Source organism: Oncorhynchus nerka, unplaced genomic scaffold (genome assembly GCF_034236695.1).
Source record: "Oncorhynchus nerka isolate Pitt River unplaced genomic scaffold, Oner_Uvic_2.0 unplaced_scaffold_1182, whole genome shotgun sequence".
Taxonomy (NCBI): Eukaryota; Metazoa; Chordata; class Actinopteri; order Salmoniformes; family Salmonidae; genus Oncorhynchus; species Oncorhynchus nerka.
The window spans coordinates 19068-91156 of record NW_027040151.1 but is presented as its reverse complement, the minus strand read 5'-3'; the positions used below and the strand labels follow the sequence as shown (position 1 = coordinate 91156).

General features: G+C 44.0%; 1 protein-coding gene across 2 annotated transcripts; it reads right to left on the bottom strand.

Moving 5' to 3' along the window:
- Positions 1–14640: 14640 nt before the first annotated feature.
- On the bottom strand, positions 14641–27030 carry LOC115123649 (CUB and zona pellucida-like domain-containing protein 1). 2 transcript variants are annotated; one of them, XM_065015995.1, is made up of 13 exons: positions 26845–27030; positions 25267–25472; positions 24882–25019; positions 23806–23941; positions 22633–23613; positions 22141–22282; positions 19869–20012; positions 19183–19241; positions 17806–17996; positions 17012–17412; positions 16564–16663; positions 15971–16166; positions 14641–15598 (listed from the first exon to the last, which is right to left on the bottom strand). In XM_065015995.1, the coding sequence occupies exons 5-13, from the start codon at positions 23072–23074 to the stop codon at positions 15468–15470; spliced, it is 1806 nt and encodes a 601-aa protein (XP_064872067.1). In that variant the 5' UTR covers positions 23075–23613; positions 23806–23941; positions 24882–25019; positions 25267–25472; positions 26845–27030; the 3' UTR covers positions 14641–15467. The 2 variants fall into 2 exon arrangements, with proteins under 2 accessions (XP_064872067.1, XP_064872068.1); XM_065015996.1 differs by lacking the exons at positions 14641–15598; positions 15971–16166 and adding an exon at positions 16393–16473.
- Positions 27031–72089: the final 45059 nt, after the last annotated feature.

The window sequence follows — 72089 nt, the reverse complement described above, 5'->3', positions numbered from 1 at the left end:
TCTGGGAATTTCCAGTCAATCAAGTGAGTAGACGTTTTGCTTCAGGGACCTGCAATATTGGCAGTAATCAGTCAACATAATCATCCTGAGCTCCAACATCCTCTCCAGCTTTTGAGAGTGAAGGAGAAAGAGAGAGGGTAAAGGGACAGGGAAGATGGTTAAAATTGATAGGAAGATGGATGGAGCCAAATACAGGACCATTCTGGAAGAAAACCTGATGGAGTCTGCAAAAGACCTGAGACTGGGACGGAGATTTGTCTTCCAACAAGACAATGATCCAAAACATAAAGCAACATCTACAATGGAATGGTTCAAAAATCAACATATCCAGGTGTTAGAATGGCCAAGTCAAAGTCCAGACCTGAATCCAATTGAGAATCTGTGGAAAGAACTGAAAACTGCTGTTCACAAATGCTCTCCATCCAACCTCACTGAGCTCGAGCTGTTTTGCAAGGAGGAATTGGAAAAAATGTCAGTCTCTCGATGTGCAAAACTGATAGAGACATACCCCAAGCGACTTACAGCTGTAATCACAGCAAAAGGTGGCGCTACAAAGTATTAACTTAAGGGGGCTGAATAATTTTGCATGCCCAATTTTTCAGTTTTTGATTTGTTAAAAAAGTTTGAAATATCCAATAAATGTTGTTCCACTTCATGATTGTGTCCCACTTGTTGTTGATTCTTCACAAAAAAATACAGTTTTATATCTTTATGTTTGAAGCCTGAAATGTGGCAAAAGGTCGCAAAGTTCAAGGGGGCCGAATACTTTCGCAAGGCACTGTAGCAGCGTGTGGTGGAACTGCAAAGTGACATCAGATCTGCTTCCCTGATCATCCATCAGATCTGCTTCCCTGATCATCCGTCAGATCTGCTTCCCTGATCATCCGTCAGATCTGCTTCCCTGATCATCCGTCAGATCTGCTTCCCTGATCATCCGTCAGATCTGCTTCCCTGATCATCCATCAGACCTGCTTCCCTGATCATCCATCCGGCTTCCTGTTCCATTTAATATTTTATTGATTTGTTGATGTTTTATGTTTGTACTTATATTCACAATTCAGCTTTTAGCTGCCATGTATGCAAAAAAACTAAACTAAACTAAAATGCAGTGTACTGTGTGCTAGACTGTCCTGTCTGTGAACTATAATGCAGTGTACTGTGTGCTAGACTGTCCTGCCTGTGAACTATAATGCAGTGTACTGTGTGCTAGACTGTCCTGTCTGTGTACTCAAATGCAGTGTACTGTGTGCTAGACTGTCCTGTCTGTGAGCTATAATGCAGTGTACTGTGTGCTAGACTGTCCTGCCTGTGAGCTATAATGCAGTGTACTGTGTGCTAGACTGTCCTGCCTGTGAACTATAATGCAGTGTACTGTGTGCTAGACTGTCCTGTCTGTGTACTCAAATGCAGTGTACTGTGTGCTAGACTGTCCTGTCTGTGAACTAGAATGCAGTGTACTGTGTGCTAGACTGTCCTGCCTGTGAACTATAATGGGAATGGGCCATTTATGTTGTGTATGAGGTAACCGGTTAACCGACCCTTTGAAACTTGAGGAAGGTACCCAGCACTCTACCAGTAAGATCACACTGATGACAGGTCTAATGAGGTGTCTGTCACTACAGTCTTAACAATCCCTCCCCCCCTCTCCCCATCACCCCCTAGCCATCTCCCTTCTCCCCCTCTATCCATCTCCCCATCTCTCCATCTCCCTCTCTACCCATCACCCCCTAGCCCTCCTCCCTCCTCCTATCCACCTCTCCATCTCCCCTCTCCCACTCTCCTCCTCTACCCATCACCCCCTAGCCCTCCTCCTATCCATCTACCCATCTCCCCCTCTACCCATCTCTCCCTCTACCCATCTCCCCGCTACCCATCTCCCCTCTCCCACTCTCCTCCTCTACCCATCAACCCCTAGCCCTCCTCCTATCCATCTACCCATCTCCCCCTCTACCCATCTCTCCCTCTACCCATCTCCCCTCTCTCGCTCTCCCCCTCTACCCATCATTCCATCTCCCCTCTCCCGCTCTCCTCCTCTACCCATCACCCCCTAGCCCTCCTCCTATCCATCTACCCATCTCTCCCTCTACCCATCTCCCCCTCTACCCATCTCTCCATCTCCCCTCTCCCGCTCTCCTCCTCTACCCATCACCCCCTAGCCCTCCTCCCTCCCCCTATCCATCTACCCATCTCTCCCTCTCCCCCATCTCTCCATCTCCCCTCTCCCGCTCTCCTCCTCTACCCATCACCCCCTAGCCCTCCTCCCTCTCCCGCTCTCCTCCTCTACCCATCACCCCCTAGCCCTCCTCCCTCCCCCTATCCATCTACCCATCTCTCCCTCTACCCTCTCCCCTGTCTCCACTCTCCTGTTTCACATAGACCTACACCCAAACCCAACCCCTGTCTGCCACCCCTGTTTGCCACCCCTGTCTGCCAGTCAACGAATCACAGGACAGCCGTGCGTTTCCGTAACTCTTGACCTCTGAGCTTTACCCTGTCGCTTCCTGCCCGTTTCAACACTTTAAAAATAGATGGCCACCAATGACCACCACTTCCTCCCCAAGCTCTGACAGCTGACACACCCTACAGGAATGTGCCATGATCACGGCAGGTCTGCCCAACTACAGTTGAAGTGGGAAGTTTACATACGGCCACGGCTCTCGTCGAAAGGAGTGGACCAAAGCGCAGCGTGGAAAGTGTTCATGATTTTTATTATTTAAAAAAACCACTCAAACAAAAATAACAACGCGAACAGTTCTGTCAGGTACAGACACTAAACAGAAAACAACATCCCACAAAACTCAAATGGAAAATGCCAATTTATACAGTATATGATCCCCAATCAGAGACAACGATAGACAGTTGCCTATGATTGGGAACCACACTAACATAGACATAAGGAAACTAGAATGCCAACCCTAGTCACACCCTGAACTAACCAAAATAGAGAATAAAAACCTCTCTATGGCCAGGGCGTGACACATACACTTAGGTTGGAGTCATTAAAACTCGTTTTTCAACCACTCCACAAATTTCTTGTTAACAAACTAAAGTTTTGGCAAGTCGGTTAGGACATCTAGTTTGTGCATGACACAAGTCATTTTTCCAACAATTGTTTGCAGACAGATTATTTCACTGTATCACAATTCCATTGGGTCAGAAGTTTAAATATACTAAGTTGACGGTGCCTTTAAACAGCTTGGAGAATTCCAGAAAATTATGTCATGGCTTTAGAACCTTCTGATAGGCTAATTGACATCATTTGAGTCAAATGGAGGTGTACCTGCGGATGTATTTCAAGGCCTACCTTCAAACTCAGTGCTCTTTGCTTGACATGGGAAAATCAAAAGAAATCAGCCAAGACCTCAGAAATTGTAGACCTCCACAAGTCTGGTTCATCCTTGGGAGCAATTTCCAAACGCCTGAAGGTAACACGTTCATCTGCACAAACAATAGTACGCAAGTATAAACACCATGGGACCACGCAGCCGTCATACCACTCAGGAAGGAGACGCGTTCTGTCTCCTAGAGATGAATGTACTTTTGTGCGAAAAGTGCAAATCAATTCCATAACAACAGCAAAGGACCTTGTGAAAATGCTGGAGGAAACGGGTACAAAAGTATCTATATCCACAGTAAAACGAGTCGACATAACCTGAAAGGCCGCTCAGCAAGGAAGAAGCCACTGCTCCAAAACTGCCATAAAAAAAGCCAGACTACAGTTTGCATCTGCACATGGGGACAAAGACCGTACTTTTTGGAGAAATGTCCTCTGGTCTGATGAAACAAAATAGAACTGTTATGGCCATATTAACCATCGTTATGTTTGGAGGAAAAAGGGGGAGGCTTGCAAGCTGAAGAACACCATCCCAACCGTGAAGCACGGGTGTGGCAGCATCATGTTGTGGGGGTGCTTTGCTGCAGGAGGGACTGGTGCACTTCACAAAATAGATGGCATCATGAGGTAGGAAATGTATGTGGATATACTGAAGCAACATCTCAAGACATCAGTCAGGAAGTTAAAGCTTGGTCGCAAATGGGACTTCAAATGGACAATGACCCCAAGCAGTCTTCCAAAGTTGTGGCAAAATGGCTTAAGGACAACAAAGTCAATGTATTCGAGTGGCCATCACAAAGCCCTGACCTCAATCCCGTAGAAAATTTGTGTGCAGAACTGAAAAAGCGTGTGCGAGCAAGTAGGCCTACAAACCTGACTCAGTTACAGCAACTCTGTCAGGAGGAATAGGCCAAAATTCATCCAACTTGTTGTGGGAAGCTCGTGGAAGGCTACCCGAAACGTTTGACCCAAGTTAAACAATTTTAAAGGCAATGCTACCAAATACTAATTGAGTGTATGTAAACTTCTGACCCACTGGGAATGTGATGAAAGAAATAAAAGCTGAAATAAATCATTCTCTCTACTATTATTCTGACATTTCACATTCTTAAAATAAAAGGTGATCCTCACTGACCTATGACAGGGAATTTTTACAAGGATTAAATGTCAGGAATTGTGAAAAACGGGAAGTACTGGTGCTGAAGGTGCTGCAGCGCTCCCTGGTGGTGAGATGGTAAAACTGCAAAGATTTGTGTTGCAACAAGGGATGTCTGATGATGATGATGATGGTCTGTCAGTGAGGGGATTATCACTGGCCCCATTATGAAGTACTTCATTTATCTCCAACAAACATGTATGTTACAAATATACTGTAACTATGGCAAACTAGACAAGACATGCCATTATGCTTGAATTAATACTACAATAGATACTGTTAGTCTGGGTGATAATAGTCCTGGATTTAACTCATATTTGACCACAGGAGGGCAGTGTAAATCAACATACTTATACTACAGTACTTGGGTCATTCTTGGGCTGTGGAAATATTTGAAAATTATATATATATATATTTATTTTTTTACTAGAATAAATGCGTTTTCTGAACAGCGCACGACATTAAGTAGATATTAAACCTTCAAGAAAACCCATTCTCCCACCTCAGGCATTAAAGCCCTTGTTTATTATTGTCCATTTTTGTCTGATATGGACACCATTTATCTTCAACCCCGTCACAGACAATATGGAAGTTGTCTGAATGTAAAAAATATACATTTACCTGATGCTCATGTGTTCCCCCAAACATATTCAATTATTATAAATATAAAATGTAAAATCTCTGAATGTTGCTTTATGAAACTCTGAGATGAGACACATTATGTGTCAGCGGGTTCATCATTTAAATAAACAAGCTTTCAATTCAGCATTTTAACATGAATCTAATCTTTTTGGGATTGTCCTTAACATTTCAGACTGAGCTCAGAAAACACTAAATTCATATTTATTCATCTTTGCCATGTTATTTAACAAATACTGTCATGTGACGGGGTTGAGACTAGCGTGACAGGGTTGAATACTGTAACGGGGTTGAATACTGTAATGGGGTTGAGACTAGGGTGACAGGGTTGAGACTAGGGTGACAGGATTGAATACTGTAACGGGGTTGAATACTGTAATGGGGTTGAGACTAGGGTGACAGGGTTGAGACTAGGGTGACAGGATTGAATACTGTAACAGGGTTGAGACTAGGGTGACAGGGTTGAATACTGTAACGGGGTTGAGACTAGCGTGACAGGGTTGAATACTGTAACGGGGTTGAATACTGTAATGGGGTTGAGACTAGCGTGACAGGGTTGAATACTGTAATGGGGTTGAGACTAGGGTGACAGGGTTGAGACTAGGGTGACAGGATTGAATACTGTAACAGGGTTGAGACTAGGGTGACAGGGTTGAGACTAGGGTGACAAGATTGAATACTGTAACGGGGTTGAGACTAGGGTGACAGGGTTGAATACTGTAACAGGGTTGAGACTACGGTGACAGGGTTGAGACTAGGGTGACAGGCTTGAATACTGTAATGGGGTTGAGACTAGGGTGACAGGGTTGAGACTAGCGTGACAGGGTTGAATACTGTAACAGGGTTGAGACTAGGGTGAGAGGGTTGAGACTACGGTGACAGGATTGAGACTAGCGTGACAGTGTTGAATACTGTAACGGGGTTGAATACTGTAAAGGGGTTGAGACTAGGGTGACAGGGTTGAGACTAGCGTGACAGGATTGAGACTAGCGTGACAGGGTTGAATACTGTAACAGAGTTGAATACTGTAACAGGGTTGAGACTAGGGTGACAGGGTTGAATACTGTAACAGGGTTGAGACTAGCGTGACAGGGTTGAATACTGTAACAGAGTTGAATACTGTAACAGGGTTGAGACTAGGGTGACAGGGTTGAATACTGTAACAGGGTTGAGACTAGCGTGACAGGGTTGAATACTGTAACGGGGTTGAGACTAGGGTGACAGGGTTGAATACTGTAACAGGGTTGAATACTGTAACAGGGTTGAGACTAGGGTGACAGGATTGAATACTGTAACAGGATTGAGACTAGCGTGACAGGGTTGAATACTGTAACAGGGTTGAATACTGTAACAGGGTTGAGACTAGGGTGACAGGGTTGAATACTGTAACAGGGTTGAATACTGTAACAGGGTTGAGACTAGGGTGACAGGGTTGAATACTGTAACAGGGTTGAATACTGTAACAGGGTTGAGACTAGGGTGACAGGGTTGAATACTGTAACAGGGTTGAATACTGTAACAGGGTTGAGACTAGCGTGACAGGGTTGAATACTGTAACAGGGTTGAATACTGTAACAGGGTTGAGACTAGGGTGACAGGGTTGAATACTGTAACAGGGTTGAATACTGTAACAGGGTTGAGACTAGGGTGACAGGGTTGAATACTGTAACAGGGTTGAATACTGTAACAGGGTTGAGACTAGGGTGACAGGGTTGAATACTGTAACAGGGTTGAGACTAGGGTGACAGGGTTGAATACTGTAACGGGGTTGAGACTAGCGTGACAGGGTTGAATACTGTAACAGGGTTGAATACTGTAACAGGGTTGAGACTAGGGTGACAGGGTTGAATACTGTAACGGGGTTGAATACTGTAACAGGGTTGAGACTAGGGTGACAGGGTTGAATACTGTAACGGGGTTGAAGAGACACATCGGTTTCCATATAAACTAGTTTAGTTTACAATCAAAATCCCTCCAAGATTTACACCAAAACATTACATTTCATTGTACGCAACCATGTAATAAGGACATTAGATATATTTTTGAATAATCTGGGTTTTATTAACCAAACTGCAGTAAATATCGAAACAAATAAAAACACATCAGGCATTAAGGTAGTTAATAACATTCAGCAGGTTCCATCAGAAAGGTTCAGCGTGTCATCAAACTGTAGGAACATTTTCCAAGGGCATTTAGAATGTTAGAACAGCTGTTAACTACAGCACTAGTGTCACCATGACGACCCTTCTTCTCAGGAGCAACATATTCATTCATTCATTCATTCATTAGTGGTTTTCTTCCTGAGAGCCCAATCATCTCTCTCAACCTCTACATGGTGTGTTGTCACACGCTGTGGGGATGTGGAATCATCTCAAGGAGAAGGCCAGAAAAATATCTGTTTGGTCCTACACGATGCATATATTTCACTTGTACACTCATTTCATCCGTGTCGAGGATGATGCCTGGATGAAGGTGATCATATTCCACTACACACCACTGACCAAGAAGACCTGGATTTACCCACTGGATTTCATCCACAGCTTGTGGATTTTCCTCATTGGCTGTTCTGGAGCAGCCAGGACCTCCTGCCTGAACCTGAAGCGCTGTTCTGGAGCAGCCAGGACCTCCTGCCTGAACCTGAAGCACTGTTCTGGAGCAGCCAGGACCTCCTGCCTGAACCTGAAGCACTGTTCTGGAGCAGCCAGGACCTCCTGCCTGAACCTGAAGCACTGTTCTGGAGCAGCCAGGACCTCCTGCCTGAACCTGAAGCACTGTTCTGGAGCAGCCAGGACCTCCTGCCTGAACCTGAAGCGCTGTGTGTTAAAACATGTACAGTTTAGCTCCTTCTTTGTTGAACGAAGACAGCCGACATCAGCTCACCAGGAGCAAGGCTGATATTCTCATGGTGGAGGGCATCGCTTTTATCGGGGCATCATCTCCATCGCACGTTCAACATCGGCCCTCTTCACAAAGAACAGCTTCACTGACGTGTGTGTCTCACGGAGGGCTTTGTCAAGCTCCTGTGCATCACTGATGTCACGGCCCTCGGCCACCAGCCTGACGTGTTTGTCTCACGGAGGGCTTTGTCAAGCTCCTGTGCATCGCTGATATCACAGCCCTCAGCCACCAGCCTGACGTGTTTGTCTCACGGAGGGCTTTGTCAAGCTCCTGTGCATCGCTGATATCACAGCCCTCAGCCACCAGCCTGACGTGTTTGTCTCACGGAGGGCTTTGTCAAGCTCCTGTGCATCGCTGATATCACGGCCCTCAGCCACCAGCCTGACGTGTTTGTCTCACGGAGGGCTTTGTCAAGCTCCTGTGCATCGCTGATATCACGGCCCTCAGCCACCAGCCTGATGTGTTTGTCTCACGGAGGGCTTTGTCAAGCTCCTGTGCATCGCTGATATCACGGCCCTCAGCCACCAGCCTGTCCGTCGTTCTCTTCAACGTTCCTCCCACACCACCAGGAGCCCCTTTTCCATGGCTTGACTCAAAGTTCCATGTACCAGCTTTGAATCCCCGTTTGTGTAATTATTGTAGTGAAAAGCAGGAAGTTGCCTCTCTGCTTATACTGTGTGCAACAACCATCAGTAAAAAACGTGCAATACAGACACTTGTGGATGTCCTGAAGGGAGTCCAGCACTGGATGGAGGTGTTTCCATATAGCAGGAGGGCATTTGTGCCTGGAGGGGGAGATGGTTGTGAAGCGTATCGGCTCCTATTGGTCAACATACAGTAAGTGTTTCCATATAGCAGGAGGGCCTTTGTGCCTGGAGGGGGAGATGGCTGTGAAGCGTATCAGCTCCTGTTGGTCTACATACAGTAAGTGTTTCCATATAGCAGGAGGGCCTTTGTGCCTGGAGGGGGAGATGGCTGTGAAGCGTATCAGCTCCTGTTGGTCTACATACAGTAAGTGTTTCCATATAGCAGGAGGGCCTTTGTGCCTGGAGGGGGAGATGGTTGTGAAGCGTATCAGCTCCTATTGGTCAACATACAGTAAGTGTTTCCATATAGGAGGAGGGCCTTTGTGCCTGGAGGGGGAGATGGCTGTGAAGCCTATCGGCTCCTGTTGGTCTACATACAGTAAGTACCCCAGTGTGTAGAGAGGGCTGCAGGTGTGGAGCCCCAAAGGCAACAGCTTGGATCTCCCATGTGTATCTGCAGACATAGTTGTCTGAGAAGACGACATGGATCAAGGTCTCCTCCGTTGCCATGGTTTTCCTGAGCTCACGGCAGCAGGTGTAGATCTCCCATGTGTATCTGCAGACATAGTTGTCTGAAAAGTCCACGTGGATCAAGGTCTCCTCCGTTGCCATGGTTTTCCTGAGCTCACGGCAGCAGGTGTAGATCTCCCATGTGTATCTGCAGACATAGTTGTCTGAAAAGTCCACGTGGATCAAGGTCTCCTCCGTTGCCATGGTTTTCCTGAGCTCACGGCAGCAGGTGTAGATCTCCCATGTGTATCTGCAGACATAGTTGTCTGAAAAGTCCACGTGGATCAAGGTCTCCTCCGTTGCCATGGTTTTCCTGAGCTCACGGCAGCAGGTGTAGATCTCCCATGTGTATCTGCAGACATAGTTGTCTGAAAAGTCCACGTGGATCAAGGTCTCCTCCGTTGCCATGGTTTTCCTGAGCTCACGGCAGCAGGTGTAGATCTCCCATGTGTATCTGCAGACATAGTTGTCTGAAAAGTCCACGTGGATCAAGGTCTCCTCCGTTGCCATGGTTTTCCTGAGCTCACGGCAGCAGGTGTAGATCTCCCATGTGTATCTGCAGACATAGTTGTCTGAAAAGTCCACGTGGATCAAGGTCTCCTCCGTTGCCATGGTTTTCCTGAGCTCACGGCTGCAGGTGTATTGCTGTTTAATGTTGAACGGGTGTTTACTTAAACCTGTGAATGTAGTTGTGGAGCAACTCGGTAAGGTTCTGCTGGGTGCTCTCAATAGTTCTCTTGACAGGGATCCTAAATGAGGAACTTTCTTTTCAATGGCCTTTGTCTTCTGTGACCCATTAGAGAAAGGAAACCTTTACCATACCATCACATTTACCTGGAGAGGAGGACAGACTTTTACCATACCATCACATTTACCTGGAGAGGGGGACAGACTTTTACCATACCATCACATTTACCTGGAGAGGAGGACAGACTTTTACCATACCATCACATTTACCTGGAGAGGAGGACAGACTTTTACCATACCATCACATTTACCTGGAGAGGGGGACAGACTTTTACCATACCATCACATTTACCTGGAGAGGGGGACAGACTTTTACCATACCATCACATTTACCTGGAGAGTACAGACTTTTACCATACCATCACATTTACCTGGAGAGGGGGACAGACTTTTACCATACCATCACATTTACCTGGAGAGGGGGACAGACTTTTACCATACCATCACATTTACCTGGAGAGGGGGACAGACTTTTACCATACCATCACATTTACCTGGAGAGGAGGACAGACTTTTACCATACCATCACATTTACCTGGAGAGTACAGACTTTTACCATACCATCACATTTACCTGGAGAGGAGGACAGACTTTTACCATACCATCACATTTACCTGGAGAGGAGGACACACTTTTGCCATACCATCACATTTACCTGGAGAGGACAGACTTTTACCATACCATCACATTTACCTGGAGAGGGGGACAGACTTTTACCATACCATCACATTTACCTGGAGAGGACAGACTTTTACCATACCATCACATTTACCTGGAGAGGACAGACTTTTACCATACCATCACATTTACCTGGAGAGGAGGACAGACTTTTACCATACCATCACATTTACCTGGAGAGGGGGACAGACTTTTACCATACCATCACATTTACCTGGAGAGGAGGACAGACTTTTACCATACCATCACATTTACCTGGAGAGGGGGACAGACTTTTACCATACCATCACACTTACCTGGAGAGGACAGACTTTTACCATGCCATCACATTTACCTGGAGAGGAGGACAGACTTTTACCATACCATCACATTTACCTGGAGAGGACAGACTTTTACCATACCATCACATTTACCTGGAGAGGACAGACTTTTACCATACCATCACATTTACCTGGAGAGGACAGACTTTTACCATGCCATCACATTTACCTGGAGAGGAGGACAGACTTTTACCATACCATCACATTTACCTGGAGAGGACAGCCTTTTACCATACCATCACATTTACCTGGAGTGGACAGACTTTTACCATACCATCACATTTACCTGGAGAGGAGGACAGACTTTTACCATACCATCACATTTACCTGGAGAGGACAGACTTTTACCATACCATCACATTTACCTGGAGAGGACAGACTTTTACCATACCATCACATTTACCTGGAGAGGAGGACAGACTTTTACCATACCATCACATTTACCTGGAGAGGAGGACAGACTTTTACCATACCATCACATTTACCTGGAGAGGAGGACAGACTTTTACCATACCATCACATTTACCTGGAGAGGAGGACACACTTTTGCCATACCATCACATTTACCTGGAGAGGACAGACTTTTACCATACCATCACATTTACCTGGAGAGGGGGACAGACTTTTACCATACCATCACATTTACCTGGAGAGGACAGACTTTTACCATACCATCACATTTACCTGGAGAGGACAGACTTTTACCATACCATCACATTTACCTGGAGAGGAGGACAGACTTTTACCATACCATCACATTTACCTGGAGAGGGGGACAGACTTTTACCATACCATCACATTTACCTGGAGAGGAGGACAGACTTTTACCATACCATCACATTTACCTGGAGAGGGGGACAGACTTTTACCATACCATCACACTTACCTGGAGAGGACAGACTTTTACCATGCCATCACATTTACCTGGAGAGGAGGACAGACTTTTACCATACCATCACATTTACCTGGAGAGGACAGACTTTTACCATACCATCACATTTACCTGGAGAGGACAGACTTTTACCATACCATCACATTTACCTGGAGAGGACAGACTTTTACCATGCCATCACATTTACCTGGAGAGGAGGACAGACTTTTACCATACCATCACATTTACCTGGAGAGGACAGCCTTTTACCATACCATCACATTTACCTGGAGTGGACAGACTTTTACCATACCATCACATTTACCTGGAGAGGAGGACAGACTTTTACCATACCATCACATTTACCTGGAGAGGACAGACTTTTACCATACCATCACATTTACCTGGAGAGGACAGACTTTTACCATACCATCACATTTACCTGGAGAGGAGGACAGACTTTTACCATACCATCACATTTACATGGAGAGGAGGACAGACTTTTACCATACCATCACATTTACCTGGAGAGGAGGACAGACTTTTACCATACCATCACATTTACCTGGAGAGGAGGACAGACTTTTACCATACCATCACATTTACCTGGAGAGGGGGACAGACTTTTACCATACCATCACATTTACATGGAGAGGAGGACAGACTTTTACCATACCATCACATTTACCTGGAGAGGAGGACAGACTTTTACCATGCCATCACATTTACCTGGAGAGGAGGACAGACTTTTACCATACCATCACATTTACCTGGAGAGGAGGACAGCCTTTTACCATACCATCACATTTACCTGGAGAGGAGGACAGCCTTTTACCATGCCATCACATTTACCTGGAGAGGAGGATAGACTTTTACCATACCATCACATTTACCTGGAGAGGACAGACTTTTACCATACCATCACATTTACCTGGAGAGGACAGACTTTTAACATACCATCACAGTTACCTGGAGAGGACAGACTTTTACCATACCATCACATTTACCTGGAGAGGAGGACAGACTTTTACCATACCATCACATTTACCTGGAGAGGAGGACAGACTTTTACCATACCATCACATTTACCTGGAGAGGACAGACTTTTACCATGCCATCACATTTACCTGGAGAGGAGGACAGACTTTTACCATACCATCACATTTACCTGGAGAAGGGGACAGACATTTACCATACCATCACATTTACCTGGAGAGGAGGACAGCCTTTTACCATACCATCACATTTACCTGGAGAGGAGGACAGACTTTTGTTTGCACAAAGCACACTCCCTGTACATGCACTTCTTGCTAGAGGATTCACAGGATAACATCTCTGTCAAGCTCTCCAGATTTGAGGTCTCAATTACCTTCAGGAGATTCAGCTTCTCAGCCACACATCAGATTGTCATGGGAGCTTCAACTTATTTAGAGTTGAGTTTTATTCCAGTAAACATGGCAGCTTCAAGATGAATTGTGTAAACAACAAGGAATTCACTCATTTAAAAAACATCTATAAATCATTTATTTGCATTAGGCCTATAGGTCTACATTTCCTAAGCAGAATGCGAATCAAAGCACTTCTGCTCCACTGATGACCACATGTAACAGGGCAGCCATGTTGGATCATGTGGGATGTTAATCAAAGCACTTCTGCTCCACTGATGACCACATGTAACAGGGCAGCCATGTTGGATCATGCAGGATGTTAATCAAAGCACTTCTGCTCCACTGATGACCACATGTAACAGGGCAGCCATGTTGGATCATGCGAGATGTTAATCAAAGCACTTCTGCTCCACTGATGACCACATGTAACAGGGCAGCCATGTTGGATCATGCGGGATGTTAATCAAAGCACTTCTGCTCCACTGATGACCACATGTAACAGGGCAGCCATGTTGGATCATGCAGGATGTTAATCAAAGCACTTCTGCTCCACTGATGACCACATGTAACAGGGCAGCCATGTTGGATCATGCAGAATGTTAATCAAAGCACTTCTGCTCCACTGATGACCACATGTAACAGGGCAGCCATGTTGGATCATGCAGAATGTTAATCAAAGCACTTCTGCTCCACTGATGACCACATGTAACAGGGCAGCCATGTTGGATCATGCAGGATGTTAATCAAAGCACTTCTGCTCCACTGATGACCACATGTAACAGGGCAGCCATGTTGGATCATGCAGGATGTTAATCAAAGCACTTCTGCTCCACTGATGACCACATGTAACAGGGCAGCCATGTTGGATCATGCAGGATGTTAATCAAAGCACTTCTGCTCCACTGATGACCACATGTAACAGAGCAGCCATGTTGGATCATGTGGGGAGGCACAAGCGGCATTCGTTTTTAGTGGATCCAGGAAGAATCATACAGATTCCAAGAACACAGGATGAGATGTTACTATCCTTTGTGCAAGCACTTCCAAGAGTTCATGAACAGTGAGCCTGGTGAAATTTGGGGAGCAAATCGTCAGTAGTGTACCTTTGGTTCCTAGGGTGTTTCGGCCTTTCACACTATACACCCTCCCCAAAGGCGGCCAGCGACAGGGTGACCAATCCTACGCTTGCGTCCCTTTCCCAATTAGTCACAGGAGTTGCCTTGTTGTTAGATACACAAAGATGCTATTTACATTGTATTTTAATGTTTCATGTGCAAGACATAATGGCTCAAATTAATACAAATACATTCATTTATTTGAAAGGGCAATTTTACAGTAATTCATTACATCATATAGACTAAACATTTATTTTAACCAGGGTTCCATTTTGATGTAACACAATCACAACAAATACATGTAATTGATCCCTGGTTCAACAGACCCTGGCCAATATAGAAAGCTACCCAGAACGTGACAACGGTCAAATATTTCAGAGTACATCCCAGTATCACATGACTTTCCCCACATCACAATACAGACAGTAAGAAGAAGCAGGAGTTAAACTGGTCAAACAAGTTGTAGGAGACATTTGGGCCAAACCTCTACGGTTGTTGTTGTTTTTAGCTGTTCTGAATTTGTAAATTACATTTCATTTGTACACTAGAGGGCACTATATGGGTCAAATGCATATAGGACAGGCTACAGTAAATATATATATATATACATCACAGGAGGTTGGTGGCACCTTAATTGGGGATCACGGGACCATGGTAATGGCTGGAGTGAAACGAGTAGAGTGGAATCAAATACCATTCACTCAATGCTCTCCATTCCAGACATTATAAGCTGTGCTCCCCTCAGCAGCTTCCTGTGATATATGAACACCTGCGATCCTACTGGTGCTCGAGTGGCTATTCAGAGCTTTTTACCTGGTCAGCCGAGACACATCGTTATAATCGGAGTCACCGCTAAGTACGTTTACGGATTAATGCATATTCTTGTATTGATCTCAAGAGACATTTCATCATTAAAGTCAGAGACCACTTTTCAAATGTTCAATATTTCCCACCATCCTTCTTTCTATAATGCAGACTACATGTGAAAGGATGGTTGCCATGGGACTAAGTCTCAAATGTTGTCAGGGGCTGGTATTTAACGCCTGATGTTTTGGACTTGTAGAGCATCACTCCGCACAGCATGGCAACGGCTGCTACGATACACCCAACCATCAACCCCATGTTCACGTTGGTCACTGGGAAGACAAGAAAACACACAAACACCTTTTATAACACAGAAACTCTTTGTGAAACAAAAAAACACCTGTTTATGCAGAGATGTTATTTCCCGTTGAAACATTCCACTGTAGAAGTCCTTCCTAAATGTGTAGTCATTTAGCAGACACCCTCTTAACCATAGCAACTTACACCAGTGGTACATCCTCATGTATTTTCTTCTGGGATATGAACCCACAACCCTGGCATTGCAAGTGTCACACTTTACCAACTGAGCTACAGAGGACCATTGATGATATACTGTAATATACTGTATCGTCAATAACACAAAGTACAACATTTGATTTGTAGCTCATCTAAAGCTACAGCCGTTTCCCTCAGGGTTAGCTTACCTGAGCTCTCTGAACTCTTTCTCAGGCGCAAAGGACCCTGGGAGATGTGGTGTTTGGCCGTTTGCATGGCGGCCTCTCTCTTACGGTGGTGGTGGTGACCAGCAGGCTGGGGGGAGGTGGAGTTGACGCAGCCCTGGGCACACCGGGTGTTGGGGTTCCCAGCCTCACACAGGATCACTGAACAGCTGATGTACACCTATAGCCAGAGGGTTCAAAGGTCAATGAACAGCTGATGTACATCTATAGCCACAGGGTGCAAAGGTCACTGAACAGCTGATGTACACCTATAGCCAGAGGGTTTAAAGGTCACTGAACAGCTGATGTACATCTATAGCCAGAGGGTTCAAAAGTCACTGAACAGCTGATGTACACCTATAGCCACAGGGTGCAAAGGTCACTGACAGCTGATGTACACCTATAGCCAGAGGGTTCAAAGGTCACTGAACAGCTGATGTACACCTATAGCCAAAGGGTTCAAAGGTCACTGAACAGCTGATGTACACCTATAGCCAGAGGGTGCAAAGGTCACTGAACTGAGAGGATATAACCCTTGATACGATCCTTGAATGATGCAGCAATCTGTCCCCATTTACCTGGTCATGCATTCCGATGAATTTGAAAGCTTCCATTCCGAACTGGAAATGCCTCTGGTGACGCGGTGAGAAGATTTGAACCGTCTCGTCCACAATGCACCTGGTAAAAAAACACACAGTTAAAACCTAGAGTACAGTAAATATGTAAAGTACATACAGTAAGTGCAGTAAAACAATCTTTTAGTCTCCCCAGCGTTTATACAAATGTCTCAAACCTGTCGTTTCTATTATCATCTCACAGTACTGACAAGTGTCCACCCTGAGGTTGATGAATGCCTCAGTGTTTATATTTTAATATATGTGTGTGTGTTTCCTTTCTCTAATCACCATTACTATTATTATTATTTTGAATGTTATTGTTGATGTCTTTACCTCACTTTGCTTTACCAACAGTAGCCTTGCCACTCGTGCTAATAAAGCTGATCTGAATCTGGGTGCTCAGTCTCACCCGTTTTCTATGATGGGGTAGGTGGGATGGTAGTCGGGGTTGTCGTACGGCGCCGCTCTGCAGGACTCCACGAAGAGCTCAGTGTTGTTCACAGTGGACACGGCCTCCATGTCCATGTAGATCATCTGCTTCACCTCCACGTCTAACGGGTAGTCACGGGGATCCACCATGTTGGCGAACTGGCTGCTCTGGTAGAACTCAAACTGGTAGGTGAACGTGCCGAAGCCTTTCTCCACCACCGTGATGCTGTCCCTGTGTGCAGTGAAGCCCAGGGACACGTTGCCACGTTTGGCGTACTGGCAGTAGAACTGGAACTCCACCTGGTGGTGCCTGGTGATGATGTCGTTGGGGTTGTCGAAGGTGGTGATTTGGTTCTTGAAGATGAGGTTGTCGTCGTCCTCCTGGATTGAGAGAGATGGAGAGGAAAATCATCTAGACAGTTACATTGGTGGGCACTGAACTTTACACACGTCACCAAGATCAATCGTTTCAGTTCTGATATTGCTGTGAACCTCTTGGGGTTATGAGTGAGCATGTTGGCTTCTCTTTTGATGCAAAACTGTTCTGAGGGCAGATCTTCCCACAGGCAGCATAAAACACTACATCTTGACCGTCTTAAACACTACCAATTCAAGATCTGTCAGCCTAGCTGGTGCCTTGGGGTGAATATCCCCTCGAACCAGGTTCAATATAGAGAACGCAGACAGACACACAGGAGTGAATGGGTCTCACACAAAGAGGAATACTGTACACGTGTCATCCCACTATAATATTTGACATCTCGGAGGCCTCACCTCTATCTGAGTGCCACAGGCATTGAGGGGGATGACTCCAATGATGTGGGTGCTGTTAGAGAGGCGTTGCAGGTCGCATGCAGAGTTACTGGGATCGTTGAGGCGGAGGTGGTCCTCGTGAATTTCAGTAACAGAGGACTTCTCCACTTCTACCGTCATCTTGGTCTCGTCACACACCACCTTGGCTTTGACTGTCACGGGAGATATTTTCTTATTGTTGTATTTCTTCCTATCTTTTGCATAAATGTCTTAATCAAAACAATTCGACTGTGACCCATGATTTGAGTTGGTTGGGGTCATTTCCAGTTTCATTTTTATCTTTCCTTCATGTTTGGTGATTTCAGATGTGTTGTCTAGGTATAGTATGTATCATACAGTATACACAGCTTCTGTTATTAAAGTGCACAATTATACAATCACACGCCACAGCATATTGTCCAATCACACGCCACAGCATATTGTCCAATCACACGCCACAGCATAATGTCCAATCACACGCCACAGCATATTGTCCAATCACACGCCACAGCATATTGTCCAATCACACGCCACAGCATATTGTCCAATCACACACCACAGCATAATGTCCAATCACACACCACAGCATAATGTCCAATCACACGCCACAGCATAATGTCTAATCACACGCCACAGCATATTGTCCAATCACACACCACAGCATATTGTCCAATCACACACCACAGCATATTGTCCAATCACACACCACAGCATATTGTCCAATCACACGCCACAGCATATTGTCCAATCACACACCACAGCATATTGTCCAATCACACACCACATCATATTGTCCAATCACACGCCACAGCATATTGTCCAATCACACACCACAGCATATTGTCCAATCACACACCACATAGTCCAATCACACACCACAGCATATTGTCCAATCACACACCACAGCATATTGTCCAATCACACACCACAGCATATTGTCCAATCACACACCACAGCATATTGTCCAATCACACACCACAGCATATTGTCCAATCACACACCACAGCATATAGTCCAATCACACACCACAGCATATTGTCCAATCACACACCACAGCATATTGTCCAATCACACACCACAGCACATAGTCCAATCACACACCACACCATATTGTCCAATCACACACCACAGCATATTGTCCAATCACACACCACAGCATATTGTCCAATCACACACCACAGCATATTGTCCAATCACACACCACAGCATATTGTCCAATCACACACCACAGCATATAGTCCAATCACACACCACAGCATATTGTCCAATCACACACCACAGCATATTGTCCAATCACACACCACAGCATATTGTCCAATCATACACCACAACATATTTATGGTGGAAGAATGTACAAACCCTTTCTGCGTCCGACCTCCACCACAACACATCTCATCTCAGACTGATAGACACTAGATCTGAAAGTGTTAGAGAAGATCAGGGTGAACAACGGCACAATATTATCATTACATGTATTATTAGTCTCTCTCTCTCATGTGAAATTAAATATCATAAAAAGAGGAAACTCCAGAGGGAAGTAGCACAACATACAGGAAGTAGAATAACGTACAGGAAGTAGCAAAACACACAGGAAGTAGCAGAACACACAGGAAGTAGAATAACGTACAGGAAGTAGCAGAACTTACAGGAAGTAGAATAACGTACAGGAAGTAGCAGAACACACAGGAAGTAGCAGAACGTACAGGAAGTAGCAGAACATACAGGAAGTAGCAGAACACACAGGAAGTAGCAGAACATACAGGAAGTAGCATAACATACAGGAAGTAAAAGAACATACAGGAAGTAGCAGAACATACAGGAAGTAGTAGAACGTACAGGAAGTAGCAGAACATATAGGAAGTAGCAGAACGTACAGGATGTAGTAGAATGTACAGCAAGTCACAGAACACACAGGAAGTCACAGAACATACAGGAAGTAGCAGAACATACAGGAAGTAGTAGAATGTACAGGAAGTAGCAGAACGTACAGGAAGTAGAAGAGCAGTTCTGGTGATGTTTCTAGCATTATAAAACATAAGACCTACCCAGAAATCCCCTCAGTGATGAAGCAAATGGGGAAATACTCCCCCAGATTGTCCCGGATGGGTGTCCACCGGATGACAAACTCCCCCTGGGTAGTCATGTGATTGGTGATGTTCAGAGGTCCACTGACGATGACATCATTAATCCTAGAAAGGAGATCAAACGGAAAAGGTAAATGCTAAGTGGGATCCTTGGATGACCCAACCCTGAATCCGAACCCTAACCTTAACCTCTTCTCTAACTTAAACCACTGTACACATCAATGATGTCGCTCTTGCTGCTGAGGATTCTCTGATCCACCTCTACCCAGACGATACCATTCTGTATACTTCTGGCCCTTCTTTGGACTGTGTTAACTAACCTCCAGATGAGTTTCAACGCCATACAACTCTCATTCGGTGGCCTCCAACTGCTCTTAAATGCAAGTAAAACTAAATGCATGCTCTTCAACCGATCGCTACCAGCACCTGCCCGCCTGTCCAGCATCACTACTCTGGACGGTTCTGACTTAGAATATGTGGACATCTTCAAATACCTAGGTGTCTGGTTAGACTGTAAACTCTCCTTCCAGAATGCAAAATCCAAAATGAAATCTATAATTGGCTTCCTATTTCGCAACAAAGCATCCTTCACTCATGCTGCCAACCACTGCGACCTGTATGCCCTTGGCTGGCCCTCGTTTCATATTCGTCGCCAAACCCACTGGCTCCAGGTCATCTATAAGTCTCTGCTAGGTAAAGCCCCGCCTTATCTCAGCTCACTGGTCACCATAGCAGCACCCACCCGTAGCACGCGCTCCAGCAGGTATATTTCACTGGTCACCCCCAAAGCCAATTCCTCCTTTGGCTGCCTTTCCTTCCTCAGCTGCCAATGACTGGAACGAATTGCAAAAATCACTGAAGCTGGAGACCCATATCTCCCTCACTAACTTTAAGCACCAGCTGTCAGAGCAGCTCACAGATCACTGCACCTTTACATAGCCCATCTGTAAATAGCCCACCCAACTACCTCATCCCCATACTGTTATTTATTTTTTGCTCCTTTACACCCCAGTATCTCTACTTGCACATTCATCTTCTGCACATCTATTAATCCAGTCTATCACTCCAGTGTTTAATTGCTAAATTGTCATTATTATATTTCACAACTATGGCCTATTTATTGCCTTACCTCCCTTATCTTACCTCATTTGCACACACTGTATATAAACTTTGTTTCTATTGTGTTAATGACTCTATGTTTGTTTTATTCCATGTGTAACTGTTTGTGTTGCACTGCTTTGCTTCATCTTGGCCAGGTCGCAGTTGTAATTAAGAACTTGTTCTCAACTCGCCTACCTGGTTAAATAAAAGGTGAAATATATATATTTTTTTATTTTAAAAACTTTACCTAACCTTAACCCTTACCTTAACCGCTTTTAAATTGCAATTTATGTGGGGTGACATCAGAGTTGGACGTCACAAGCATCTCACTTAGCAAAAAGACGGCCACACCAATCCAGATCAATCACAGAAAATACATTTACTCTTAATTGGAAAACTCTTGGTTTTCTTAGACCTTTTGGTGAACTTATACAGTAGGGTGCCATAAGCAAAATAATTGATTGCAGAAGAAATTTTTTGTAATCACTGAAAAAGTACTACACGTGATAACGTTTTTAGATATAGCCAGGATGTGTTGTTAAAATCAGGACTAAACTGTTACAGCCAGGATGCACTGTTATAGCCAGGATGCATTGTTACAGCCAGGATGCATTGTTACAGCCAGGACTGCACTGTTATAGCCAGGATGCATTGTTACAGCCAGGACTGCACTGTTACAGCCAGGATGCATTGTTACAGCCAGGATTCATTGTTACAGCCAGGACTGCACTGTTATAGTCAGGATGCACTGTTACAGCCAGGACTGCACTGTTATAGCCAGGACGCACTGTTATAGCCAGGATGCATTGTTACAGCCAGGACTGCACTGTTATAGCCAGGATGCACTGTTATATCCAGGATGACCTGTTACAGCCAGGACGGACTGTTACAGCCAGGATGACCTGTTACAGCCAGGATGCATTGTTACAGCCAGGATGACCTGTTACAGCCAGGATGACCTGTTACAGCCAGGATGCATTGTTACAGCCAGGATGACCTGTTACAGCCAGGACGGACTGTTACAGCCAGGATGGACTGTTACAGCCAGGATGACCTGTTACAGCCAGGAGTTCAAGCACTAGAAATATAATCCTGGGTATAATACTGTATTATAGACTATCATGTCTCTTACGTTGAGTGTGTAGCCTCGGCCTTGACCCTGAACTCCAGCTCTTTGTTGACCTCGGCGTGGAGATGTTCTCCGTTGTGTGGTGTCGGCTGCACGAACCTGGGCAGGTACATACCCTCATCACAGGACGGAACACTAGAGTCCACTGAAGTGGAAAAGACACAAACGTACACAAGTAAAGGCCAATACTTCACAAATAAATGCCATGTTTGATGTTGTTTAAAGAATACATATGTCCAATCCTCCATCCAGGGGGTGGCAGGTAGCCTAGTGGTTAGAGCGTTGGGCCAGTAACCAAAAAGTTGCCCTGTTTAATCCCCGAGCTGACAAGGTAAAAATCTGTCGTTCTGCCCCTGAACAAGATAGTTAACCCATTGTTCCCCAGTCTTTTTAAATAAGAATTTGTTCTTAACTGATTTGCTTAGTTAAATAGGCAAAGGTTCAATAAATTTAAAAAATCCAATGCATTGTTAACCATCAGAAGAGGAGTCTCACCCAGAAGAGAGAAATGCAGAGGGAGTTTGCTGAGGGGAGCAGTGGAGGGATACAGGCTTCCTGGGGTGGTAGTGGGCCTGGTGGTGGTGGTAGTGGGCCTGGTGGTGGTGGTAGTGGGCCAGGTGGTGGTGGTAGTGGGCCTGGTGGTGGTGGTAGTGGGCCTAGTGGTGGTGGTAGTGGGCCAGGGGGTGGTGGTTGTAGTGGGCAAGGGGGTGGTTGTAGTGGGCCAAGGGGTGGTGGTAGTGGGTGTGGTGGTGGTGGTGGTGGTAGTGGGCCAGGGGGTGGTGGTAGTGGGTGGGATGGTGGTGGGCCAGGGGCGGTGGTAGTAGTGGGCCAGGGGGTGGTGGTTGTAGTGGGCCAGGGGTGGTAGTGGGCCAGGGGTGGTGGTTGTAGTGGGCCAGGGGTGGTAGTGGGCCAGGTGGTGGTAGTGGTAGTGGGCCATGGGGTGGTAGTGGGCGGGGTGGTGGTGGTAGTGGGCCAGGGGGTGGTAGTAGGTGGCCAGGGGGTGGTGGTAGTGGGCCTGGTGGTGGTAGTGGGCGGGGTGGTGGTGGTGGTAGTGGGCCAGGGGGTGGTTGTAGTGGGCCAGGGGGCGGTGGTAGTGGGCGGGGTGGTGGTGGTGGTAGTGGGCCAGGGGGTGGTTGTAGTGGGCCAGGGGGCGGTGGTAGTGGGCGGGGTGGTGGTAGTGGGCCAGGGGGCGACAGTGGTTGTTTGGCTCCACCACCAAGGAGAAGGACTTGTGGTGGTTTGGCTCCACCACCAAGGAGAAGGAGCTGTGGTGGTTTGGCTCCACCACCAGGGATAGGAGACGGTTGTTTGGTAGCTGGCGCGTCGGCGTCTCCCTGCATGAAGCGGTGCCCTGGAAGAACTAGAGCCATCGGTGTAGGACAGGGTGATGTGTTGGTTAGGAAAGTCCTCTACAACCAGCTCAAACCCGTAGACGCCACTCGTTGAAGTGTAGCCGTATTGTAAGGAGCAAGAGCCCTAACAGTGAAGAGGTTAGAACACAAATGGAATAGCTGGTTAAGACCAAAGACAATATGCAATATCATGCAATCACATATAGATTGAATACAAATGACTTGTAATGTTTTGGTCTCAACGTGACAGCACATCGTGGAGTATATCAACAATCACATGAGATTCATGGTGTTGAAAATAACTGCCCACACCAACCTGATCCAGGTAGAAACCTGAAGGCTGATCACAACTATCGCACTCAGGTCTGACCAATCCGTATCTGCATCTGACACGATCACCGTCAGGGTCAAAGGCCATGAGGTTGTAGGACCTCTGACAGTTCTGGGGAACACTACAATGACAGGGGTCAGAAATACAACATATGAAATGAGTAAATTCTACAGGCTCTATTTGAACAAACCTAACACAACGGTCAGTCTAAGAGCTGGCAGTAGAGCTACAGGTTCGGAAGAGAAATTTTTTTTTCACTTTTACATTTAATAGACGGCTCTTAATAAATGGTTGAATTGTTCAGAATAAATGGTTGAATTTGTATTTGTGTCAGCGTCATATAAGAAATATTTTCAGACATGTAACTATTTTCAATATGTCCACCACAATTATATGTGCAGTTGCTGGCAGTGGTGCAAAAGGGGCTGAGCCTTGATTTGTATTTATGTATTTTATTGAACCTTTATTTAACTAGGCAAGTCGATGAATAGACCAGTTGTGGGTGTGTCGAGGCTTTGACCCCTCACCGGCCAATCAGAACGTGTTCCATGGATAAACATGTGGTTGCTTCAAGTTGTGTATTTACGGTATTTGATATATTTATTGTGATGTCATCAACTCCAGTTAGAATGTTAGTCTGTTACAGCCTAGTTAGTTAAACAGGCTGATCCATGTTTACAGAAAACAGTATGTTGAACATGTTTACAGTCCACATTGTTCTAATTGTATTGCTTCAGTATGGAAATGAACATAGGCCATAGCATGTGTAGTGATATAGGGGCAAGGCCTACTGTACATTGCAGTCTGGACATGGAAATGCCAAACGTAGTCAATTAGCAAGATCAATTTCACTAGGCTATTGATAAGGCCTGAAAAGACAGTGTATAATTCTAATACATAACAAAATTGCTATTTAACTTGAGTTGGACACTTGCGCCTCCTTACCGCCAGCCAAAAATGTAGGAATATGTCTAATTATGATTTCAATAACTTATATTGTATATATAAATACAACTGATCGGTTCAAAGAGGTCATGTTTTGGGAGTCAGAAGGTTGTTACCGTATGAAAGGAAGAATGGCTGTGACTGGAGATCTGTTGGGTTCACCAGTATCAGATCTTGTTCCCAGATCCACTTGTGTTTCCAGGCTCCAAGGTCCAAGACCGTTTACTGTTGGGATCCAACAGCAGCTGTTTTGTCTGTTACAACAACAAACCATCTTTAGGTAAGTGGTCACTTGGGATGGAATGTTATCAAACCCACCATATCATTTACCTAGCGTCTTCGTCACAGTCTTTGAAAAGAAACTCAGAGGGGAGTCTACCTTGTAGAAGTAGGTTTTAACAGTATAGCTAAAACCATTTTACCAGATATGAGTTTAACATGAGTCATTGTGCACAATGCGTGTTCAATAAATTGAATAGATGTATTTCATAACAAACTTGCATCAATTGAAAAGGTTTATCACTGGGGATATTTCTGGTCTCGACAGTTTCAGTTTCACACCACTGGTTGTTGAATCCACTCCGTCCTCTGCTGCTGCTGTCAATTGTGCCTCTGACATCTTTGATAGAAGAGCCGCAGTTCCCCGAGGAACAATACCAGCGAGAGTAATCACACCAATCATGTGTATTCTTGTAGCGTAAATCCACCTGGAGAACAGAAAGTCACATTGTAAAGGGGGCAATAAAACATCATTAGACTGATGAAGTTTGATTAACGCTGTTGTTTTGAAACAGCTTTGCCGGATTTGAACTTGCAACCTATCGGTTACTAGTTCACTGCTCTAACCACTAGGCTGCGCTACCGACCGGTTCTATGAATACACTGTTAATTTCTCTAATGGCAAAACGGCTGCAACCTGTTTAAACATGCTTTAATTGAAAAATGGGTGGTTTGTCTTTTTTTTCTTCCAAAATACAAGAATAAATGTATCTGCAAAGTAGGGAATTGTTATCAAAAACAACCGTAGCTTGTCCGAGTTAAGCGTGGCATTTGTCATGTAATTAAGGAGGTAACAGCTTGGAAATTGTTCTAAGTGGCTGTATGGATAGAGCGCCAGAAATACACTAACTTACTGCAATGACAGAACCGGTGCACAACGGTTCCTTTCTCTGTCCTACACACATGCACCATATCTGCTAAGGGTTTAGACCAGTGAAACATGTTCACCTGTTATTTTCAGACTGAACAAAACATAACAAATGGAAAAACAAACACATTCTGGATAAGAGCGTCTGCTAAATGACTTAAATGAAATGAAATGAAATTTAGAAATATTAACTTGTGTTATTTATTCCCTTCTGAAAATACCAGGTGCTCATTTTGCATTGATGCAAAAGCTGAATACATCTCTAATGTATTTATTCTACAGCCTCATATGTCTCATTCATTTGATAAGACCAAAACTTTGCACACCATTAATTAAAACATAAATACTCATATGCTATATAAAACAATACATGGTGATTGAATATAATTGATCTAAAGTCACAATTATTGCAATCACTCTTATTAGTACACCGTATTACAATGATTTGTATTGGAATAGACGTGATGTGATTCAACAAGTCCAACCAAATGCGAATACCCTTCAGAATCAAATCAAATCAAAACATTTGTAATGATTTGTCACCTGTGCTGAATGCAACAGGTGTAGTAGTCTTTACCGTGAAATGCTGAGTGACGAGCCCTTGACCAACAACGCAGACTTTTAAACAAGTAAGAACAATTTGCTTAATTAACTAAAGGAAAAATAGTAACCCAATAAAATAACAATAACGAGGCTATATATAAGGAGTACCGGTACTGAGTCAATGTGCAGCGGTACGGGGTAGTCGAGGTAATTGAGGTAATATGCACATGTAGGTATTAGGGATAAAGCGACTATGCATTGATAATTAACAGATAGTAGCAGCATATGTGAAGGTGTGTGTGTGTGTGTGTGTGTGTGTGTGTGTGTGTGTGTGTGTGGGCAAAAGATCAAAATTGGGAGCAGCCAATGATCCCCTGAATATCTCTCACCTTGAATGTTCCGTCGGCGTTCCTCCCTTTGGGGGTGACAGACATGGAGCCTCCATAGAAGTGTCCCGCTGAAGCCAGGGAGACCAGTAGCAGCAGATGCAGCAACACCGGTGTGGAGGAGGACATGATGCCTGGATCTCTCTGGAGGATTCCTCTCTACCTATCTGCCTCCAGCATCCAACCTCCAAACCTTTATACCTTCTCAGACCAACCATCCATTCAGGAGGAATGTCAGAGCAGATGCCAACATTGTTTCCTTCGTAACTCACCCTGGACATGTTCTCTTCATGACAGGTGTAACTGGTTTTATTGACCTGGAAAACAAAGGCTAAAATACCTTTTCATAATAACCTGAAACGAAAGGGGAAATAAAGTTGTGAGTTACAGTAATTCTATATATCTTGAACTTGTCTCTGCTAGTCTCGTACATTGGCCTGATTTATATTTTCTATTTACATGTTAGTCATTTAGCAGACGCTCTGATCCAGAGCCACTTACAGGAGCAATTAGGGTTAAGTGCCTTGCTCAAGGGCACATCGACAGATTGTTCACCTGGTCGGCTAGTGAGCATTTGCACCAGTACTATGCACTTACGACACATGAAAGGTATTTAAATTAAATACAAATGAATGATGAGACTAAATAATCAAGATTAATTTAAGAAAGATTAAGGTTAATACAAGGATTTCATACCAGAATGTTGGTTCATTTCAATTACAGGTATTTCACAACTAGTGTTGTTACCACTGGAGATAATGGTGAGTTTATTGATTCATGAGTAGGTTTTCATTATGTGTTTGGTTTGGGTTATTGTGTCTGTGGGGGGAACGGCCACAGCAATTCAAAATGAATGGTACACAATGCATACTGATCATAACGGTGCAAAACTTGCCTATGAAATTGTAATGAATTGGTCCTGCTACAGATGACTTTGTAAATACATCCTTCATTCCCTCCTTGGGTAGGCTGGATAGGTGAAAACAGCCATCCACTACCCTTTCACCAATCCAATCCATATTCACCCATGGTATTGCTCCTTGAGGTGTTCTAACTCTCTTTCCACGCCTGTTACCATGGTGAGGATTACACAAACACAAAAAGGATGCTTTTCACGGTAATTCATGACAATCACCTTTAAATCAACATGTGAGTCAAAACTATGTTTTTATACTTCTGCTGTGTCCCTATCAGATGTTTTTCTGTTTTACATCGTTGAACTGGCATGGATGGGTTGGAATCCATCTGACTGACAGCATGAAGATGTTCAACAAGATTAGGCCATGAGGACAGGTGTTTTATTATCTCATCTCTCTTGTCAAACATCAGGTGAGGTGAAAAAATGCTTCTTGAATGAAATAACATGTTGGGAACACAAAAGGTCAAAGATCATTTTTTCATGCCACGTTGTTTTCAGTAAATGTCTCATGCTTCAGGAATGTTCCACAGGACTCAAGGATGTTGCTGACAAGTCACTGAACTTGTTTGAGATTAAACCTATAGCATATAATCAAATGGCTTCCAGGGAGATGCTTAATGTGAGTTGGACAATACCACCTCAAAATAAACCTCTACATAACCACTTGACCTTACAATACTAATACTAAATACTTACAATAGCAAAGGTTGATCTGCACGACAGAGACATCAACTCAACCAGACAGTATGTGTTTTATAGATATTGAAGTGAACTAATTCATTCATACTACAGATTGCAAATGGAGGTAAATACACCTGTCTCCTTCTATCTGAGTGAATTCAGTAGCTTTTCACACTCATGCACATTAACACAGATCATCACCAATCACCCAAACACGGACTGTCATGTGGACTTCAGTTGAAATAACAAGGGTGTTTCTCGGAACAACAATCTGTGCCTGTAAACTGGTGACTATCCGTCAAGTTAAGGTTCATTCAATCAATCAATCATTAGTTTGTGCCATACAGTGTGTGTTGGTCGTCCCAGTGTTGGTCTGTTGCTACCCAGGGTCCGTTCTGCCTTACAGTAGACTAGGTGAAGCTCATGATTGAGGAAGTGTTTTGTAACACATTGTTAGCATCTCAATCCCACACAGTCACTGAAGGCATTCATCTGCAGAAAATAGGGACCGATCAGATTTACTAGAGGGAAGGATTAGAGACTTGAACACCAGAAACGCTGTAAATTATATTGTATTCAAGATTTTTTATGCATTGAGACTGGGCTACAACACAGGGAGATGTGAGTTGGTATGGAGTCTGTGTTTCTAATGAAAATGTGAAATATCCTGTTCATACACTACCAGTCAAATGTTTTAGAACACCTACCCATTCCAGGGTTTAAAAAAACTATTTTCTACATTGTAGAATAATAGTGAAGACATCAAAACTATGAAATAACACATATGGAATCATGTATTGTGCAAAGCTGTCATCAAGGCAAAGGGTGGCTATTTTAAGAATCTCAAATATAAAATGTATTTTGATTTGTTTAACACTTTTTGGTTACTACATGTGTCATTTCATAGTTTTTATGTCTTCACTATTATTCTACAAACCCCTTGAATGACTAGGTGTTCTAAAACTTTTGACCTGGAGGATATGTGTATCTTGTTCTCCCAAGGGGGGATGGTAAAGGGAGTGGAGAACAGATCCGGGTCAACAAAGATTCTTATTTGCATAAAATAGACGGAGACCAGTCTTATCAAAATTAGATAATAGTATTTCTTCTCGGAACACGCTGCCATGTAACCATGAACAACAGTTTATATTGGGGTGGCAGGGTAGCCTAGTGGTTAGAGCATTGGACTAGTAACCGGAAGGTTGCAAGCTCAAACCCCTGAGCTGACAAGGTACAAATCTGTTATTCTGCCCCTGAACAGGCAGTTAACCCACTGTTCCTAGGCCATCTTTGAAAATAAGAATTTGTTCTTAACTGACTTGCCTAGTTAAATAAACTATGACGTCATTGGTTCTAGAATGAATCTCCTCCGCTCGACAAAGCAGGTTTAAAGGTTTCTTCCGACCTACTAGCGGACAATATAACTGAATTAACTCTTGACCCCTCACCATTATCCATCACCACTTAGCTGACAGTTCCGATGCCTATTGAGCAGTGAATGGGCTATCAACCAGATTCCCTTTTCTACGTATTCCCCAAGGTGTCTACAGCATTTTGACGTAGTTTTACGCATTTATGTTGAAGAAATGAGCGTAAGCGACTATATTGCGCAAGTGGTCACCTGATGGCTCTCAGAGTGATTATTGCGTAAAATACAGAGGTAGCCATTTCTCCACCCGGTCCTACTGAAAAGCCAATTGTCCCGGTGGATATATTATCGAATAGATATTTGAAAAACACCTTGAGGATTGATTATAAACAACGTTTGCCATGTTTCTGTCGATATTATGGAGCTAATTTGGAATATTTTTCGGGGTTTTCGTGACCGCAATTTCCAGTCGATTTCTCAGCCAAATGTGAAGAACAAACGGAGCTATTTCATCTACAAAAATAATTGTTTTTGGAAAAAAGGAACATTTGCTATTTAACTGGGAGTCTCGTGAGTGAAAACATCCGAAGCTCATCAAAGGTAAACGATTTAATTTGATTGCTTTTCTGATTTTCGTGACCAGGTTGCCTGCTGCTAGCTAGGCAAAATGATATGCTAGGCTATCGATAAACTCACACAAATGCTTGTCTTGCTTTGTCTGTAAAGCATTTTTTCCAAATCTGAGATGACAGGGTGATTACCAAAAGGCTAAGCTGTGTTTCAACATATTTCACTTGTGATTTCATGAATCTGAATATTTTCTAGTAATATATATGTTTGTTGCGTTATGCTAATTAGTGTCAGATGATGATTACGCTCCCGGACCCGGGATGGGTAGTATCAAGAGGTTTTAACATACAGGCCATTTCCCTATATGTATCAATTCCATCAAATGGAAAGGGAATGGTTATGAACAGAGGTTCTGCTGAGGCGCAGGCCTAACATTCTTCTTTCGCTACTGATCTGCTTCATACTGAATCCATTCTAACCATAGGTTAGAATCCCCATAACCAGTTTCCATCTCAATTACTTCCTTAAGATCTTTCATCTGAACTATCCACACCGGCTCTTGGCTCTGGACAACTCCACGGTCAGTATGTGCTTTGACAGGGACCCTGCTTGTATTCTGGCTGACTATAGAGCAATCATCTGCTCTAAGTTTTTCTACCCTAAATGCACTAGGTTATCAACTGAAACCCTTACTTTCACTACACTCCATCTTCTTCCATACTGGGTATGTAGATTTATGTAGCCCTCTCACATGATGTGAGCTATAACCTGTTTCCATGAACTACACAGGGACTTGCATAGATGTCTTCCAGAATGGCTGCTCTTAGTCCTAAACTGCCAAGGAGTCAGAGGCCCCATTTGGTCTACATCGAACTCCATTGAGACATCCTTCCCAATCCCACTCTCACTTCCTGTTTATCCAGATCAAGTGATCTCTTCTGCTTGGTTAATACTAAATCCCCATTGTCTAACTACGTGTCAATATTACCCTCTGGCCTTCTCGGGGTTCATAGTGTATCAGGAATATGGCTCCCACGGTCAGACAGCTCAGGATGGCAAGTACACCGATGAAGCCCCAAACTTCCTGGAAAACACATCAGCAGCCAGAAGCCAGACACACTTTCACTTCTATGAACAAACACAGGGATGGAATGACGGGAAAAGGAAGTCTTCATTCGAGAGATGGCCCCCGGAATTCTGTTAATTCCAGTTCTCCTCTCGAACACTGTGATTGTTCGCCAGTGTCAGTGTCTTACCCCTGTGTGATATGAATCCAGGTAGCTCTTTCAGCTAGCTGTCACCAGGAGTCCTTGGTATGGCCCCTCCCAACAGGCTGCTTCCCATCTATTCTCCTCAGGGACTGGATTGAGTGACTTCACCTGTAATTCACCTGTAGTGCATACATTCTTGGACATACAGGTTTGGTTAACAAACAGTTTCTCATTTGTTCTATCTGATTATATCTTTAACGTCTATGCCTATTTGTTAGCTAAACATTTTTTTTTATTAGTTTATTATCAAATAGGCCAATCCCCATTTGATACCTGGCTCTGCCCAGGTAACAACCTTGCCTACTCTAAGCAATGACTTAGCTAAGATTAGTAAATTACCCTTATGTCTGACATCATCATGTAGGAGCGCCCCTTTCATTCTCCACATGTCCAATTCTCCCTTATGCGTCCATTCATATCTATCCTGTACCAATTCTCTGTCAAGTGTCTTGTCTACTGAAGTATCTGTGCTACTTATATATGTTCTTAAATATATATATTTATCTATTTAAACAGTAACCCTTTTCTCTCCTATCTTTCAAATACCACTAAGCGTCTCACTGTTTGACTTTATCTAAAATCATTGGTTTTTAGAAAAAACCTGTCAATGGCTTTTCTCTAAAGTCCTTACATATCCTTAATCAATCAATCTCGATCCTAAGAATAATCCTAAATCATCATAGCTGTCATATATCCCTGTTAAATGTAATACTATTTAAATTTTAAAAAACTTCTAATAGTCAAACAAAGCCAAAACAAATGCTAACCATATCAAATCCTTCCTATACTAATAAGCTTTTTCCTTCAGGGGTCCACAGTATTTTATCTGACAATAACATGAGTTATCCTTAGAATCAGTTCCATCAATAATGTAATATATGTTGCATAGTGTGGAATACCTTATCTACAGTAATTTATCACCCCTAAAAACTGAAACTTATTTATTTATTTCCTGTTGTGACTAGGGGGCAGTATTTTCATTTTTGGAAAAATAAACGTTCCCATAGTAAACGGGATATTTTGTCAGGACAAGATGCTAGAATATGCATATAATTGACAGCTTAGGATAGAAAACACTCTAAAGTTTCCAAAACTGTAAAAATATTGTCTGTGAGTATAACAGAACTGATATTGCAGGCGAAAGCCTGAGACAAATCCAATCCGGAAGTGACTCATCTTTTGAAAGCTCTGCGTTCCAATGCGTCCCTATTGAGCAGTGAATGGGCTATCAACCAGATTACTTTTTCTACGTATTCCCCAAGGTGTCTACAGCATTGTGACGTAGTTTTACGCATTTATGTTGAAGAATACCCGTAAGCGGCTACATTGCGCAAGTGGTCACCTGATGGCTCTCAGAGTGATTCTTCCGTAAAATACAGAGGTAGCCATTATTCCAATCGGTCCTACTGAAAAAACAATTGTCCCGGTGGATATATTATCGAATAGATATTTGAAAAACACCTTGAGGATTGATTATAAACAACGTTTGCCATGTTTCTGTCGATATTATGGAGCTAATTTGGAATATTTTTTCGCCGTTGTCGTGACCGCAATTTTGGTCGATTTCTCAGCCAAACGTGAAGAACAAACGGAGCTATTTCGCCTACAAAAATAATAGTCTCATGAGTGAAAACATCCGAAGCTCATCAAGGGTAAACGATTTAATTTGATTGCTTTTCTGATTTTCGTGACCAAGTTACCTGCTGCTAGCTGGGCAAAATGCTATGCTAGGCTATCGATAAACTTACACAAATGCTTGTCTAGCTTTGGCTGTAAAGCATATTTTGAAAATCTGAGATGACAGGGTGATTAACAAAAGGCTAAGCTGTGTCTCAATATATTTCACTTGTGATTTTCATGAATAGGAATATTTTCTAGGAATATTTATGTCCGTTGCGTTATGCTAATTAGTGTCAGATGATGACAATACCAAATCAATAATAGCCAATTCAAAAACTTTATAGCTAATGTTTTAAAACAGAATCCTGAACCACTTTCTCATCTGTGGTTCAAACTATTTTTTTAATTTTTTTTTTTTCACCTTTATTTAACCAGGTAGGCTAGTTGAGAACAGGTTCTCATTTGCAACTGCGACCTGGCCAAGATAAAGCATAGCAGTGTGAACAGACAACACAGAGTTACACATGGAGTAAACAATTAACAAGTCAATAACACAGTAGAGAAAAAAGGGGAGTCTATATACAATGTGTGCAAAAGGCATGAGGAGGTAGGCGAATAATTACAATATTGCAGATTAACACTGGAGTGATAAATGATCAGATGATCATGTACAGGTAGAGATATTGGTGTGCAAAAGAGCAGAAAAGTAAATAAATAAAAACTGTGGGGATGAGGTAGGTGAAAATGGGTGGGCTATTTACCAATAGATTATGTACAGCTGCAGGGATCGGTTAGCTGCTCAGATAGTTGATGTTTGAAGTTGGTGAGGGAGATAAAAGTCTCCAACTTCAGAGATTTTTGCAATTCGTTCCAGTCAAAGGCAGCAGAGTACTGGAACGAAAGGCGGCCGAATGAGGTGTTGGCTTTAGGGATGATCAATGAGATACACCTGCTGGAGCGCGTGCTACGGATGGGTGTTGCCATCGTGACCAGTGAGCTGAGATAAGGCGGAGCTTTGCCTAGCATGGCCTTGTAGATGACCTGGAGCCAGTGGGTCTGGCGACGAATATGTAGTGAGGGCCAGCCGACTAGAGCATACAAGTCGCAGTGGTGGGTAGTATAAGGTGCTTTAGTGACAAAATGGATGGCACTGTGATAAACTGCATCCAGTTTGCTGAGAAGAGTGTTGGAAGCAATTTTGTAGATGACATCGCCGAAGTCGAGGATCGGTAGGATAGTCAGTTTTACTAGGGTAAGCTTGGCAGCGTGAGTGAAGGAGGCTTTGTTGCGGAATAGAAAGCCGACTCTTGATTTGATTTTCGATTGGAGATGTTTGATATGGGTCTGGAAGGAGAGTTTGCAGTCTAGCCAGACACCTAGGTACTTGTAGGTGTCCACATATTCAAGGTCGGAACCATCCAGTGTGGTGATGCTAGTCGGGCAAGCGGGTGCAGGCAGCGATCGGTTGAAAAGCATGCATTTGGTTTTACTAGCGTTTAAGAGCAGTTGGAGGCCACGGAAGGAGTGTTGTATGGCATTGAAGCTCGATTGGAGGTTAGATAGCACAGTGTCCAATGACGGACCGAAAGTGTATAGAATGGTGTCGTCTGCGTAGAGGTGGATCAGGGAATCGCCCGCAGCAAGAGCAACATCATTGATATACACAGAGAAAAGAGTCTGCCCGAATTGAACCCTGTGGCACCCCCATAGAGACTGCCAGAGGACCGGACAACATGCCCTCCGATTTGACACACTGAACTCTGTCTGCAAAGTAATTGGTGAACCAGGCAAGGCAGTCATCCGAAAAACCGAGGCTACTGAGTCTGCCGATAAGAATATGGTGATTGACAGAGTCGAAAGCCTTGGCAAGGTCGATGAAGACGGCTGCACAGTACTGTCTTTTATCGATGGCGGTTATGATGTCGTTTAGTACCTTGAGTGTGGCTGAGGTGCACCCGTGACCGGCTCGGAAACCAGATTTCATAGCGGAGAAGGTACGGTGGGATTCGAGATGGTCAGTGACCTGTTTGTTGACTTGGCTTTCGAAGACCTTAGATAGGCAGGGCAGAATGGATATAGGTCTGTAACAGTTTGGGTCCAGGGTGTCTCCCCCTTTGAAGAGGGGGATGACTGCGGCAGCTTTCAATCCTTGGGGATCTCAGACGATATGAAAGAGAGGTTGAACAGGCTGGTAATAGGGGTTGCGACAATGGCGGCGGATAGTTTCAGAAATAGAGGGTCCAGATTGTCAAGCCCAGCTGATTTATACGGGTCCAGGTTTTGCAGCTCTTTCAGAACATCTGCTATCTGGATTTGGGTAAAGGAGAACCTGGAGAGGCTTGGGCGAGGAGCTGCGGGGGGCCGGAGCTGTTGGCCGAGGTAGGAGTAGCCAGGCGGAAGGCATGGCCAGCCGTTGAGAAATGCTTGTTGAAATTTTCGATAATCATGGATTTGTCGGTGGTGACCGTGTTCCCTAGCCTCAGTGCAGTGGGCAGCTGGGAGGAGGTGCTCTTGTTCTCCATGGACTTCACAGTGTCCCAGAACTTTTTGGAGTTGGAGCTACAGGATGCAAACTTCTGCCTGAAGAAGCTGGCCTTAGCTTTCCTGACTGACTGCGTGTATTGGTTCCTGACTTCCCTGAACAGTTGCATATCGCGGGGACTGTTCGATGCTATTGCAGTCCGCCACAGGATGTTTTTGTGCTGGTCGAGGGCAGTCAGGTCTGGAGTGAACCAAGGGCTGTATCTGTTCTTAGTTCTGCATTTTTTGAACGGAGCATGCTTATCTAATATGGTGAGGAAGTTACTCTTAAAGAATGACCAGGCATCCTCAACTGACGGGATGAGGTCAATGTCCTTCCAGGATACCCGGGCCAGGTCGATTAGAAAGGCCTGCTCACAGAAGTGTTTCAGGGAGCGTTTGACAGTGATGAGGGGTGGTCGTTTGACTGCGGCACCGTAGCGGATACAGGCAATGAGGCAGTGGTCGCTGAGATCCTGGTTGAAGACAGCGGAGGTGTATTTGGAGGGCCAGTTGGTCAGGATGACGTCTATGAGGGTGCCCTTGCTTACAGAGTTAGGGTTGTACCTGGTGGGTTCCTTGATGATTTGTGTGAGATTGAGGGCATCTAGCTTAGATTGTAGGACTGCCGGGGTGTTAAGCATATCCCAGTTTAGGTCACCTAACAGAACAAACTCAGAAGCTAGATGGGGGGCAATCAATTCACAAATGGTGTCCAGGGCACAGCTGGGAGCTGAGGGGGGTCGGTAGCAGGCGGCAACAGTGAGAGACTTATTTCTGGAGAGAGTAATTTTCAGAATTAGTAGTTCGAACTGTTTGGGTATGGACCTGGAAAGTATGACATTACTTTGCAGGCTATCTCTGTCATGTTATGTCTTGTCCCTGTGCTTTCTCTTCTCTTCGTTTCCCCCTGCTGGTCGTATTAGGTTACTATCTCTCTCTCTCTCTATCGTTCCGTTCCTGCTCCCAGCTGTTCCCCATTCTCCTAACGACCTCGTTTACTCTCTCACACCTGTCTCCTCTTTTGCCCTCTGATTAAGTCTCTATTTCTCTCTCTGTTTCTGCTTCTGTCCTTGTCGGATTCTTGTTTGCTTTTCCCTTGTTCCGTCCTGTCGTAATCTGCCTCTTCATCAGATGCTGCGTGTGAGCAGGTGTCTCTGTCCTCTACGGCCCGCGCCTACCCAGAGGGACCTGCAGTCTGTTGCCGCTAGCCCTGCAATTCTCCTCTACTACTAGAAGGAGGACTCTCCTGCAAAGATAGAGGATTTATGTTTTCCTGTTTGGACATCTCCTGTAAAGATTGAGGATTTATGTTTTCCCTGTTTGGACATTAAAAGACTCTGTTTCTGTTGAATCGCTGTTGGGTCCTCACTCACCTGCATAACAATCTCTGCAGTAGACTGCGACTCCTCCCCCTTTGGCAGTTCTATCTTGACGGAAGATGTTATAGTTGGGTATGGAAATCTCTGAATTTTTGGTGGCCTTCCTGAGCCAGGATTCAGACACGGCAAGGACATCAGGGTTAGCAGAGTGTGCTAAAGCAGTGAGTAAAACAAACTTAGGAAGGAGGCTTCTAATGTTGACATGCATGAAACCAAGGCTTTTTCGATCACAGAAGTCAACAAATGAGGGTGCCTGGGGACATGCAGGGCCTGGGTTTACCTCCACATCACCCGCGGAACAGAGAAGGAGTAGTATGAGGGTGCGGCTAAGGGCTATCAAAACTGGTCGCCTAGAGCGTTGGGGACAGAGAATAAGAGGAGCAGGTTTCTGGGCATGGTAGAATATATTCAGGGCATAATGCACAGACAGGGGTATGGTGGGGTGCGGGTACGGCGGAGGTAAGCCCAGGCACTGGGTGATGATGAGAGAGGTTTTATGTCTGGACATGCTGGTTGTAATGGGTGAGGTCACCGCATATGTGGGAGGTGGGACAAAGGAGGTATCAGGGGTGTGAGGAATAGGACTAGGGGCTCCATTGTGAACTAAAACAATGATAACTAACCTGAGCAACAGTATACAAGGCATATTGACATTTGAGAGAGACATACAGCGAGGCATACAGTAAACACAGGTGTTGAATTGGGAAAGCTAGCTAAAACAGTGGGTGAGACAACAGCTAATCAGCTAGCATAACAACAGCAGGTGAGATGGCATTGACTAGCGGTTAACGGTTAGCAGGCCTGTGCTAACAAGCTAACAGATTAGCAGGCCGGGGTAAACAAGGTAGTAGTTAGCGGACCTGGGCTAAACAAGCTAGCAGTTAGCATGCCGAACTAGCAAGCAAGGAGATAGCGAGGGCTAGAGAGTTAGCCTTTGGAGGACGTCGCGATGGGGTGAGTCTGTTTATTCCTCTTCATGCAGTGATACCGGTCGTAGTCAAGGGTGTCCCAGAACTATAAACTCCATTATAATTAATGTACCTTAAAACTAGTATCCCAAATGACCACAAACTCATTATCCAAATGGCCCTCCCCTGAGGCTGATCAGACCCCAAGAGATAGCCATGATAAGGTCAAAGGTCATACCACCCTTTATAGTCATGTTCCATACCACATTAGACATATTAAAGAACCCTTTATCCTTAAAATAAAAAAAAACACTTGTGAAATTAAAACTCAGAAAATAAAAACTCACGAAATTCCATATGTGAGCGTGCCCCTTTAAAATACCTTTGCACTAGAACAAATAGTCCTAACAAATGTTTTATGTGTGTATATTTGCAAATTTTTATGAAAAAACAAAAAAACTTCCAGGCCCTTTTCAATTTGGTCGTTTATGACCTCAATCTCACCCACTCTCCCCAAGATTATAGTCCCAGGAAACATCCAAAAGAGAGTCAATAAAACTCCCATTCTCCCAGAAAAAACACAAAACGCCTAACTATGCTACATCGATTCAGAAACTCAAAAGTGAACCATAAACCAAACCTAATGATAATTCCTCTTTACCTCAAATAATTAATCATACGTTTTAACTTCTTGTGACTCTCAAACCCGGATCCGGGAGCGTAATCATCGCCTGACACTAATTAGCATAACGCAATGGACATAAATCTTCCTAGAAAATCTTCCTATTCATGAAAATCACAAGTGAAATATATTGGAACACATAGAAGTGTCCCGCTGAAGCCAGGGAGACCAGTAGCAGCAGATGCAGCAACACCGGTGTGGAGGAGGACATGATGCCTGGATCTCTCTGGAGGATTCCTCTCTACCTATCTGCCTCCAGCATCCAACCTCCAAACCTTTATACCTTCTCAGACCAACCATCCATTCAGGAGGAATGTCAGAGCAGATGCCAACATCGTTTCCTTTGTAACTCACCCTGGACATGTTCTCTTCATGACAGGTGTAACTGGTTTTAATGAACTGGAAAACAAAGGTTAAAATACCTTTTCATTATAACCTGAAACTAAAAGGGAAATAAAGTTGTGAGTTACAGTAATTCTGTATATCTTGAACTTGTCTCTGCTAGTCTCGTACATTGGCCTGATTTATATTTTCTATTTACATGTTAGTCATTTAGCAGACGCTCTGATCCAGAGCCACTTACAGGAGCAATTAGGGTTAAGTGCCTTGCTCAAGGGCACATCGACAGATTGTTCACCTGGTCGGCTAGTGAGCATTTGCACCAGTACTATGCACTTACGACACATGAAAGGTATTTAAATTAAATACAAATGAATGATGAGACTAAATAATCAAGATTAAGTTAAGAAAGATTAAGGTTAATACAAGGATTTCATACCAGAATGTTGGTTCATTTCAATTACAGGTATTTCACAACTAGTGTTGTTACCACTGTAGATAATGGTGAGTTTATTGATTCATGAGTAGGTTTTCATTATGTGTTTGGTTTGGGTTATTGTGTCTGTGGGGGGAACGGCCACAGCAATTCAAAATGAATGGTACACAATGCATACTGATCATAACGGTGCAAAACTTGCCTATGAAATTGTAATGAATTGGTCCTGCTACAGATGACTTTGTAAATACATCCTTCATTCCCTCCTTGGGTAGGCTGGATAGGTGAAAACAGCCATCCACTACCCTTTCACCAATCCAATCCATATTCACCCATGGTATTGCTCCTTGAGGTGTTCTAACTCTCTTTCCACGCCTGTTACCATGGTGAGGATTACACAAACACAAAAAGGATGCTTTTCACGGTAATTCATGACAATCACCTTTAAATCAACGTGTGAGTCAAAACTATGTTTTTATACTTCTGCTCTGTCCCTATCAGATGTTTTTCTGTTTTACATCGTTGAACTGGCATGGATGGGTTGGAATCCATCTGACTGACATTAGGACAGGTGATGTGTTATCTAAGCTCTTTTGTCAAATATCATGTGAGGTGAAAAATGCTTCTTGAATGAAATAACACATGAACAATAGGTCAAAGATGATTTTTTTTTCATGCCCTGACCCCGTTGTTTTCATTCAATGTATGATGCTTCAGGAATGTTCCACAGGACTTAAGGATGCTGCTGGCAAGTCATTGAACTTGTTTGAGATGACACCGATAGCATGCAGACAAATGGCTTCCAAGGAGACGCTTAATCTGTTGGACAATACCACCTCAAAATAAACCTCTACATAACCACTTGACCTTACAATACTAATACTAAATACTTACAATAGCAAAGGTTGATCTGCACGACAGAGACATCAACTCAACCAGACAGTATGTGTTTTATAGATATTGAAGTGAACTAATTCATTCATACTACAGATTGCAAATGGAGGTAAATACACCTGTCTCCTTCTATCTGAGTGAATTCAGTAGCTTTTCACACTCATGCACATTAACACAGATCATCACCAATCACCCAAACACGGACTGTCATGTGGACTTCAGTTGAAATAACAAGGGTGTTTCTCGGAACAACAATCTGTGCCTGTAAACTGGTGACTATCCGTCAAGTTAAGGTTCATTCAATCAATCAATCATTAGTTTGTGCCATACAGTGTGTGTTGGTCGTCCCAGTGTTGGTCTGTTGCTACCCAGGGTCCGTTCTGCCTTACAGTAGACTAGGTGAAGCTCATGATTGAGGAAGTGTTTTGTAACACATTGTTAGCATCTCAATCCCACACAGTCACTGAAGGCATTCATCTGCAGAAAATAGGGACCGATCAGATTTACTAGAGGGAAGGATTAGAGACTTGAACACCAGAAACGCTGTAAATTATATTGTATTCAAGATTTTTTATGCATTGAGACTGGGCTACAACACAGGGAGATGTGAGTTGGTATGGAGTCTGTGTTTCTAATGAAAATGTGAAATATCCTGTTCATACACTACCAGTCAAATGTTTTAGAACACCTACCCATTCCAGGGTTTAAAAAAAAACTATTTTCTACATTGTAGAATAATAGTGAAGACATCAAAACTATGAAATAACACATATGGAATCATGTATTGTGCAAAGCTGTCATCAAGGCAAAGGGTGGCTATTTTAAGAATCTCAAATATAAAATGTATTTTGATTTGTTTAACACTTTTTTGGTTACTACATGTGTCATTTCATAGTTTTTATGTCTTCACTATTATTCTACAAACCCCTTGAATGACTAGGTGTTCTAAAACTTTTGACCTGGAGGATATGTGTATCTTGTTCTCCCAAGGGGGGATGGTAAAGGGAGTGGAGAACAGATCCGGGTCAACAAAGATTCTTATTTGCATAAAATAGACGGAGACCAGTCTTATCAAAATTAGATAATAGTATTTCTTCTCGGAACACGCTGCCATGTAACCATGAACAACAGTTTATATTGGGGTGGCAGGGTAGCCTAGTGGTTAGAGCATTGGACTAGTAACCGGAAGGTTGCAAGCTCAAACCCCTGAGCTGACAAGGTACAAATCTGTTATTCTGCCCCTGAACAGGCAGTTAACCCACTGTTCCTAGGCCATCTTTGAAAATAAGAATTTGTTCTTAACTGACTTGCCTAGTTAAATAAACTATGACGTCATTGGTTCTAGAATGAATCTCCTCCGCTCGACAAAGCAGGTTTAAAGGTTTCTTCCGACCTACTAGCGGACAATATAACTGAATTAACTCTTGACCCCTCACCATTATCCATCACCACTTAGCTGACAGTTCCGATGCCTATTGAGCAGTGAATGGGCTATCAACCAGATTCCCTTTTCTACGTATTCCCCAAGGTGTCTACAGCATTTTGACGTAGTTTTACGCATTTATGTTGAAGAAATGAGCGTAAGCGACTATATTGCGCAAGTGGTCACCTGATGGCTCTCAGAGTGATTATTGCGTAAAATACAGAGGTAGCCATTTCTCCACCCGGTCCTACTGAAAAGCCAATTGTCCCGGTGGATATATTATCGAATAGATATTTGAAAAACACCTTGAGGATTGATTATAAACAACGTTTGCCATGTTTCTGTCGATATTATGGAGCTAATTTGGAATATTTTTCGGGGTTTTCGTGACCGCAATTTCCAGTCGATTTCTCAGCCAAATGTGAAGAACAAACGGAGCTATTTCATCTACAAAAATAATTGTTTTTGGAAAAAGGAACATTTGCTATTTAACTGGGAGTCTCGTGAGTGAAAACATCCGAAGCTCATCAAAGGTAAACGATTTAATTTTATTGCTTTTCTGATTTTCGTGACCAGGTTGCCTGCTGCTAGCTAGGCAAAATGATATGCTAGGCTATCGATAAACTCACACAAATGCTTGTCTTGCTTTGTCTGTAAAGCATTTTTTCCAAATCTGAGATGACAGGGTGATTACCAAAAGGCTAAGCTGTGTTTCAACATATTTCACTTGTGATTTCATGAATCTGAATATTTTCTAGTAATATATATGTTTGTTGCGTTATGCTAATTAGTGTCAGATGATGATTACGCTCCCGGACCCGGATGGGTAGTATCAAGAGGTTTTAACATACAGGCCATTTCCCTATATGTATCAATTCCATCAAATGGAAAGGGAATGGTTATGAACAGAGGTTCTGCTGAGGCGCAGGCCTAACATTCTTCTTTCGCTACTGATCTGCTTCATACTGAATCCATTCTAACCATAGGTTAGAATCCCCATAACCAGTTTCCATCTCAATTACTTCCTTAAGATCTTTCATCTGAACTATCCACACCGGCTCTTGGCTCTGGACAACTCCACGGTCAGTATGTGCTTTGACAGGGACCCTGCTTGTATTCTGGCTGACTATAGAGCAATCATCTGCTCTAAGTTTTTCTACCCTAAATGCACTAGGTTATCAACTGAAACCCTTACTTTCACTACACTCCATCTTCTTCCATACTGGGTATGTAGATTTATGTAGCCCTCTCACATGATGTGAGCTATAACCTGTTTCCATGAACTACACAGGGACTTGCATAGATGTCTTCCAGAATGGCTGCTCTTAGTCCTAAACTGCCAAGGAGTCAGAGGCCCCATTTGGTCTACATCGAACTCCATTGAGACATCCTTCCCAATCCCACTCTCACTTCCTGTTTATCCAGATCAAGTGATCTCTTCTGCTTGGTTAATACTAAATCCCCATTGTCTAACTACGTGTCAATATTACCCTCTGGCCTTCTCGGGGTTCATAGTGTATCAGGAATATGGCTCCCACGGTCAGACAGCTCAGGATGGCAAGTACACCGATGAAGCCCCAAACTTCCTGGAAAACACATCAGCAGCCAGAAGCCAGACACACTTTCACTTCTATGAACAAACACAGGGATGGAATGACGGGAAAAGGAAGTCTTCATTCGAGAGATGGCCCCCGGAATTCTGTTAATTCCAGTTCTCCTCTCGAACACTGTGATTGTTCGCCAGTGTCAGTGTCTTACCCCTGTGTGATATGAATCCAGGTAGCTCTTTCAGCTAGCTGTCACCAGGAGTCCTTGGTATGGCCCCTCCCAACAGGCTGCTTCCCATCTATTCTCCTCAGGGACTGGATTGAGTGACTTCACCTGTAATTCACCTGTAGTGCATACATTCTTGGACATACAGGTTTGGTTAACAAACAGTTTCTCATTTGTTCTATCTGATTATATCTTTAACGTCTATGCCTATTTGTTAGCTAAACATTTTTTTTTATTAGTTTATTATCAAATAGGCCAATCCCCATTTGATACCTGGCTCTGCCCAGGTAACAACCTTGCCTACTCTAAGCAATGACTTAGCTAAGATTAGTAAATTACCCTTATGTCTGACATCATCATGTAGGAGCGCCCCTTTCATTCTCCACATGTCCAATTCTCCCTTATGCGTCCATTCATATCTATCCTGTACCAATTCTCTGTCAAGTGTCTTGTCTACTGAAGTATCTGTGCTACTTATATATGTTCTTAAATATATATATTTATCTATTTAAACAGTAACCCTTTTCTCTCCTATCTTTCAAATACCACTAAGCGTTTCACTGTTTGACTTGATCTAAAATCATTGATTTTTAGAAAAAACCTGTCAATGGCTTTTCTCTAAAGTCCTTACATATCCTTAATCAATCAATCTCGATCCTAAGAATAATCCTAAATCATCATAGCTGTCATATATCCCTGTTAAATGTAATACTATTTCAATTTTAAAAAACTTCTAATAGTCAAACAAAGCCAAAACAAATGCTAACCATATCAAATCCTTCCTATACTAATAAGCTTTTTCCTTCAGGGGTCCACAGTATTTTATCTGACAATAACATGAGTTATCCTTAGAATCAGTTCCATCAATAATGTAATATATGTTGCATAGTGTGGAATACCTTATCTACAGTAATTTATCACCCCTAAAAACTGAAACTTATTTATTTATTTCCTGTTGTGACTAGGGGCAGTATTTTCATTTTGGAAAAATAAACGTTCCCATAGTAAACGGGATATTTTGTCAGGACAAGATGCTAGAATATGCATATAATTGACAGCTTAGGATAGAAAACACTCTAAAGTTTCCAAAACTGTAAAAATATTGTCTGTGAGTATAACAGAACTGATATTGCAGGCGAAAGCCTGAGACAAATCCAATCCGGAAGTGACTCATCTTTTGAAAGCTCTGCGTTCCAATGCGTCCCTATTGAGCAGTGAATGGGCTATCAACCAGATTACTTTTTCTACGTATTCCCCAAGGTGTCTACAGCATTGTGACGTAGTTTTACGCATTTATGTTGAAGAATACCCGTAAGCGGCTACATTGCGCAAGTGGTCACCTGATGGCTCTCAGAGTGATTCTTCCGTAAAATACAGAGGTAGCCATTATTCCAATCGGTCCTACTGAAAAAACAATTGTCCCGGTGGATATATTATCGAATAGATATTTGAAAAACACCTTGAGGATTGATTATAAACAACGTTTGCCATGTTTCTGTCGATATTATGGAGCTAATTTGGAATATTTTTTCGCCGTTGTCGTGACCGCAATTTTGGTCGATTTCTCAGCCAAACGTGAAGAACAAACGGAGCTATTTCGCCTACAAAAATAATAGTCTCATGAGTGAAAACATCCGAAGCTCATCAAGGGTAAACGATTTAATTTGATTGCTTTTCTGATTTTCGTGACCAAGTTACCTGCTGCTAGCTGGGCAAAATGCTATGCTAGGCTATCGATAAACTTACACAAATGCTTGTCTAGCTTTGGCTGTAAAGCATATTTTGAAAATCTGAGATGACAGGGTGATTAACAAAAGGCTAAGCTGTGTCTCAATATATTTCACTTGTGATTTTCATGAATAGGAATATTTTCTAGGAATATTTATGTCCGTTGCGTTATGCTAATTAGTGTCAGATGATGACAATACCAAATCAATAATAGCCAATTCAAAAACTTTATAGCTAATGTTTTAAAACAGAATCCTGAACCACTTTCTCATCTGTGGTTCAAACTATTTTTTTTAATTTTTTTTTTATTTCACCTTTATTTAACCAGGTAGGCTAGTTGAGAACAGGTTCTCATTTGCAACTGCGACCTGGCCAAGATAAAGCATAGCAGTGTGAACAGACAACACAGAGTTACACATGGAGTAAACAATTAACAAGTCAATAACACAGTAGAGAAAAAAGGGGAGTCTATATACAATGTGTGCAAAAGGCATGAGGAGGTAGGCGAATAATTACAATATTGCAGATTAACACTGGAGTGATAAATGATCAGATGATCATGTACAGGTAGAGATATTGGTGTGCAAAAGAGCAGAAAAGTAAATAAATAAAAACTGTGGGGATGAGGTAGGTGAAAATGGGTGGGCTATTTACCAATAGATTATGTACAGCTGCAGGGATCGGTTAGCTGCTCAGATAGTTGATGTTTGAAGTTGGTGAGGGAGATAAAAGTCTCCAACTTCAGAGATTTTTGCAATTCGTTCCAGTCAAAGGCAGCAGAGTACTGGAACGAAAGGCGGCCGAATGAGGTGTTGGCTTTAGGGATGATCAATGAGATACACCTGCTGGAGCGCGTGCTACGGATGGGTGTTGCCATCGTGACCAGTGAGCTGAGATAAGGCGGAGCTTTGCCTAGCATGGCCTTGTAGATGACCTGGAGCCAGTGGGTCTGGCGACGAATATGTAGTGAGGGCCAGCCGACTAGAGCATACAAGTCGCAGTGGTGGGTAGTATAAGGTGCTTTAGTGACAAAATGGATGGCACTGTGATAAACTGCATCCAGTTTGCTGAGAAGAGTGTTGGAAGCAATTTTGTAGATGACATCGCCGAAGTCGAGGATCGGTAGGATAGTCAGTTTTACTAGGGTAAGCTTGGCAGCGTGAGTGAAGGAGGCTTTGTTGCGGAATAGAAAGCCGACTCTTGATTTGATTTTCGATTGGAGATGTTTGATATGGGTCTGGAAGGAGAGTTTGCAGTCTAGCCAGACACCTAGGTACTTGTAGGTGTCCACATATTCAAGGTCGGAACCATCCAGTGTGGTGATGCTAGTCGGGCAAGCGGGTGCAGGCAGCGATCGGTTGAAAAGCATGCATTTGGTTTTACTAGCGTTTAAGAGCAGTTGGAGGCCACGGAAGGAGTGTTGTATGGCATTGAAGCTCGATTGGAGGTTAGATAGCACAGTGTCCAATGACGGACCGAAAGTGTATAGAATGGTGTCGTCTGCGTAGAGGTGGATCAGGGAATCGCCCGCAGCAAGAGCAACATCATTGATATACACAGAGAAAAGAGTCTGCCCGAATTGAACCCTGTGGCACCCCCATAGAGACTGCCAGAGGACCGGACAACATGCCCTCCGATTTGACACACTGAACTCTGTCTGCAAAGTAATTGGTGAACCAGGCAAGGCAGTCATCCGAAAAACCGAGGCTACTGAGTCTGCCGATAAGAATATGGTGATTGACAGAGTCGAAAGCCTTGGCAAGGTCGATGAAGACGGCTGCACAGTACTGTCTTTTATCGATGGCGGTTATGATGTCGTTTAGTACCTTGAGTGTGGCTGAGGTGCACCCGTGACCGGCTCGGAAACCAGATTTCATAGCGGAGAAGGTACGGTGGGATTCGAGATGGTCAGTGACCTGTTTGTTGACTTGGCTTTCGAAGACCTTAGATAGGCAGGGCAGAATGGATATAGGTCTGTAACAGTTTGGGTCCAGGGTGTCTCCCCCTTTGAAGAGGGGGATGACTGCGGCAGCTTTCAATCCTTGGGGATCTCAGACGATATGAAAGAGAGGTTGAACAGGCTGGTAATAGGGGTTGCGACAATGGCGGCGGATAGTTTCAGAAATAGAGGGTCCAGATTGTCAAGCCCAGCTGATTTATACGGGTCCAGGTTTTGCAGCTCTTTCAGAACATCTGCTATCTGGATTTGGGTAAAGGAGAACCTGGAGAGGCTTGGGCGAGGAGCTGCGGGGGGCCGGAGCTGTTGGCCGAGGTAGGAGTAGCCAGGCGGAAGGCATGGCCAGCCGTTGAGAAATGCTTGTTGAAATTTTCGATAATCATGGATTTGTCGGTGGTGACCGTGTTCCCTAGCCTCAGTGCAGTGGGCAGCTGGGAGGAGGTGCTCTTGTTCTCCATGGACTTCACAGTGTCCCAGAACTTTTTGGAGTTGGAGCTACAGGATGCAAACTTCTGCCTGAAGAAGCTGGCCTTAGCTTTCCTGACTGACTGCGTGTATTGGTTCCTGACTTCCCTGAACAGTTGCATATCGCGGGGACTGTTCGATGCTATTGCAGTCCGCCACAGGATGTTTTTGTGCTGGTCGAGGGCAGTCAGGTCTGGAGTGAACCAAGGGCTGTATCTGTTCTTAGTTCTGCATTTTTTGAACGGAGCATGCTTATCTAATATGGTGAGGAAGTTACTCTTAAAGAATGACCAGGCATCCTCAACTGACGGGATGAGGTCAATGTCCTTCCAGGATACCCGGGCCAGGTCGATTAGAAAGGCCTGCTCACAGAAGTGTTTCAGGGAGCGTTTGACAGTGATGAGGGGTGGTCGTTTGACTGCGGCACCGTAGCGGATACAGGCAATGAGGCAGTGGTCGCTGAGATCCTGGTTGAAGACAGCGGAGGTGTATTTGGAGGGCCAGTTGGTCAGGATGACGTCTATGAGGGTGCCCTTGCTTACAGAGTTAGGGTTGTACCTGGTGGGTTCCTTGATGATTTGTGTGAGATTGAGGGCATCTAGCTTAGATTGTAGGACTGCCGGGGTGTTAAGCATATCCCAGTTTAGGTCACCTAACAGAACAAACTCAGAAGCTAGATGGGGGGCAATCAATTCACAAATGGTGTCCAGGGCACAGCTGGGAGCTGAGGGGGGTCGGTAGCAGGCGGCAACAGTGAGAGACTTATTTCTGGAGAGAGTAATTTTCAGAATTAGTAGTTCGAACTGTTTGGGTATGGACCTGGAAAGTATGACATTACTTTGCAGGCTATCTCTGTCATGTTATGTCTTGTCCCTGTGCTTTCTCTTCTCTTTCCCCCCCTGCTGGTCGTATTAGGTTACTATCTCTCTCTCTCTCTATCGTTCCGTTCCTGCTCCCAGCTGTTCCCCATTCTCCTAACGACCTCGTTTACTCTCTCACACCTGTCTCCTCTTTTGCCCTCTGATTAAGTCTCTATTTCTCTCTCTGTTTCTGCTTCTGTCCTTGTCGGATTCTTGTTTGCTTTTCCCTTGTTCCGTCCTGTCGTAATCTGCCTCTTCATCAGATGCTGCGTGTGAGCAGGTGTCTCTGTCCTCTACGGCCCGCGCCTACCCAGAGGGACCTGCAGTCTGTTGCCGCTAGCCCTGCAATTCTCCTCTACTACTAGAAGGAGGACTCTCCTGCAAAGATAGAGGATTTATGTTTTCCCTGTTTGGACATCTCCTGTAAAGATTGAGGATTTATGTTTTCCCTGTTTGGACATTAAAAGACTCTGTTTCTGTTGAATCGCTGTTGGGTCCTCACTCACCTGCATAACAATCTCTGCAGTAGACTGCGACTCCTCCCCCTTTGGCAGTTCTATCTTGACGGAAGATGTTATAGTTGGGTATGGAAATCTCTGAATTTTTGGTGGCCTTCCTGAGCCAGGATTCAGACACGGCAAGGACATCAGGGTTAGCAGAGTGTGCTAAAGCAGTGAGTAAAACAAACTTAGGAAGGAGGCTTCTAATGTTGACATGCATGAAACCAAGGCTTTTTCGATCACAGAAGTCAACAAATGAGGGTGCCTGGGGACATGCAGGGCCTGGGTTTACCTCCACATCACCCGCGGAACAGAGAAGGAGTAGTATGAGGGTGCGGCTAAGGGCTATCAAAACTGGTCGCCTAGAGCGTTGGGGACAGAGAATAAGAGGAGCAGGTTTCTGGGCATGGTAGAATATATTCAGGGCATAATGCACAGACAGGGGTATGGTGGGGTGCGGGTACGGCGGAGGTAAGCCCAGGCACTGGGTGATGATGAGAGAGGTTTTATGTCTGGACATGCTGGTTGTAATGGGTGAGGTCACCGCATATGTGGGAGGTGGGACAAAGGAGGTATCAGGGGTGTGAGGAATAGGACTAGGGGCTCCATTGTGAACTAAAACAATGATAACTAACCTGAGCAACAGTATACAAGGCATATTGACATTTGAGAGAGACATACAGCGAGGCATACAGTAAACACAGGTGTTGAATTGGGAAAGCTAGCTAAAACAGTGGGTGAGACAACAGCTAATCAGCTAGCATAACAACAGCAGGTGAGATGGCATTGACTAGCGGTTAACGGTTAGCAGGCCTGTGCTAACAAGCTAACAGATTAGCAGGCCGGGGTAAACAAGGTAGTAGTTAGCGGACCTGGGCTAAACAAGCTAGCAGTTAGCATGCCGAACTAGCAAGCAAGGAGATAGCGAGGGCTAGAGAGTTAGCCTTTGGAGGACGTCGCGATGGGGTGAGTCTGTTTATTCCTCTTCATGCAGTGATACCGGTCGTAGTCAAGGGTGTCCCAGAACTATAAACTCCATTATAATTAATGTACCTTAAAACTAGTATCCCAAATGACCACAAACTCATTATCCAAATGGCCCTCCCCTGAGGCTGATCAGACCCCAAGAGATAGCCATGATAAGGTCAAAGGTCATACCACCCTTTATAGTCATGTTCCATACCACATTAGACATATTAAAGAACCCTTTATCCTTAAAATAAAAAAAAACACTTGTGAAATTAAAACTCAGAAAATAAAAACTCACGAAATTCCATATGTGAGCGTGCCCCTTTAAAATACCTTTGCACTAGAACAAATAGTCCTAACAAATGTTTTATGTGTGTATATTTGCAAATTTTTATGAAAAAACAAAAAACTTCCAGGCCCTTTTCAATTTGGTCGTTTATGACCTCAATCTCACCCACTCTCCCCAAGATTATAGTCCCAGGAAACATCCAAAAGAGAGTCAATAAAACTCCCATTCTCCCAGAAAAAAAAACACAAAACGCCTAACTATGCTACATCGATTCAGAAACTCAAAAGTGAACCATAAACCAAACCTAATGATAATTCCTCTTTACCTCAAATAATTAATCATACGTTTTAACTTCTTGTGACTCTCAAACCCGGATCCGGGAGCGTAATCATCGCCTGACACTAATTAGCATAACGCAATGGACATAAATCTTCCTAGAAAATCTTCCTATTCATGAAAATCACAAGTGAAATATATTGGAACACATAGAAGTGTCCCGCTGAAGCCAGGGAGACCAGTAGCAGCAGATGCAGCAACACCGGTGTGGAGGAGGACATGATGCCTGGATCTCTCTGGAGGATTCCTCTCTACCTATCTGCCTCCAGCATCCAACCTCCAAACCTTTATACCTTCTCAGACCAACCATCCATTCAGGAGGAATGTCAGAGCAGATGCCAACATCGTTTCCTTTGTAACTCACCCTGGACATGTTCTCTTCATGACAGGTGTAACTGGTTTTAATGAACTGGAAAACAAAGGTTAAAATACCTTTTCATTATAACCTGAAACTAAAAGGGAAATAAAGTTGTGAGTTACAGTAATTCTGTATATCTTGAACTTGTCTCTGCTAGTCTCGTACATTGGCCTGATTTATATTTTCTATTTACATGTTAGTCATTTAGCAGACGCTCTGATCCAGAGCCACTTACAGGAGCAATTAGGGTTAAGTGCCTTGCTCAAGGGCACATCGACAGATTGTTCACCTGGTCGGCTAGTGAGCATTTGCACCAGTACTATGCACTTACGACACATGAAAGGTATTTAAATTAAATACAAATGAATGATGAGACTAAATAATCAAGATTAAGTTAAGAAAGATTAAGGTTAATACAAGGATTTCATACCAGAATGTTGGTTCATTTCAATTACAGGTATTTCACAACTAGTGTTGTTACCACTGTAGATAATGGTGAGTTTATTGATTCATGAGTAGGTTTTCATTATGTGTTTGGTTTGGGTTATTGTGTCTGTGGGGGAACGGCCACAGCAATTCAAAATGAATGGTACACAATGCATACTGATCATAACGGTGCAAAACTTGCCTATGAAATTGTAATGAATTGGTCCTGCTACAGATGACTTTGTAAATACATCCTTCATTCCCTCCTTGGGTAGGCTGGATAGGTGAAAACAGCCATCCACTACCCTTTCACCAATCCAATCCATATTCACCCATGGTATTGCTCCTTGAGGTGTTCTAACTCTCTTTCCACGCCTGTTACCATGGTGAGGATTACACAAACACAAAAAGGATGCTTTTCACGGTAATTCATGACAATCACCTTTAAATCAACGTGTGAGTCAAAACTATGTTTTTATACTTCTGCTCTGTCCCTATCAGATGTTTTTCTGTTTTACATCGTTGAACTGGCATGGATGGGTTGGAATCCATCTGACTGACATTAGGACAGGTGATGTGTTATCTAAGCTCTTTTGTCAAATATCATGTGAGGTGAAAAATGCTTCTTGAATGAAATAACACATGAACAATAGGTCAAAGATGATTTTTTTCATGCCCTGACCCCGTTGTTTTCATTCAATGTATGATGCTTCAGGAATGTTCCACAGGACTTAAGGATGCTGCTGGCAAGTCATTGAACTTGTTTGAGATGACACCGATAGCATGCAGACAAATGGCTTCCAAGGAGACGCTTAATCTGTTGGACAATACCACCTCAAAATAAACCTCTACATAACCACTTGACCTTACAATACTAATACTAAATACTTACAATAGCAAAGGTTGATCTGCACGACAGAGACATCAACTCAACCAGACAGTATGTGTTTTATAGATATTGAAGTGAACTAATTCATTCATACTACAGATTGCAAATGGAGGTAAATACACCTGTCTCCTTCTATCTGAGTGAATTCAGTAGCTTTTCACACTCATGCACATTAACACAGATCATCACCAATCACCCAAACACGGACTGTCATGTGGACTTCAGTTGAAATAACAAGGGTGTTTCTCGGAACAACAATCTGTGCCTGTAAACTGGTGACTATCCGTCAAGTTAAGGTTCATTCAATCAATCAATCATTAGTTTGTGCCATACAGTGTGTGTTGGTCGTCCCAGTGTTGGTCTGTTGCTACCCAGGGTCCGTTCTGCCTTACAGTAGACTAGGTGAAGCTCATGATTGAGGAAGTGTTTTGTAACACATTGTTAGCATCTCAATCCCACACAGTCACTGAAGGCATTCATCTGCAGAAAATAGGGACCGATCAGATTTACTAGAGGGAAGGATTAGAGACTTGAACACCAGAAACGCTGTAAATTATATTGTATTCAAGATTTTTATGCATTGAGACTGGGCTACAACACAGGGAGATGTGAGTTGGTATGGAGTCTGTGTTTCTAATGAAAATGTGAAATATCCTGTTCATACACTACCAGTCAAATGTTTTAGAACACCTACCCATTCCAGGGTTTAAAAAAAAACTATTTTCTACATTGTAGAATAATAGTGAAGACATCAAAACTATGAAATAACACATATGGAATCATGTATTGTGCAAAGCTGTCATCAAGGCAAAGGGTGGCTATTTTAAGAATCTCAAATATAAAATGTATTTTGATTTGTTTAACACTTTTTTGGTTACTACATGTGTCATTTCATAGTTTTTATGTCTTCACTATTATTCTACAAACCCCTTGAATGACTAGGTGTTCTAAAACTTTTGACCTGGAGGATATGTGTATCTTGTTCTCCCAAGGGGGGATGGTAAAGGGAGTGGAGAACAGATCCGGGTCAACAAAGATTCTTATTTGCATAAAATAGACGGAGACCAGTCTTATCAAAATTAGATAATAGTATTTCTTCTCGGAACACGCTGCCATGTAACCATGAACAACAGTTTATATTGGGGTGGCAGGGTAGCCTAGTGGTTAGAGCATTGGACTAGTAACCGGAAGGTTGCAAGCTCAAACCCCTGAGCTGACAAGGTACAAATCTGTTATTCTGCCCCTGAACAGGCAGTTAACCCACTGTTCCTAGGCCATCTTTGAAAATAAGAATTTGTTCTTAACTGACTTGCCTAGTTAAATAAACTATGACGTCATTGGTTCTAGAATGAATCTCCTCCGCTCGACAAAGCAGGTTTAAAGGTTTCTTCCGACCTACTAGCGGACAATATAACTGAATTAACTCTTGACCCCTCACCATTATCCATCACCACTTAGCTGACAGTTCCGATGCCTATTGAGCAGTGAATGGGCTATCAACCAGATTCCCTTTTCTACGTATTCCCCAAGGTGTCTACAGCATTTTGACGTAGTTTTACGCATTTATGTTGAAGAAATGAGCGTAAGCGACTATATTGCGCAAGTGGTCACCTGATGGCTCTCAGAGTGATTATTGCGTAAAATACAGAGGTAGCCATTTCTCCACCCGGTCCTACTGAAAAGCCAATTGTCCCGGTGGATATATTATCGAATAGATATTTGAAAAACACCTTGAGGATTGATTATAAACAACGTTTGCCATGTTTCTGTCGATATTATGGAGCTAATTTGGAATATTTTTCGGGGTTTTCGTGACCGCAATTTCCAGTCGATTTCTCAGCCAAACGTGAAGAACAAACGGAGCTATTTCGCCTACAAAAATAATTGTTTTTGGAAAAAGGAACATTTGCTATTTAACTGGGAGTCTCGTGAGTGAAAACATCCGAAGCTCATCAAAGGTAAACGATTTAATTTTATTGCTTTTCTGATTTTCGTGACCAGGTTGCCTGCTGCTAGCTAGGCAAAATGATATGCTAGGCTATCGATAAACTCACACAAATGCTTGTCTTGCTTTGTCTGTAAAGCATTTTTTCCAAATCTGAGATGACAGGGTGATTACCAAAAGGCTAAGCTGTGTTTCAACATATTTCACTTGTGATTTCATGAATCTGAATATTTTCTAGTAATATATATGTTTGTTGCGTTATGCTAATTAGTGTCAGATGATGATTACGCTCCCGGACCCGGGATGGGTAGTATCAAGAGGTTTTAACATACAGGCCATTTCCCTATATGTATCAATTCCATCAAATGGAAAGGGAATGGTTATGAACAGAGGTTCTGCTGAGGCGCAGGCCTAACATTCTTCTTTCGCTACTGATCTGCTTCATACTGAATCCATTCTAACCATAGGTTAGAATCCCCATAACCAGTTTCCATCTCAATTACTTCCTTAAGATCTTTCATCTGAACTATCCACACCGGCTCTTGGCTCTGGACAACTCCACGGTCAGTATGTGCTTTGACAGGGACCCTGCTTGTATTCTGGCTGACTATAGAGCAATCATCTGCTCTAAGTTTTTCTACCCTAAATGCACTAGGTTATCAACTGAAACCCTTACTTTCACTACACTCCATCTTCTTCCATACTGGGTATGTAGATTTATGTAGCCCTCTCACATGATGTGAGCTATAACCTGTTTCCATGAACTACACAGGGACTTGCATAGATGTCTTCCAGAATGGCTGCTCTTAGTCCTAAACTGCCAAGGAGTCAGAGGCCCCATTTGGTCTACATCGAACTCCATTGAGACATCCTTCCCAATCCCACTCTCACTTCCTGTTTATCCAGATCAAGTGATCTCTTCTGCTTGGTTAATACTAAATCCCCATTGTCTAACTACGTGTCAATATTACCCTCTGGCCTTCTCGGGGTTCATAGTGTATCAGGAATATGGCTCCCACGGTCAGACAGCTCAGGATGGCAAGTACACCGATGAAGCCCCAAACTTCCTGGAAAACACATCAGCAGCCAGAAGCCAGACACACTTTCACTTCTATGAACAAACACAGGGATGGAATGACGGGAAAAGGAAGTCTTCATTCGAGAGATGGCCCCCGGAATTCTGTTAATTCCAGTTCTCCTCTCGAACACTGTGATTGTTCGCCAGTGTCAGTGTCTTACCCCTGTGTGATATGAATCCAGGTAGCTCTTTCAGCTAGCTGTCACCAGGAGTCCTTGGTATGGCCCCTCCCAACAGGCTGCTTCCCATCTATTCTCCTCAGGGACTGGATTGAGTGACTTCACCTGTAATTCACCTGTAGTGCATACATTCTTGGACATACAGGTTTGGTTAACAAACAGTTTCTCATTTGTTCTATCTGATTATATCTTTAACGTCTATGCCTATTTGTTAGCTAAACATTTTTTTTTTATTAGTTTATTATCAAATAGGCCAATCCCCATTTGATACCTGGCTCTGCCCAGGTAACAACCTTGCCTACTCTAAGCAATGACTTAGCTAAGATTAGTAAATTACCCTTATGTCTGACATCATCATGTAGGAGCGCCCCTTTCATTCTCCACATGTCCAATTCTCCCTTATGCGTCCATTCATATCTATCCTGTACCAATTCTCTGTCAAGTGTCTTGTCTACTGAAGTATCTGTGCTACTTATATATGTTCTTAAATATATATATTTATCTATTTAAACAGTAACCCTTTTCTCTCCTATCTTTCAAATACCACTAAGCGTTTCACTGTTTGACTTGATCTAAAATCATTGATTTTTAGAAAAAACCTGTCAATGGCTTTTCTCTAAAGTCCTTACATATCCTTAATCAATCAATCTCGATCCTAAGAATAATCCTAAATCATCATAGCTGTCATATATCCCTGTTAAATGTAATACTATTTCAATTTTAAAAAACTTCTAATAGTCAAACAAAGCCAAAACAAATGCTAACCATATCAAATCCTTCCTATACTAATAAGCTTTTTCCTTCAGGGGTCCACAGTATTTTATCTGACAATAACATGAGTTATCCTTAGAATCAGTTCCATCAATAATGTAATATATGTTGCATAGTGTGGAATACCTTATCTACAGTAATTTATCACCCCTAAAAACTGAAACTTATTTATTTATTTCCTGTTGTGACTAGGGGGCAGTATTTTCATTTTTGGAAAAATAAACGTTCCCATAGTAAACGGGATATTTTGTCAGGACAAGATGCTAGAATATGCATATAATTGACAGCTTAGGATAGAAAACACTCTAAAGTTTCCAAAACTGTAAAAATATTGTCTGTGAGTATAACAGAACTGATATTGCAGGCGAAAGCCTGAGACAAATCCAATCCGGAAGTGACTCATCTTTTGAAAGCTCTGCGTTCCAATGCGTCCCTATTGAGCAGTGAATGGGCTATCAACCAGATTACTTTTTCTACGTATTCCCCAAGGTGTCTACAGCATTGTGACGTAGTTTTACGCATTTATGTTGAAGAATACCCGTAAGCGGCTACATTGCGCAAGTGGTCACCTGATGGCTCTCAGAGTGATTCTTCCGTAAAATACAGAGGTAGCCATTATTCCAATCGGTCCTACTGAAAAAACAATTGTCCCGGTGGATATATTATCGAATAGATATTTGAAAAACACCTTGAGGATTGATTATAAACAACGTTTGCCATGTTTCTGTCGATATTATGGAGCTAATTTGGAATATTTTTTCGCCGTTGTCGTGACCGCAATTTTGGTCGATTTCTCAGCCAAACGTGAAGAACAAACGGAGCTATTTCGCCTACAAAAATAATAGTCTCATGAGTGAAAACATCCGAAGCTCATCAAGGGTAAACGATTTAATTTGATTGCTTTTCTGATTTTCGTGACCAAGTTACCTGCTGCTAGCTGGGCAAAATGCTATGCTAGGCTATCGATAAATTTACACAAATGCTTGTCTAGCTTTGGCTGTAAAGCATATTTTGAAAATCTGAGATGACAGGGTGATTAACAAAAGGCTAAGCTGTGTCTCAATATATTTCACTTGTGATTTTCATGAATAGGAATATTTTCTAGGAATATTTATGTCCGTTGCGTTATGCTAATTAGTGTCAGATGATGACAATACCAAATCAATAATAGCCAATTCAAAAACTTTATAGCTAATGTTTTAAAACAGAATCCTGAACCACTTTCTCATCTGTGGTTCAAACTATTTTTATTTTTATTTTTTTATTTCACCTTTATTTAACCAGGTAGGCTAGTTGAGAACAGGTTCTCATTTGCAACTGCGACCTGGCCAAGATAAAGCATAGCAGTGTGAACAGACAACACAGAGTTACACATGGAGTAAACAATTAACAAGTCAATAACACAGTAGAGAAAAAAGGGGAGTCTATATACAATGTGTGCAAAAGGCATGAGGAGGTAGGCGAATAATTACAATATTGCAGATTAACACTGGAGTGATAAATGATCAGATGATCATGTACAGGTAGAGATATTGGTGTGCAAAAGAGCAGAAAAGTAAATAAATAAAAACTGTGGGGATGAGGTAGGTGAAAATGGGTGGGCTATTTACCAATAGATTATGTACAGCTGCAGGGATCGGTTAGCTGCTCAGATAGTTGATGTTTGAAGTTGGTGAGGGAGATAAAAGTCTCCAACTTCAGAGATTTTTGCAATTCGTTCCAGTCAAAGGCAGCAGAGTACTGGAACGAAAGGCGGCCGAATGAGGTGTTGGCTTTAGGGATGATCAATGAGATACACCTGCTGGAGCGCGTGCTACGGATGGGTGTTGCCATCGTGACCAGTGAGCTGAGATAAGGCGGAGCTTTGCCTAGCATGGCCTTGTAGATGACCTGGAGCCAGTGGGTCTGGCGACGAATATGTAGTGAGGGCCAGCCGACTAGAGCATACAAGTCGCAGTGGTGGGTAGTATAAGGTGCTTTAGTGACAAAATGGATGGCACTGTGATAAACTGCATCCAGTTTGCTGAGAAGAGTGTTGGAAGCAATTTTGTAGATGACATCGCCGAAGTCGAGGATCGGTAGGATAGTCAGTTTTACTAGGGTAAGCTTGGCAGCGTGAGTGAAGGAGGCTTTGTTGCGGAATAGAAAGCCGACTCTTGATTTGATTTTCGATTGGAGATGTTTGATATGGGTCTGGAAGGAGAGTTTGCAGTCTAGCCAGACACCTAGGTACTTGTAGGTGTCCACATATTCAAGGTCGGAACCATCCAGTGTGGTGATGCTAGTCGGGCAAGCGGGTGCAGGCAGCGATCGGTTGAAAAGCATGCATTTGGTTTTACTAGCGTTTAAGAGCAGTTGGAGGCCACGGAAGGAGTGTTGTATGGCATTGAAGCTCGATTGGAGGTTAGATAGCACAGTGTCCAATGATGGACCGAAAGTGTATAGAATGGTGTCGTCTGCGTAGAGGTGGATCAGGGAATCGCCCGCAGCAAGAGCAACATCATTGATATACACAGAGAAAAGAGTCTGCCCGAATTGAACCCTGTGGCACCCCCATAGAGACTGCCAGAGGACCGGACAACATGCCCTCCGATTTGACACACTGAACTCTGTCTGCAAAGTAATTGGTGAACCAGGCAAGGCAGTCATCCGAAAAACCGAGGCTACTGAGTCTGCCGATAAGAATATGGTGATTGACAGAGTCGAAAGCCTTGGCAAGGTCGATGAAGACGGCTGCACAGTACTGTCTTTTATCGATGGCGGTTATGATGTCGTTTAGTACCTTGAGTGTGGCTGAGGTGCACCCGTGACCGGCTCGGAAACCAGATTTCATAGCGGAGAAGGTACGGTGGGATTCGAGATGGTCAGTGACCTGTTTGTTGACTTGGCTTTCGAAGACCTTAGATAGGCAGGGCAGAATGGATATAGGTCTGTAACAGTTTGGGTCCAGGGTGTCTCCCCCTTTGAAGAGGGGGATGACTGCGGCAGCTTTCAATCCTTGGGGATCTCAGACGATATGAAAGAGAGGTTGAACAGGCTGGTAATAGGGGTTGCGACAATGGCGGCGGATAGTTTCAGAAATAGAGGGTCCAGATTGTCAAGCCCAGCTGATTTATACGGGTCCAGGTTTTGCAGCTCTTTCAGAACATCTGCTATCTGGATTTGGGTAAAGGAGAACCTGGAGAGGCTTGGGCGAGGAGCTGCGGGGGGCCGGAGCTGTTGGCCGAGGTAGGAGTAGCCAGGCGGAAGGCATGGCCAGCCGTTGAGAAATGCTTGTTGAAATTTTCGATAATCATGGATTTGTCGGTGGTGACCGTGTTCCCTAGCCTCAGTGCAGTGGGCAGCTGGGAGGAGGTGCTCTTGTTCTCCATGGACTTCACAGTGTCCCAGAACTTTTTGGAGTTGGAGCTACAGGATGCAAACTTCTGCCTGAAGAAGCTGGCCTTAGCTTTCCTGACTGACTGCGTGTATTGGTTCCTGACTTCCCTGAACAGTTGCATATCGCGGGGACTGTTCGATGCTATTGCAGTCCGCCACAGGATGTTTTTGTGCTGGTCGAGGGCAGTCAGGTCTGGAGTGAACCAAGGGCTGTATCTGTTCTTAGTTCTGCATTTTTGAACGGAGCATGCTTATCTAATATGGTGAGGAAGTTACTCTTAAAGAATGACCAGGCATCCTCAACTGACGGGATGAGGTCAATGTCCTTCCAGGATACCCGGGCCAGGTCGATTAGAAAGGCCTGCTCACAGAAGTGTTTCAGGGAGCGTTTGACAGTGATGAGGGGTGGTCGTTTGACTGCGGCACCGTAGCGGATACAGGCAATGAGGCAGTGGTCGCTGAGATCCTGGTTGAAGACAGCGGAGGTGTATTTGGAGGGCCAGTTGGTCAGGATGACGTCTATGAGGGTGCCCTTGCTTACAGAGTTAGGGTTGTACCTGGTGGGTTCCTTGATGATTTGTGTGAGATTGAGGGCATCTAGCTTAGATTGTAGGACTGCCGGGGTGTTAAGCATATCCCAGTTTAGGTCACCTAACAGAACAAACTCAGAAGCTAGATGGGGGGCAATCAATTCACAAATGGTGTCCAGGGCACAGCTGGGAGCTGAGGGGGGTCGGTAGCAGGCGGCAACAGTGAGAGACTTATTTCTGGAGAGAGTAATTTTCAGAATTAGTAGTTCGAACTGTTTGGGTATGGACCTGGAAAGTATGACATTACTTTGCAGGCTATCTCTGTCATGTTATGTCTTGTCCCTGTGCTTTCTCTTCTCTTCGTTTCCCCTGCTGGTCGTATTAGGTTACTATCTCTCTCTCTCTCTCTATCGTTCCGTTCCTGCTCCCAGCTGTTCCCCATTCTCCTAACGACCTCGTTTACTCTCTCACACCTGTCTCCTCTTTTGCCCTCTGATTAAGTCTCTATTTCTCTCTCTGTTTCTGCTTCTGTCCTTGTCGGATTCTTGTTTGCTTTTCCCTTGTTCCGTCCTGTCGTAATCTGCCTCTTCATCAGATGCTGCGTGTGAGCAGGTGTCTCTGTCCTCTACGGCCCGCGCCTACCCAGAGGGACCTGCAGTCTGTTGCCGCTAGCCCTGCAATTCTCCTCTACTACTAGAAGGAGGACTCTCCTGCAAAGATAGAGGATTTATGTTTTCCCTGTTTGGACATCTCCTGTAAAGATTGAGGATTTATGTTTTCCCTGTTTGGACATTAAAAGACTCTGTTTCTGTTGAATCGCTGTTGGGTCCTCACTCACCTGCATAACAGAAGAATCCGACCAAGAATGGACCCAGCGACTTCGGATCCTCTCTACTCAGCCGTCGAGATCCAGGGAGCGATGCTAGGCAGACACGAGCAGGAATTGTCTGCTGCTCGACATGCCGTTGAGACCCTGGCCGCCCAAGTCTCTGCCCTCTCGAAACATATTCACAATCTCCGCCTCGATCCACCGGCTACTTCCAGGGCTTCCAAGTCTCCGGAGCCCAGAATTAATAACCCACCGTGTTACTCTGGGGAGCCCACTGAATGCCGCTCGTTCCTCACCCAGTGTGATATTGTGTTCTCTCTCCAGCCCAACACGTACTCCAGGGGTACAGCTCGTATCGCCTACGTCATATCTCTCCTTACTGGAAGGGCTCGTGAGTGGGGCACGGCAATCTGGGAGGCAAGGGCTGAGTGTACTAACCAGTATCAGAACTTTAAGGAGGAGATGATACGGGTTTTTGATCGTTCAGTTTTTGGGAAAGAAGCTTCCAGGGCCCTGTCTTCCCTATGTCAAGGTAATCGATCCATAACGGATTACTCTATAGAGTTTCGCACTCTTGCTGCCTCCAGTGACTGGAACGAGCCGGCGTTGCTCGCTCGTTTTCTGGAGGGTCTCCACGCGGAGGTAAAGGATGAGATTCTCTCCCGGGAGGTTCCTTCCAGCGTGGATTCTTTGATTGAACTCGCTATTCGCATAGAACGACGGGTAGATCTTCGTCACCGAGCTCGTGGAAGAGAGCTCGCATTATCCGTTTCCCCCCTCTCCGCATCACTACCATCTTCCTCCACTGGCTCAGGTGCTGAGCCCATGCAGCTGGGGGGTATTCGCATCTCGACTAAGGAGAGGGAACGGAGAATCACCAACCGCCTCTGTCTCTATTGCGGTTCCGCTGGTCATTTTGTCATTTCATGTCCAGTAAAGCCAGGGCTCATCAGTAAGCGGAGGGCTACTGGTGAGCGCTTCTACTCAGGTCTCTCCTTCAAGATCCTGTACTACCTTGTCGGTCCATCTACGCTGGACCGGTTCGGCAGCTTCCTGCAGTGCCTTGATAGACTCTGGGGCGGAGGGTTGTTTTATGGACGAAGCCTGGGCTCGGGAACATGACATTCCTCTCAGACAGTTAGGGGAGCCCACGGCCATGTTCGCCTTGGATGGTAGTCCTCTCCCCAGGATTCAGCGTGAAACGCTACCTTTAACCCTCACTGTCTCTGGTAATCATAGCGAAACCATTTCTTTTTTGATTTTTCGTTCACCTTTTACACCTGTTGTTTTGGGCCATCCCTGGCTAGTGTGTCATAATCCTTCTATTAATTGGTCTAGTAATTCTATCCTCTCTTGGAACGTCTCTTGTCATGTGAAATGTTTAATGTCTGCTATCCCTCCTGTTTCTTCTGCCCCCTCTTCACAGGAGGAGCCTGGTGATTTGACAGGGGTGCCGGAGGAATATCATGATCTGCGCACGGTCTTCAGTCGGTCCAGGGCCACCTCCCTTCCTCCTCACCGGTCGTATGATTGTAGTATAGATCTCCTTCCGGGTACCACTCCCCCCCGGGGTAGACTATACTCTCTGTCGGCTCCCGAACGTAAGGCTCTCGAAGATTATTTGTCTGTAGCTCTCGACGCCGGTACCGTAGCGGGGGTTTTTTTGGTAAGAAAAAGGACGAGACCCTGCGCCCCTGCGTGGATTATCGAGGGCTGAATGACATAACGGTTAAGAATCGTTATCCGCTTCCCCTTATGTCTTCAGCCTTCGAGATCCTGCAGGGAGCCAGGTTTTTCACTAAGTTGGACCTTCGTAACGCTTACCATCTCGTGCGCATCAGGGAGGGGGACGAGTGGAAAACGGCGTTTAACACTCCGTTAGGGCACTTTGAATACCGGGTTCTGCCGTTCGGTCTCGCTAACGCTCCAGCTGTCTTTCAGGCATTAGTGAATGATGTACTGAGAGACATGCTGAACATCTTTGTTTTCGTTTACCTTGACGATATCCTGATTTTTTCACCGTCACTCCAGATTCATGTTCAGCACGTTCGACGTGTCCTCCAGCGCCTTTTAGAGAATTGTCTTTATGTGAAAGCTGAGAAGTGCGCTTTTCATGTCTCCTCCGTCACATTTCTCGGTTCTGTTATTTCCGCTGAAGGCATTCAGATGGATTCCGCTAAGGTCCAAGCTGTCAGTGATTGGCCCGTCCCTAAGTCACGTGTCGAGCTGCAGCGCTTTCTCGGTTTCGCGAATTTCTATCGTCGTTTCATTCGTAATTTCGGTCAGGTGGCAGCTCCTCTCACAGCCCTTACTTCTGTCAAGACGTGCTTTAAGTGGTCCGTTTCCGCCCAGGGAGCTTTTGATCTCCTCAAGAAGCGTTTTACATCCGCTCCTATCCTTGTTACACCTGACGTCTCTAGACAGTTCATTGTCGAGGTTGACGCGTCAGAGGTGGGCGTGGGAGCCATTCTGTCCCAGCGCTCCCAATCTGACGATAAGGTCCATCCTTGCGCGTATTTTTCTCATCGCCTGTCGCCGTCGCAACGTAACTATGATGTGGGAAACCGCGAACTGCTCGCCATCCGCTTAGCCCTAGGCGAATGGCGACAGTGGTTGGAGGGGGCGACCGTTCCTTTTGTCGTTTGGACTGACCATAAGAACCTTGAGTACATCCGTTCTGCCAAACGACTTAATGCGCGTCAGGCTCGTTGGGCGCTGTTTTTCGCTCGTTTCGAGTTCGTTATTTCTTATCGTCCGGGCTCTAAGAACACCAAGCCTGATGCTTTGTCCCGTCTCTTCAGTTCTTCAGTAGCCTCCACCGACCCCGAGGGGAGTGTTGTCGGGTTGACTGTCTGGGGAATTGAGAGGCAGGTAAAGCAAGCACTCACTCACACTCCGTCGCCGCGCGCTTGTCCTAGGAACCTTCTTTTCGTTCCCGTTCCTACTCGTCTGGCCGTTCTTCAGTGGGCTCACTCTGCCAAGTTAGCCGGCCATCCCGGCGTTCGGGGTACGCTTGCTTCTATTCGCCAGCGTTTCTGGTGGCCCACTCAGGAGCGTGACACGCGTCGTTTCGTGGCTGCTTGTTCGGACTGCGCGCAGACTAAGTCCGGTAACTCTCCTCCTGCCGGCCGTCTCAGACCGCTTTCCATTCCCTCTCGACCGTGGTCTCACATCGCCTTAGACTTTATTACCGGTCTTCCTTCATCAGCGGGGAAGACTGTTATTCTAACGGTTGTCGATAGGTTCTCTAAGGCGGCTCATTTTATTCCCCTCGCTAAGCTTCCTTCTGCTAAAGAGACGGCACAAATCATCATTGAGAATGTTTTCAGAATTCATGGCCTTCCGTCAGACGCCGTTTCGGACAGGGGTCCGCAATTCACGTCTCAATTTTGGAGGGAGTTTTGCCGTTTGATTGGGGCTTCCGTCAGTCTCTCTTCCGGTTTTCACCCCCAGTCTAACGGTCAAGCAGAACGGGCCAATCAGACGATTGGTCGCATTTTACGCAGTCTTTCCTTTCGAAACCCTGCGTCTTGGGCAGAACAGCTCCCCTGGGCAGAATACGCTCACAACTCGCTTCCTTCGTCTGCGACCGGGCTATCTCCTTTTCAGAGTAGCCTCGGGTACCAGCCTCCTCTGATCTCGTCCCAGCTCGCCGAGTCCAGCGTCCCCTCCGCTCAGGCTTTTGTCCAACGTTGTGAGCGCACCTGGAAGAGGGTCAGGTCTGCACTTTGCCGTTATAGGGCGCAGACTGTGAGAGCCGCTAATAAGCGTAGGACTAAGAGTCCTAGGTATTGTCGCGGTCAGAGAGTATGGCTCTCCACTCGTAACCTTCCCCTTATGACAGCTTCTCGCAAGTTGACCCCGCGGTTCATTGGTCCGTTCCGTATTTCTCAGGTCGTTAATCCTGTCGCAGTGCGACTTCTTCTTCCGCGACATCTTCGTCGCGTCCACCCGGTCTTCCATGTCTCCTGTGTCAAGCCTTTTCTTCGCGCCCCCCATTCGTCTCCCCCCCGTCCTTGTCGAGGGCGCACCTATCTACAGGGTCCGGAAGATTATGGACATGCGCCCTCGGGGCCGTGGTCATCAGTACCTAGTGGATTGGGAGGGTTACGGTCCTGAGGAAAGGAGTTGGGTTCCATCTCGGGACGTGCTGGACCGTTCGCTGATCGATGATTTCCTCCGTTGCCGCCAGGTTTCCTCCTCGAGTGCGCCAGGAGGCGCTCGGTGAGTGGGGGGGTACTGTCATGTTATGTCTTGTCCCTGTGCTTTCTCTTCTCTTCGTTTCCCCCTGCTGGTCGTATTAGGTTACTATCTCTCTCTCTCTCTATCGTTCCGTTCCTGCTCCCAGCTGTTCCCCATTCTCCTAACGACCTCGTTTACTCTCTCACACCTGTCTCCTCTTTTGCCCTCTGATTAAGTCTCTATTTCTCTCTCTGTTTCTGCTTCTGTCCTTGTCGGATTCTTGTTTGCTTTGCCCTTGTTCCGTCCTGTCATAATCTGCCTCTTCATCAGATGCTGCGTGTGAGCAGGTGTCTCTGTCCTCTACGGCCCGCGCCTACCCAGAGGGACCTGCAGTCTGTTGCCGCTAGCCCTGCAATTCTCCTCTACTACTAGAAGGAGGACTCTCCTGCAAAGATAGAGGATTTATGTTTTCCCTGTTTGGACATCTCCTGTAAAGATTGAGGATTTATGTTTTCCCTGTTTGGACATTAAAAGACTCTGTTTCTGTTGAATCGCTGTTGGGTCCTCACTCACCTGCATAACAATCTCTGCAGTAGACTGCGACTCCTCCCCCTTTGGCAGTTCTATCTTGACGGAAGATGTTATAGTTGGGTATGGAAATCTCTGAATTTTTGGTGGCCTTCCTGAGCCAGGATTCAGACACGGCAAGGACATCAGGGTTAGCAGAGTGTGCTAAAGCAGTGAGTAAAACAAACTTAGGAAGGAGGCTTCTAATGTTGACATGCATGAAACCAAGGCTTTTTCGATCACAGAAGTCAACAAATGAGGGTGCCTGGGGACATGCAGGGCCTGGGTTTACCTCCACATCACCCGCGGAACAGAGAAGGAGTAGTATGAGGGTGCGGCTAAGGGCTATCAAAACTGGTCGCCTAGAGCGTTGGGGACAGAGAATAAGAGGAGCAGGTTTCTGGGCATGGTAGAATATATTCAGGGCATAATGCACAGACAGGGGTATGGTGGGGTGCGGGTACGGCGGAGGTAAGCCCAGGCACTGGGTGATGATGAGAGAGGTTTTATGTCTGGACATGCTGGTTGTAATGGGTGAGGTCACCGCATATGTGGGAGGTGGGACAAAGGAGGTATCAGGGGTGTGAGGAATAGGACTAGGGGCTCCATTGTGAACTAAAACAATGATAACTAACCTGAGCAACAGTATACAAGGCATATTGACATTTGAGAGAGACATACAGCGAGGCATACAGTAAACACAGGTGTTGAATTGGGAAAGCTAGCTAAAACAGTGGGTGAGACAACAGCTAATCAGCTAGCATAACAACAGCAGGTGAGATGGCATTGACTAGCGGTTAACGGTTAGCAGGCCTGTGCTAACAAGCTAACAGATTAGCAGGCCGGGGTAAACAAGGTAGTAGTTAGCGGACCTGGGCTAAACAAGCTAGCAGTTAGCATGCCGAACTAGCAAGCAAGGAGATAGCGAGGGCTAGAGAGTTAGCCTTTGGAGGACGTCGCGATGGGGTGAGTCTGTTTATTCCTCTTCATGCAGTGATAAACGGTCGTAGTCAAGGGTGTCCCAGAACTATAAACTCCATTATAATTAATGTACCTTAAAACTAGTATCCCAAATGACCACAAACTCATTATCCAAATGGCCCTCCCCTGAGGCTGATCAGACCCCAAGAGATAGCCATGATAAGGTCAAAGGTCATACCACCCTTTATAGTCATGTTCCATACCACATTAGACATATTAAAGAACCCTTTATCCTTAAAATAAAAAAAAACACTTGTGAAATTAAAACTCAGAAAATAAAAACTCACGAAATTCCATATGTGAGCGTGCCCCTTTAAAATACCTTTGCACTAGAACAAATAGTCCTAACAAATGTTTTATGTGTGTATATTTGCAAATTTTTATGAAAAAACATAAAACTTCCAGGCCCTTTTCAATTTGGTCGTTTATGACCTCAATCTCACCCACTCTCCCCAAGATTATAGTCCCAGGAAACATCCAAAAGAGAGTCAATAAAACTCCCATTCTCCCAGAAAAAAAACACAAAACGCCTAACTATGCTACATCGATTCAGAAACTCAAAAGTGAACCATAAACCAAACCTAATGATAATTCCTCTTTACCTCAAATAATTAATCATACGTTTTAACTTCTTGTGACTCTCAAACCCGGATCCGGGAGCGTAATCATCGCCTGACACTAATTAGCATAACGCAATGGACATAAATCTTCCTAGAAAATCTTCCTATTCATGAAAATCACAAGTGAAATATATTGGAACACATAGAAGTGTCCCGCTGAAGCCAGGGAGACCAGTAGCAGCAGATGCAGCAACACCGGTGTGGAGGAGGACATGATGCCTGGATCTCTCTGGAGGATTCCTCTCTACCTATCTGCCTCCAGCATCCAACCTCCAAACCTTTATACCTTCTCAGACCAACCATCCATTCAGGAGGAATGTCAGAGCAGATGCCAACATCGTTTCCTTTGTAACTCACCCTGGACATGTTCTCTTCATGACAGGTGTAACTGGTTTTAATGAACTGGAAAACAAAGGTTAAAATACCTTTTCATTATAACCTGAAACTAAAAGGGAAATAAAGTTGTGAGTTACAGTAATTCTGTATATCTTGAACTTGTCTCTGCTAGTCTCGTACATTGGCCTGATTTATATTTTCTATTTACATGTTAGTCATTTAGCAGACGCTCTGATCCAGAGCCACTTACAGGAGCAATTAGGGTTAAGTGCCTTGCTCAAGGGCACATCGACAGATTGTTCACCTGGTCGGCTAGTGAGCATTTGCACCAGTACTATGCACTTACGACACATGAAAGGTATTTAAATTAAATACAAATGAATGATGAGACTAAATAATCAAGATTAAGTTAAGAAAGATTAAGGTTAATACAAGGATTTCATACCAGAATGTTGGTTCATTTCAATTACAGGTATTTCACAACTAGTGTTGTTACCACTGTAGATAATGGTGAGTTTATTGATTCATGAGTAGGTTTTCATTATGTGTTTGGTTTGGGTTATTGTGTCTGTGGGGGAACGGCCACAGCAATTCAAAATGAATGGTACACAATGCATACTGATCATAACGGTGCAAAACTTGCCTATGAAATTGTAATGAATTGGTCCTGCTACAGATGACTTTGTAAATACATCCTTCATTCCCTCCTTGGGTAGGCTGGATAGGTGAAAACAGCCATCCACTACCCTTTCACCAATCCAATCCATATTCACCCATGGTATTGCTCCTTGAGGTGTTCTAACTCTCTTTCCACGCCTGTTACCATGGTGAGGATTACACAAACACAAAAGGATGCTTTTCACGGTAATTCATGACAATCACCTTTAAATCAACGTGTGAGTCAAAACTATGTTTTTATACTTCTGCTCTGTCCCTATCAGATGTTTTTCTGTTTTACATCGTTGAACTGGCATGGATGGGTTGGAATCCATCTGACTGACATTAGGACAGGTGATGTGTTATCTAAGCTCTTTTGTCAAATATCATGTGAGGTGAAAAATGCTTCTTGAATGAAATAACACATGAACAATAGGTCAAAGATGATTTTTTTTTTCATGCCCTGACCCCGTTGTTTTCATTCAATGTATGATGCTTCAGGAATGTTCCACAGGACTTAAGGATGCTGCTGGCAAGTCATTGAACTTGTTTGAGATGACACCGATAGCATGCAGACAAATGGCTTCCAAGGAGACGCTTAATCTGTTGGACAATACCACCTCAAAATAAACCTCTACATAACCACTTGACCTTACAATACTAATACTAAATACTTACAATAGCAAAGGTTGATCTGCACGACAGAGACATCAACTCAACCAGACAGTATGTGTTTTATAGATATTGAAGTGAACTAATTCATTCATACTACAGATTGCAAATGGAGGTAAATACACCTGTCTCCTTCTATCTGAGTGAATTCAGTAGCTTTTCACACTCATGCACATTAACACAGATCATCACCAATCACCCAAACACGGACTGTCATGTGGACTTCAGTTGAAATAACAAGGGTGTTTCTCGGAACAACAATCTGTGCCTGTAAACTGGTGACTATCCGTCAAGTTAAGGTTCATTCAATCAATCAATCATTAGTTTGTGCCATACAGTGTGTGTTGGTCGTCCCAGTGTTGGTCTGTTGCTACCCAGGGTCCGTTCTGCCTTACAGTAGACTAGGTGAAGCTCATGATTGAGGAAGTGTTTTGTAACACATTGTTAGCATCTCAATCCCACACAGTCACTGAAGGCATTCATCTGCAGAAAATAGGGACCGATCAGATTTACTAGAGGGAAGGATTAGAGACTTGAACACCAGAAACGCTGTAAATTATATTGTATTCAAGATTTTTTATGCATTGAGACTGGGCTACAACACAGGGAGATGTGAGTTGGTATGGAGTCTGTGTTTCTAATGAAAATGTGAAATATCCTGTTCATACACTACCAGTCAAATGTTTTAGAACACCTACCCATTCCAGGGTTTAAAAAAAACTATTTTCTACATTGTAGAATAATAGTGAAGACATCAAAACTATGAAATAACACATATGGAATCATGTATTGTGCAAAGCTGTCATCAAGGCAAAGGGTGGCTATTTTAAGAATCTCAAATATAAAATGTATTTTGATTTGTTTAACACTTTTTTGGTTACTACATGTGTCATTTCATAGTTTTTATGTCTTCACTATTATTCTACAAACCCTTGAATGACTAGGTGTTCTAAAACTTTTGACCTGGAGGATATGTGTATCTTGTTCTCCCAAGGGGGGATGGTAAAGGGAGTGGAGAACAGATCCGGGTCAACAAAGATTCTTATTTGCATAAAATAGACGGAGACCAGTCTTATCAAAATTAGATAATAGTATTTCTTCTCGGAACACGCTGCCATGTAACCATGAACAACAGTTTATATTGGGGTGGCAGGGTAGCCTAGTGGTTAGAGCATTGGACTAGTAACCGGAAGGTTGCAAGCTCAAACCCCTGAGCTGACAAGGTACAAATCTGTTATTCTGCCCCTGAACAGGCAGTTAACCCACTGTTCCTAGGCCATCTTTGAAAATAAGAATTTGTTCTTAACTGACTTGCCTAGTTAAATAAACTATGACGTCATTGGTTCTAGAATGAATCTCCTCCGCTCGACAAAGCAGGTTTAAAGGTTTCTTCCGACCTACTAGCGGACAATATAACTGAATTAACTCTTGACCCCTCACCATTATCCATCACCACTTAGCTGACAGTTCCGATGCCTATTGAGCAGTGAATGGGCTATCAACCAGATTCCCTTTTCTACGTATTCCCCAAGGTGTCTACAGCATTTTGACGTAGTTTTACGCATTTATGTTGAAGAAATGAGCGTAAGCGACTATATTGCGCAAGTGGTCACCTGATGGCTCTCAGAGTGATTATTGCGTAAAATACAGAGGTAGCCATTTCTCCACCCGGTCCTACTGAAAAGCCAATTGTCCCGGTGGATATATTATCGAATAGATATTTGAAAAACACCTTGAGGATTGATTATAAACAACGTTTGCCATGTTTCTGTCGATATTATGGAGCTAATTTGGAATATTTTTCGGGGTTTTCGTGACCGCAATTTCCAGTCGATTTCTCAGCCAAACGTGAAGAACAAACGGAGCTATTTCGCCTACAAAAATAATTGTTTTTGGAAAAAAGGAACATTTGCTATTTAACTGGGAGTCTCGTGAGTGAAAACATCCGAAGCTCATCAAAGGTAAACGATTTAATTTTATTGCTTTTCTGATTTTCGTGACCAGGTTGCCTGCTGCTAGCTAGGCAAAATGATATGCTAGGCTATCGATAAACTCACACAAATGCTTGTCTTGCTTTGTCTGTAAAGCATTTTTTCCAAATCTGAGATGACAGGGTGATTACCAAAAGGCTAAGCTGTGTTTCAACATATTTCACTTGTGATTTCATGAATCTGAATATTTTCTAGTAATATATATGTTTGTTGCGTTATGCTAATTAGTGTCAGATGATGATTACGCTCCCGGACCCGGGATGGGTAGTATCAAGAGGTTTTAACATACAGGCCATTTCCCTATATGTATCAATTCCATCAAATGGAAAGGGAATGGTTATGAACAGAGGTTCTGCTGAGGCGCAGGCCTAACATTCTTCTTTCGCTACTGATCTGCTTCATACTGAATCCATTCTAACCATAGGTTAGAATCCCCATAACCAGTTTCCATCTCAATTACTTCCTTAAGATCTTTCATCTGAACTATCCACACCGGCTCTTGGCTCTGGACAACTCCACGGTCAGTATGTGCTTTGACAGGGACCCTGCTTGTATTCTGGCTGACTATAGAGCAATCATCTGCTCTAAGTTTTTCTACCCTAAATGCACTAGGTTATCAACTGAAACCCTTACTTTCACTACACTCCATCTTCTTCCATACTGGGTATGTAGATTTATGTAGCCCTCTCACATGATGTGAGCTATAACCTGTTTCCATGAACTACACAGGGACTTGCATAGATGTCTTCCAGAATGGCTGCTCTTAGTCCTAAACTGCCAAGGAGTCAGAGGCCCCATTTGGTCTACATCGAACTCCATTGAGACATCCTTCCCAATCCCACTCTCACTTCCTGTTTATCCAGATCAAGTGATCTCTTCTGCTTGGTTAATACTAAATCCCCATTGTCTAACTACGTGTCAATATTACCCTCTGGCCTTCTCGGGGTTCATAGTGTATCAGGAATATG

Coding starts and splice junctions, on each gene's coding strand:
- LOC115123649 (XM_065015995.1), bottom strand. CDS start 23,074: ATGGCCCACTACCACTACCACCACCTGGCCCACTACCACCCCTGGCCC. Junction 16,664..17,011: donor TACCCCATCATAGAAAACGG/GTGAGACTGAGC, acceptor TTTTTTTACCAG/GTGCATTGTGGACGAGACGG. Junction 16,167..16,563: donor TCATCGGAATGCATGACCAG/GTAAATGGGGAC, acceptor CTCTGGCTATAG/GTGTACATCAGCTGTTCAGT.